Below are 72,089 nucleotides of genomic sequence, written 5' to 3'. Positions count from 1 at the left end.
TTATCTGTAATTTTTTCCTAGATCCACTACAGCACCACAGAGAGAGATAGCTGTGCCATCACGGATAAGAAACCTGGAAATGAAAGAAAGCACCTTCTACCCAGTCTCAATGAATTTTCAAGACCTGAAGTAGCCGCCTAGTTAATTCATACACTTACATATGAAATATTTTAAAAACAAAGTGACAACACCTAGTGTGTTGGAGGAGAAACAAAAGAGGTGAGAATATAAGAATGTTGCTGTGGTTGAAGCAAAGAAAAATTACTGGTAAAGTGTAATTATTGATTTTCCCCTAACCACAACAGCACCATGGAAACAATACTAGAGATGACCATAAGGATGGGATTACAGTCTGCAAGACCTTGCGCCCAAATTGGATACCTACCTCCAAATGGTGGTGATGGAAGAAAGTGTTATTGGAAGACAAAGTGGCAACTATACAGATGGATTAAAGAAAATCGTATTTATCAAGAAGTAGTCATTGCTCAAGTAGAATGAGCTTTTAAACCAGATGGAACAAGTGGAAGAGAAACACCAGTGGACTGATGTAGGCCAAGGAGATAATCTGCCTAATCCACCATTCTATAGTATCTCAGCAACCGTTTGAACCCATATTAGGCCCTGAAATTTGAACAAATACATTTGTAGATTTCCCCCAAGACTCAGCCAAACATGCACTCCTGTGTATGGGAGTTTCGGCTGAGATGGCTCTCGGCTGAATTATTGGCCTAAGCATCATTCGGCCAACAGTCATATAATGTGTATGGCCAGCCTTATATTGATGTGTAAATCTAGAAGTGGGAAACAGAGCACACAATAGGGTGATACTCTATGGAGGGAGAGTAGAAGAGTGCTGGTTACGCTCACCAGATGGAATTGTGATAGGCACAACTCTTATGTAGGTGTGAAGAACAATAACTGCTGTCCCATAGCTGTTACCTGAATCCTCTTGGAGATATTTGATACAGTTGGATGAACACATAGGTGAGCTGCGATACTGCAGTGAATCAATCCTTCACAAATGATGATGAAGAAAAGTCTTTTTATTCACAATGCATTTCAACGCCGTACCGGCGTCTTTTTCAAGTGGAAAAAAAAACAAATGTCGAGTGTCAAAAACATCTAACCTCTGTAATTGCAAACAAAGGTTTCTGCACCAAATTTTAAGCTCTGGTTTTCTCGTGTCAAATATTTATTTCATGCAATAGAACGCAAATTAATTATATAAAAATCATACAATGTGATTTTTCTCAATTTTTTTTTTAAGATTCTGTCTCTCACAGTTCAAGTGTAACTACGATAAAAAATTACAGACCTCTACAATCTTTGTAGGTGGGAAAACTAACAAAATCATCAGTATATCAAATACTTATTTTCCCCACAACAGTGATACATCATTGGATTCAGGGTTTCTTTTCCTACATTATGCTGCTTTCAGATGATGTAGCAAAAACTTGGGTGACGGATTCGCTTTAAGAAGAAGTCTATAAAATACTGGCCTATCCCAACATTAATTTGTTCCCTTTGGTAACATTATTCATTTCTTTAAAGTTTCAGATGGTAAACAGGAATTTGAAACTCATGCCGTTTAGACATTTCCTTTTTTTAAAATCTCTTAATCTTTAACTAAACTAACTGCATTAGTAATTGAATAACTCATCACTATAGAAAATTCCATGCATTCAAATGAAAGTTCTTTACTTGTTTACCCAAGAAACATTCTGGCATATCAAATAACATTACACTCAAAAATGCTCTGCGAAAGATTGCCCAAGACTTGAAAATGGTCTTCAAACCAAAACCTCTGACATGGAGACTGCAAAATACGTATCAAATTAACAGTAAATTACAACACATCATATTCCTTAGGCCAAAGGATGATTAACATGGAGCACATTGTTGTCACCACTTCCCATTTGTAGAAGCGTTGAATTGGCTCTTATATGGTTTTCAGGTGCATTGCAACATATTAATTCCGTCTTGTCTTATGATTTAACGTATAGTGTGGGATGTCTACACCATCAATAGTATGGCCGTGTTTTAATATGAATTTGTACTGCAACCCTAAAGATTGCAATCATAGGCAGCATTCCCTGCGTTGTGTTTTTTCTTCCCTTTTCTCCAACAGCTGCCCTGCACCAATCGCATTTTGCGATTTGTCTTTTGTCTTCCAGGTGAAACTGCTGCAATGATTTTTCAGCTTTTTCATCTGCAAGATCATGGGGCAAATTGTAAAATGTGACTGTGTGGGATGGAGGCAGTTACATATACTGTATATACATATATATATATAGACATATATACATATATACAGTACACTGTTAAAAAAAATAAAGGGAACACTTAAACAACAGAATATAACTCCAAGTAAATCAAACTTTTGTGAAATCAAACTGTCCACTTAGGAAGCAACACTGTTTGACAATCAATTTCACATGCTGTTGTGTAAATGGAATAGACAACAGATGGAAATTATTTGCAATTATCAAGACACAATAAAGAAGTGGTTCTGCAGGTGGGGACCACAGACCACATCTCAGTACCAATGCTTTCTGGCTGATGTTTTGGTCACTTTTGAATGTTGGTTGTGCTTTCACACTCGTGGTAGCATGAGACGGACTCTACAATCCACACAAGTGGCTCAGGTAGTGCAGCTCATCCAGGACGTCACATCAATGCGAGCTGTGGCAAGAAGGTTTGCTGTGTCTGTCACCGTAGTGTCCAGAGGCTGGAGGCACTACCAGGAGACAGGCCAGTACACCAGGAGTCATGGAGGGGGCCGCAGAAGGGCAACAACCCAGCAGCAGGACCGCTACCTTTGTGCAAGGAGGAACAGGAGCACTGCCAGATCCCTGCAAAATGACCTTCAGCAGGCCACAAATGTACATGTGTATGCACAAACGGTTAGAAACCAACTCCATGAGGATGGTCTGAGTGCCCGACGTCCACAGATGGGGTTGAGCTCACAGCCCAACACCGTGCAGGACGCTTGGCATTTGCCACAGACACCAAGATTGGAAATTTCGCCACTGGCGCCCTGTGCTCTTTACAGATGAAAGCAGGTTCACACTGAGCACATGTGACAGACGTGACAGAGTCTGGAGACGCCGTGGAGAGCGATCTGCTGCCTGCAACATCCTTCAGCATGACCAGTTCGGCAGTGGGTCAGTAATGGTGTGGGGTGGCATTTCTTTGGAGGGCCACATAGCCCTCCTTGTGCTCGCCAGAGGTAGCTTGACTGCCATTAGGTACCAAGATGAGATCCTCAGACCCCTTGTGAGACCATATGCTGGTGCGGTTGGCCCTGGGTTCTTCCTAATGCAGGACAATGCCAGACCTCATGTGGCTGGGGTGTGTCAGCAGTTCCTACAAGATGAAGGCATTGAAGCTATGGACTGGCCCGCCCGTTACCCAGACCTGAGTCCGACTGAACACATCTGGGACATCATGTCTTGCACCATTCACCAACATCACGTTGCACCACAGACTGTCCAGGAGTTGGCGTATGCTTTAGTCCAGGTCTGGGAGGAGATCCCTCAGGAGACCATCCACCGCCTCATCAGGAGCATGCCCAGGCATTGTAGGGAGGTCATACAGGCATGTGGAGGCCACACACACTACTGAGCATCATTTCCTTGTCTTGATATAGGAAAGCTATATATCTTGGTACCGTGTTAGCCAGTGGATAGAAAAATATTTAGAATTGCGAGTCCTCAGTGGGTGATACCTTTTAATGGCTTTTTAATCGTTTCAGTCAGCCATTAAAAGGTATCAACATCGGAGGACTCTCAATTCTAAATATTTTTCTTCCTTGTCTTGTGGCATTTCCACTGAAGTTGGAACAGCCTATAACTTCATTTTCCACTTTTGAGCATCATTCCAACTCCAGACCTCCGTGAAATATTAGTTGTGATTTATGGTGATAATTTTTAGGTTTTATTATTCTCAACACATTCCACTATGTAATGAATAAAGATTTACAACTGGAATATTTCATTCAGTGATATCTAGGATGTGGGATTTTAGTGGTCCCTTTATTTTTTTGAGCAGTGTATATAAATATATATATATATATATATATATATATATATATATATATATATATATACATATACAGTATATAAACACACACATATATATATACTAGATGGTGGCTCGATTCTAACGCATCGGTATTCTAGAATATGTATCTATGTATGTATGTGTATAGCAGCCACATAGTATATAGCACAGGCCACGTAGTATATAGGAACCACGTAGTATATAGCAGCCACGCAGTATATAACACAGCCACGTAGTATATAACACAGCCCACGTAATGTATAGCCCAGGCCACGCAGTATATAACAGCCCATGCAGTATATAATACAGCCCATGTAATACATAGCACAGCCCACGCAGTATATAACACAGCCACACAGTATATAACACAGGCCACGCAGTATATAACACAGGCCACGCAGTATATAACAGTGGCCATGCAGTATATAACACAGCCCACGCATTATATAACACTGCCCACGTAGTATATAACACTGCCCAAGTAGTATATAGCAGCCACGCAGTATATAACACAGCCCATGTAATATATAGCACAGCCCACGCAGTATATAACACAGCCCACATAGTATATAGCAGTGTGGGCACCATATCCCTGTTAAAAAAATAATTAAAATAAAAAATAGTTATATACTCACCCTCCGGCATCCAGCGAAGCAGTCCCGATGCGCGCGCGGCTTCCGCCAGCTTCCGTTCAAAGAGATGCATTGCAAAATTACCCAGATGACTTAGCGGTCAACGTGTTTCTGGAGACTAAGGTCCCTTAATCATGACCATGATTAAGGGAGCTTAGTCTCCAGAAACGCGTTGAGATTCACACCCACATGGTTTGTGCTGAAGTTTGTACCCTCTATGTTACAAGTTTGTGAATAAAGAAATTTTATCTTCACGGATTTGGTGGAGCTGGACATTTTTCTTCTTTTGATCTATTATTTACCTCTTATTTCTATTCCTGTGTTTGTCAGACACTGCACACAGATGTCACACGGACACAACACTGGTAAAGTTTTCAGGACTAATCAAATTCGGACATGTTAAGGAGGTATAATGCTAGAGTCACAGCAGCGTTTAAAATTTCATGCTGCTGTTGATCTACAAATGTAGGACGAGTGCCATGTGACTACAATGCCATTTTTAGCAAGTAGCATGTGTTTGACACTAGTATGCAATATGTTTTTAAAATCAGCTTTTACATACAGCAATTGTCATTTCAATCTACTTTACTAACTAAAAAAAGCAATCTGATGGAGGTCGTTGAGATACATAATCAGCAGTGTGTAGCTTACTGTACATGTATTTATATGTAGAAATGTATAACCAATTAATAGAATGGCATGGGGTGACCCATATTTTACTTAACCAGCTGAGGAAAAGCCAACAGATGGGAAGCTGTTTATATTATGAAAGGGCTAAACATGGAACATCTCAGGCTGTTAATATTAGACAAATTACAACTGTCTCTGTAGCATTTGTTAATAAAAATTAAAGGATGACCCTCCAAAACCATGTGGCAATCCCCCTATTAATAACCAGAAAAGACTAAGCAGACAGCTGCAGGCTGATCATGACCTCTTCCTGGGCTATTGATAGTGCCCCCCCAGACTAACATCAGTCCTCAGCTGGCCCAGAAATGGCACATCCATTAGATGTGTTAATTCAGGCATGTAGCCTCTGCTCTTCCCACTTACCGTACCCTGGTGCGGGGGCAAGTGAAGTAGTATTGGGGCTGAAGTCTACTTTGTAATGCCAGCTGATATCACATGCAATTGTTAGTAACACAGAGATAACTATAAAAGACACTCAGATTACATTTAAATATGTGGTAAGCAAAGACAGACCAAGTAAAGTCATTAATTTGAAAAAAGATAAGACTGCCCCCTTTTACTAATTTCCACCTTTTAACCTTTTTATTAATATCCAAAGAAAAACAGTCACTGGTCCACGACTTCATTTGTCCCGCAAAGAGCACAACTCAGCTACATCAGGATGCTTTGCCGAGCAGTCACAAAATGCAACCACTCAGCTCAGTATCCAAGAGACACTGAGCTGCATGTGACAAATGCAGCTTCAGTGCCAGGCACCGACATCAGTGAGGCGAGTGGAGTTCATAGCCAATGAATTCAGTTCACCTCACCACTCTGTGCAAGATTTCTGAGTGGTCATATTGTGTGTGACCGCTCAAAGTATCCAGATGTAGTTGAGTTGGGCTTGTCCTGGGACACATGGATTATCAGCAGATGGGTGAAGAGGTCTCTGGATATTAATAAATGGGTAAAAAGGTCAGGGATTCTTTATTTGAACTGTGGTGAAATATGTATAGGTATACAGTACAGACCAAAAGTTTGGACACACCTTCTCATTTAAAGATTTTTCTGTATTTTCATGACTATGAAAATTGTAAATTCACACTGAAGGCTTCAAAACTATGAATTAACACATGTGGAATTATATACTTAACAAAAAAGTGTGAAAAAAACGAAAATATGTCATATTCTAGGTTCTCCAAAGTAGCCACCTTTTGCTTTGATGACTGCTTTGCACACTCTTGGCATTCTCTTGATGAGCTTCAAGAGGTAGTCACCGGAAATGGTTTTCACTTCACAGGGTGCCCTGTCAGGTTTAATAAGTGGGATTTCTTGCCTTATAAATGGGGTTGGGACCATCAGTTGTGTTGAGCAGAAGTCTGGTGGACACACAGCTGATAGTCCTACTGAATACACTGTTAGAATTTGTATTATGGCAAGAAAAAAGCAGCTAAGTAAAGAAAAACGAGTGCCATCATTACTTTAAGAAATGAAGGTCAGTCAGTCTGAAAAATTGGTAAAACTTTCAAAGCGTCCCCAAGTGCAGTTGCAAAAGCCATCAAGCGCTACAAAGAAACTGGCTCACATGAGGACCGCCCCAGGAAAGGAAGACCAAGAGTCACCTCTGCTTCTGAGGATAAGTTTATCCGAGTCACCAGCCTCAGAAATCGCAGGTTAACAGCAGCTAAGATTAGAGACCAGGTCAATGCCACACAGAGTTCTAGAAGCAGACACATCTCTACAACAACTGTTAAGAGGAGACTTTGTGCAGCAGGCCTTCATGGTAAATTAGCTGCTAGGAAACCACTGCTAAGGACAGGGAACAAGCAGAAGAGACTTGTTTGGGCTAAAGAACACAAGGAATGGACATTAGATCAGTGGAAAACTGTGCTTTGTTCTGATAAGTCCAAATTTTAGATCTTTGGTTCCAACCACCGTGCATTTGTGCGACGCAGAAAAGGTGAACGGATGGACTCTAATGCCTGGTTCCCACCGTGAAGCATGGAGGAGGAGGTGTGATGGTGCTTTGCTGGTGACCCTGTTGAGGATTTATTCAAAATTGAAGGCATACTGAACCAGCATGGCTACCACAGCATCTTGCAGCGGCATGCTATTCCATCCGGTTTGCGTTTAGTTGGACCAACCTTTATTTTTCAACAGGAAAATGACCTCAAACACACCTCCAGGCTGTGTAAGGGCTATTTGACCAAGAAGGAAAGAGATGGGGTGCTACGCCAGATGACCTGGCCTCCACAATCACCAGACCTGAACCCAATCGAGATGGTTTGGGGTGAGCTGGACCGCAGAGTGAAGGCAAAAGGGCCAACAAGTGCTAAGCATCTCTTGAAACTCCTTCAAGATTGTTGGAAGACCATTTCCGGTGACTACCTCTTGAAGCTTATCAAGAGAATGCCAAGAGTGTGCAAAGCAGTCATCAAAGCAAAAGGTGGCTACTTTGAAGAACCTAGAATAGAAGACATATTTTCAGTTGCTTCACACTTTTTTGTTAAGTATATAATTCCATGTGTTAATTCATACTTTTGATGCCTTCAGTGTGAATTTACAATTTTCAGTCATGAAAATACAGAAAAATCTTTAAATGAGAAGGTGTGTCCAAACTTTTGGTCTGTACTGTATATGTATATAGTGAAATATGTATAGATTTATATGTGTGACCAGCAGTAGTTTAACATCTGCCCTGAAACTGCAGGTCTCAAAAAGATCACAACATATGGTATCCTGAGCAAGCAGTCTACAGTCTCCAATCTCAGCAGGGGGTCTGCTGGGAACCAGGAAGAAGGGGAAACATTTCACACCTTCTAGCTCTTTTGAAGAGAGATGTCAATTACAGCCTGACACTATTTATATGTGGGAAACTTTACACCAAGAATTTCAGAGAGAACAATATATTCATTGGTGGAGTGGCCATGGGCCAATAAAAAACAAGCAATTATAATATTACACTGAGAGGTTGGTCTAGAAATCTGACCTCCAGGGTGACTCTATAAATCAGGCCTGTATACATAGAATTGTGTTCACAGATTGAGGGCAACCGAGCTGATGTGATGCAGTCCATCCATCCCCCCCCCAGGGAGCAGAAAGCAGACTACGAAGTTAGCTATTTCTGTAAGTTTTCTCCTGTTTATTTTATAACTGTTTTGCATATTTGTGTGTCTTTTTATTACCATATTTTTATACCTTTTTCTTTATTGTAAGCACTGTACCTTTTGTATTAAAGCATAAAACTTTAACAAGTTGAACCTTGTAAGTTCTAAAGAATCCATAGCCTTAAAGTGTTTGATCCTTATGATTGGCAGACAGTAGTAGTAATATTTCCTGGACTCATTGCCCGTGTGTTCGGTGAGTGGTGGCAGCGTGTATGAGCGGGTGTGTGGCCTGGGTTGTTGTGTGATTTATGATCCCATTACAGCATAGAACAGAGGGTGAATGCTGGACTGAGAGAGGGGAGATAGATTAACCCTTGCAGGTGCAACCCCAAGTTGCATGCTGAGAGTGGATCCGTGACAAATAGGTGGCAGCACGGTGAGATCAGTGACAAATTGGTGGCAGCACGGTGGGATCCGTAACAATTGGTGGCAGAGCGGTGGGATAGAATTATTTCAATTAGAGCATTAGTGCATGGTTTAAGCAATTATTCCCTGTACTAAAGAATTGGTATCCTTACGAGGAGTGCACCAATTCTACAAGGTTCAACTCAGTGCTTACTTAGACATACTTGCAAACAGTTTCCCTTCCCAGTTTCTCTTTTATTTGGCAAAGGCTGTTCATCGATATGGCAGCCCAGTACAAGAAGCAGAGAAAAGAGGCTCTGACCGATCTCTGTGAGCAGAGAGGAATAGAGACGGCTTACAAATCCAAGGAACTGTTGATACGCACCTTGGTCGAGCAGGACATACAGCAAAGTGCTGAAGCATCTGGCCAAGGAGAGAGTCCACCTCAGAGAGACCCAGCAATGCCAGCTCTTGCACCAGAGATACCTGATAGAAGTGCCAGCAATGCCAGTGCTGAGGAGTCTATGGACATTACTTTACAAATGGCTTTACAAGTGCTGGGAACAAGTGATCCCAATCTACGCCTGCAGCTTATTCTACAGTACCAAGAGGCTACTGCTGCAGAACACCAGGAGAAGAGTGCTTTCCAGCTTCAGATGGCTCAAATAGAGAGGGTATCAGTCCTCAGCTAACCCCCTCCCAGGACATAAATCCAAGGAGACCCTGTCTAGAAAACTTCCCTGTGATGGAGACTGATACAGACTTGGATACTTTCCTTCGGGGGTTTGAAAATACCATTTACCCCGTGAGCAGTGGGCGCAGTATCTAACCCCACGGTTGAGAGGCAAAGCCCTGGTAGTTATTGCTGGCCTCCCACCAGAGCTAGATAGGAACTATGAGGCCATTAAAGAGGCCCTGATCAGGAAATACAACCTAACACCAGGAGTGTATCGGAGAAAGTTTCGGAACCTACAATGTGAATCAACTGACAGCTATGCGGATGTTGTGAGCACCTTGAGGACCATATTCCACCAATGGATCAGGGGACTTTCTGTTAACAGTTTTGAAGACTTAACGTATCTTATGGTCAAGGATCAATTTCTTCACATGTGCTCCACAGATGTATGACAATTTATGTGTGATCTGGAGCCACAAACTGCGGATCAGGCTGCAAAGATTGCGGACTGTTATGTGGCTAACAGGATGCCTGAGGTGTGGAAGCCATCGGAATTCGACTGGAAGGGAGGTAAGCCAAACGGGGACCCTTCTTTTGCCAGCCGATCACCAGTGCAGCCCAAGCCCACCTCTTATGGGGTCCCGGGGAATAGACATTCTCAGAGGTGACTCTGGTGCGTCCATCAATGGTAAACCCTGCTGATCTCATACCAGGAAAGACTGTCTATAACCGGGATTGGAGGGGTCAGCCCTGTTGTGCCCATGTGTACCTGGACTGGGGAGCAGGGTAAGGACAGAGAGGTGGGAGTATCAGAGGCTAATCCCACCAATGTGTTGCTAGGCACAGACCTGGGGAGGATGGTGTCCCACTATGCTCCTCCCTTGCAAGTAAATGCTACACAGAGTAGGTGGAAGCTACATGGGCTGTGCTATATACTACATGGCTGTTCTATAAACTATGTGGGCCATGTTATATACTATGTGGCTGTGTTATATGCTACATGGGCTGTGCTGTATACTACATGGCTGTTCAATAAACTACGTGGGCCGTGTTATATACTATATGGGCTGTTATATGCTAAGTGGGCTGTTCTATATACACTACATGGGCTGTGTTATATAATATGTGGCTGTGCTATATGGCCTGTTATATGCTACATGAGCTGTGCTATATACTATGTGGGCTGTGTTATATACTACATGGCTGTGTTTATATGCGATCATGAATTGTGGTATGTGTTAAAGGGGGGGGCCACTGAGACTTTCGCCCGGGGCCCTCAAAAACCTGGAGCCGGCCCTGCCCGGAAGCTGTGGCACTGTCCTCCATCCGAGCGGACAAAGTGGCGGATGCTTTACTGACTTCTCTCGTGTGGGGTTCCCCAGGAAAATGTTAGCTGATCAGGGAACCCAATTCATGTCCGATCCGATGGAAAGCCTCTGCGAGAAAATATGTGCAGCATTTTGTGGCCAGTGCCCATCATCCCCAAACCATCAGACTGAGCATTTTAACCGAACATTAAAACAAATGCTGAACATGCTGGTGGAGACTGAAGGGAGAGACTGGGAGCAGTACTTCCCCATCTGTTTGCATACAGAGAGGTACCCCAGGCATCTACAGGATTCTCCCCTTTAAACTGTTTTATGGGAGGAGGTTCTTTACACCAAGAATTTCAGAGAAAATATATTTATTGGTGGAGTGGCCATGGGCCAATGAAAACACAAGCAACCATAATATTAACCTGAGGCTGGTCTAGAAATCTGACCTTCAGGGTGACTGGCCTGTATACATAGAATTGTGTTCACAGATTGAGGGCAGCGGAGCTGATGTGACCCAGTCCATCCATTCCCCCTTAGGGAGCAGAAAGCAGGCTACAAAGTTAGCTATTTCTGTAAGTTTTCTCCTATTTTATAACTATTGTGTATTTACGTCTTTACCATATTTTTATACCTTTCTTTATTGTAAGCACTGTACCTTTTGTATTAAAGCATAAAACTTTAAGGCTATGGATTCTTTAGAACATACAAGGTTCAACTTGTTAAAGTGTTTAATCCTTATGATTGGTAGACAGTAGCAGTAATATTTCCATGACTCATCGCCCGTGTGTTCGGTAAGTGGTGGCAGCGTGTATGAGCGGGTGTGTGGCCTGGGTCAGTGTGTGATTTACGCTCCCATTACAGCATAGAACAGAGGGTGAATGCTGGACAGAGAGGGGAGATAGATTAACTCTTGCAGGTGCAACCCCAAGTCACGTGCTGAGAGTGAATCTGACAATTGGTGGCAGCACAGTGGCCTCTGACATAAATGAAATGGATTAAAATACTTTAGTTCAACTATGGGGTTAGTAGAGGTGACTTGTAGAGGCATCAATATTACTAACCTTTATGTCAGCCCCAATACTTTTACCCCACTTGCTCCCACACTAGGCCAAGTGGGAAGAGCAGAGGCTAAGCACCAGAATTATGGATGTCATTTCTGGGTCTGCTGATTGCTGAAGTTTAGTCTAGGAGGGTGTCAAAATCCATGGCCCCTTCCTAGGCTATTAGTATCAGCCTGCAGTTATCTGCCTAGCCTTTGCTGGTTAATGTAGGGACCCCCCACCCCCTTCAGTTTTCAGGGGGTTAATAACTAGTAGAGGCCAAGTAAACAGCTGCAAGCTGATAACATGGAGCTTCCCAGACTAAACATCAGCCCCTAGCTTTCCCTCAGCTGATTAATATGGGGAACTTTTAATTCCATCCATGTCTATTGTATTTTTATTTTTCACATTGAATTGATTACGAAGTGTTAGGTCTCACATGAGACGGGTCTGCTAAAATTCTATGCCACATGGTCTGCAGTTTTTCCCCCCTCACAGCCATTGACTATTGGGAGCCAAAATTCACATCCACTTGCAGCATGCTTTTTTTTTTTGGACAACCACAATCAGAGTCGAGCTATAGGAAAACAAGTCAAACGCAGGTTTTCTGCAGTGGGAGGGGGTGGGGAGGAGGGAGTGCTGCCGAATAACTAACGTCTGCACATGTATTTAGATTAGAATGTGCACAATTAGTTGTCTTTGAAATGTGAAAAGATCTGCTTAAAAGCCATCTTTCAAGAACAAGTCTTGCCCTTATGGTAGAATCTTGATTTTGTTAAACTCAAAATTTTGCCTTAAAACTTACATCCACTTGTGATTTGCTGCAAGATTAACAGTATGTGTATCGTTTTCCTGAAAATCCTTTTGGCTGCAATATGCTTGGCATAGGTGTCCATATCTAGTGCAAAAGGCAGATATGGATGAATGATCATTAGAGCTAAAGGGGGTATTTCCATCTCCAAGATCCTATCCCAATGTGTAGATGTAATATTAACTAAACTAAATTTCTAAATGGAGTTATTTGCTATGATTTACGGTCTATCCTCATGTGCAGGACCTTAGGTATCCATGGTTACAACCACTAGCCAACTGTCACAAATACTAAAGGTCCTGCAGTGCCTGCACATGAGGCAAGACCTAGCTAACCAAGGACCAGTACACAGCAAAAACCTCCAATTATAAACTTAGTACACCTACTACATATTGGGATAGGATCAGGGAATGCCCTTTATCCAAATATTTGAAGTCAAATGGTGACTACCAGTGTGAATTTTCCCCAACTACTAACTGTATATGCCTCTGGACTGATTGTAAGAGGCTTTGTTCTGCAGGCAGATGTGTGGAGTAAGCAGATGGGTGAAGTGCAGTTTCTAGTACAGAAAACTACAGGTTTTTTTTATTTTTATTTTTTTTAATTGCTTTAATTGAAAGTCACAACAATTCTTAAATATTCTCTTTTATCCAGTATCACATTCTCAGAATCGTTGGTAGACAAACTCTCTCCATACAAGCAGGAGACCTTTCATAATACTGAACATCAATACCATGCAGAAGTCTGCAGCAAAACAAAATTGCACAATTCATAGAGTACAGTAGACAGAACATACAGAATCTGAGCTCTTTTAGCTGAACATTAACTTATGACAGATTAATATATTCTTTTATTAATACCACACAAAAAAAACAAACACATGATGCATAAATATTTCCTTATTAAACAAGTTACAAAAATACTGTTACTTTTGCTTCATTTCCCCATAAAGTTGCATTATTTGGCAAAAACAGACTTTCCAATGAAAATGTAAAAGTTTGAGACCAGGTTAGAAGACTGACTGCATTTGAGGTGGTGGAATGAGCAGCAGATTAGACGCATGACGAGTTCATAAGGTCAAAAGGCAGGCCTTCTGGAACTGGTACACAAGCAATAGATCTTTACCACACACTTAAATAGTAAATTCATGCCAGAAAAACGCAACATGCAATAAAAGGAAGTTTGTTAGCATTACAGAAATGAACAGGGCATGGCCTGGCTTCAGCCATGCCTTGGCCTACCACAGATTCAAGAGTCATTAGGTTGCTTCATTTTTACCAAGTGTAACCAAGGTACCCAGCCAATTACGATATTCCACAGACTTAATACTTCATGTAGGGGGATTGACTTGAAGACTTCATGTTGGGAGATCTGGACCAAACATTCAGAGGTGTATGGAGAAATACAATGTTCAGTGAATACCATTGTTCATGTCTGGTACATCACTTCATAGAGATATAAAAAAAAAAAAAATACAAGTCATTGAGGGGCTTGGTTGGGCTTCAATCCTAAAAAAAAAAAAAAAAATAGTATGCCATTATTACATTTTCTAGTTCTTTTTACATACAGAAAATAGCCCATAAAGTGAGCCTTATTTGTTTGTTCTCAAGAACAAGTGTCACAGATTTTGGGAAACTGTGCAAACACTACGTATAACATTCTTGTCCTATGCAGTATTACCTCCTAAACAGCCTTTAGCAGAACTGACGAGACTTCCAACCTTGCTGGGTTGCTTCAGATGGTGGATACCAACGCATCTGAAAATTAAAAATATGAGTTTATGGAATGTAGATGTTGAGTGTAATGTCATTTATTCCACCACTATAATAAATAGATAAATGGAGATGAGCCTGTATTCAAACACATTGTTAAGCAGTAAACATGGAAAACCGAAGTTAAGAGTTCAATGGAATAAGTCATTGGAAGAGATAATGGGGCACATGGCTAACACATTTGTGCAACACGCGAGTCAACTGCAGTATCCACCATAATTTAGTTTTAGATGCACATGGTAGCACATTCTTAGGTTACATAGAACAGACTCAAGGTGTATGACTAGTGTCAGTCAAGGTTGCATTTACACTGGCCGTAAAAAATAAAAATTTGTTGACCTGTATTGTTCTGTGCACATGGAAGTTGTTCAGTTTAGGGTGCATAGGAATTCAGTGTCCAGTTTACACATGTGCCAGTGCGAACATTCCAAGAACAATTTTAAGGAAGCTTAGTCACCTGATCTGTGCCTCAGTTAGGCAAGTTGTTTTTCCCCCCTCAGTCAGCCCATTTAGACTGCATAGGTCTGTTTACCAATCATTTGCCTATTAGACTGAGCTTTACAATGCATTTACACTGGCTTTGACCCAAATTAGACTTAACCTTTTACATTATCCTGGACGGAAGAGTTAAGCATGTGCTTTATGGCTCTTGGCACAGTCATTTTCTTCCCCCTCATTCATCCAAGAGCACCACTTTACATTATCATATGAAAAATTTGTGTGGCTAAGGGCTGAAAATGTGAAAATGAGAAGACAGAATATCTAAAGTAGTACTCCCCACCCCCTCCAACGTTAGAAACCTTGTTTTAAAATGGTATTAATTTTGGACTATGCCTGATAAATGCTGTGAACATACTGCACTTTAAGCATTCAGTGGCATCTATAAAATTATACCAGTCAGTAGTTTTGACACCTCCCTTCCCACATTCTAGAATAGCCATTCAGCCATTACATAGTCCTGGATGAAAATCTCGGCACCCTTGAAATTGTTCCAGAAACCATTTAATTATGAGAGACCTTGAGCAATTTGCAAAAGTGGTCCAAAATTCCAGTTGAGGCATATATACAAAATGTACTTATTGGTATAGGAAGAGATTGCAGTCAATTCTTCCAAAAGGGTGTGCAACCTAATATTAAGTTAGGGGTGCCAAAAAATGTAATATATATGACCCATTTTTGGAGTTGTGTGAATTTGTCCAATAAGCCTTCCGTTTAACTACACAAAAGGAAACCTGTATAACAATGTCTAATTGCAATAATTTTTGGGGAGAAATATTTCATTTTCTGGAACAATTTCAAGGGCGCCAACAGCCATGACTGTTTAATGTACTACAACACATCCAGTAAAGAGTTGTACAGCTTAAACAGAGGCAAATTTGGCCTTGGGATACATTTAAAATAGGCCCCACATCACAAGTCTTTTAGCCAACTGTCAGCAATAGATGCTAATGGAGGTTTAAAAAAAAAAAAAAAAAATTGTATTAGAAAATCATTAATGTGGCCATTTAAAATCTGAGATTAAGCCAGCATTAGGCATCTAATTTAATTTGTGTTTTATAGTGAGCACTGACAACTGACTGGCTACAAGAGGTTTGAGTGACTTCTGCATTTGCCTTGCCATCCTTATTCCATATTCCCATGTATGGCATTGCTGCGTTTTCCCTACAAGACTACACACCAGCAATCTGCTGTGTATTGCATTTGCTTTGGATTTTTTTTTAATTTTTTTGTGTGGATTTAGTTTAATTGTAGAATTGCAGGCTTTCTGCCCTAAAACAATTATAGGGAATCTGATTCAGATTCCAATTCCCATAATATCACTTACTGTGATGCTTAGTCTAGTTCTGATAATGGATTTATCATTATGAAAAGGACTAGTAAAGCCACCGCCAGGTAGTCAAGCATATTCATGTGCTCTTTATAACCCCCCCATCCCTCACCGCTGATTGGCAGCTTCCAGCCAATTTACAAAGAAAGCTGCCACAGTATATAGAGCCCAGCTAAATCTGCAGATAAAGGGATTTTATAACACAGCAAGTACATTGCTGGAATAAGGGTCTGCCTCTACATTATGTAGCGCTCAGATATGGTAGCCAAGAACATGGTGACAGAATTGGTTTAGAGAATCTGTTTGTTTCAGGATTAACATGGGAGAGTCCACCCCATAACCAGCAGATAATGGCAAAGACCTGTGAGAAGAGCACCACCTAAAGGTATGTGCACACATCCGGATTTCTTGCAGAAATTTCCTGAAGAAAACCGGAAATTTTCTGCAAGAAATCCGCATTTTTTTTTTTGCGTTTTTTTAGCATTCTGCAAGCGTATTAGCTTGCAGAATGCTAAAGTTTTCCAAGCGATCTGTAGCATCGCTTGGAAAACTGACTGACAGGTTGGTCACACTTGTCAAACATAGTGTTTGACAAGTGTGACCATCTTTTTACTATAGATACTGCCTATGCAGCATCTATAGTAAAAGATAGAATGTTTAAAAAAAAATAAAAAAAATGGTTATACTCACCTGCAGGCGTCCGTTCCTATAAATGCCGGTGTGGTTCAGGACCTTCCATGACGTCGGTCATGTGAGAGGTCACATGACCGGTCTCGACCAATCACAAGACCGTGACGTCATCGCAGGTCCTTCACCGCACACCAGCTATAGAAACTGAAGCGGCAGCATGCAGCTGAGAGGCGGGAAGACATCGAAGGTGAGTATATGACTATTTTTTATTTTAATTCTTTTTTTTGACCAATTATATGGTGCCCAGTCTGTGGAGGAGAGTCTCCTCTCCTCCACCCTGGGTACCAACCGCACATAATCTGCTTACTTCCCGCATGGTGGGCACAGCCCCGTGCGGGAAGTAAGCAGATCAATGCACTCCTAGGTGTGCGGAATCCCCTGCAATTCTGCATTTTAATGAACATGTTGCTTTTTTTTCCCCCGCGATGCGATTTTTTCGTGGAAAAAAAGGCTACATTTGCACAAAAAATGCGGAATACACTGAAAATAATGGGAGGCATATGTTAGTATTTTTCGTGTTTTTTTTCGCTATAAAAACGCGAAAAAAACGCTGAGTGTGCACATGGCCTGTTAATCTGAATGTGGCATTAAGGGCTGTCCCACACGTCCAGATAATTCCTTTACCGGAATAAATCGGTACCGGAGTTATCCGTGTCCGTGTGCCTGGGAACTGACGTAGGCCATACGTGCGGCACACGTGTGCCGCCCGTATGGCGAGTGGGTACCACACAGAGCGTGTGGTACCCTGCATCGTGCTGAAGCCGCGATTCATATGTTCCCTGCAGCAGCGTTTGCTGCAGAGAAAATATGAACAACAGTGTTTAAAATAAAGATCTATATGTCCGCTGCCCCCCCACCCCCTGTGCGCCCCCCCGCTGTTCTGAAAATACTTACCTGCCTCCCTCGCTGCTTCCTGGTCTGGCCGCGGCTTCTAGTGTATGCGGTCACGTGGGGCCGATCATTTACAGTCATGAATATGTGGCTCCACCTCCCATAGGGGCGGAGCCGACTATTCATGATTGTAAATGAGCGGCCCCACGTAACCGCATACAGTAGAAGGCGCGGGGCAGAGAGGAAGGAGTGACAGCCAACGTGGGAGCGGGTGAGTATTTTCAGGACAGCGGGGGGGGCAGCGGACAGATCTTTAAACACTATTATTCATATTTTCTCTGCAGCAAACGCTGCTGCAGGGAACATATGAATCGCGGCTTCAGCACCATGTGGGGGGGGGGGGGGGACAGCGCTTACTGTAGCGCTGTCTCTGGCACGCACACGGACCCCAGACGGAGAACGTCCGTGTGAGGTCCGTGTTTTACATGGACCCATTGACTATTGGGTCTGTGTAATACGTGCGCTCCCACGAACACTGACATGTCTCCGTGTTTGGCACACGGAGACACGGTCCGCCAAAAAAAAAATAAAAATAATCAATGACATCGAACAGATGCATTGATTTTTATGGGTCTACGTGTGTCAGTGTCTCCGGTACGTGAGGAAACTGTCACCTCACGTACCGGAGCCACTGACGTGTGAAACCAGCCTAACAGAGTGTTGGTATGGGGTCAGCGATGCAATTGTGGGTCTTTTGAAGACCGTGCCAGTAATCATGGAGATCTTTTGAAGTGCAGCCAGAGGCTGTTTCAAAGGGAGACCATGATTTTTGCCATTTATAGCAATACTAGTATTGCTATATACAGCAAGTAGATAATTGCAGTAAAATGCGTACGGTACAGCAATGTCCAGAAAGGGATGATCTGTTTATATCTACCAATTAAGTAAATATATTTTGAAGACTCAAAATACCAAAATTTCAGTTATTTGGCTGCTGCAACACAGTAAATGTGTAACGAGTGATGTCATATCTATCCCAAAATGACACTCATTCCCCCAAAGAAAAACAAAATAACCTGGTTTGTAAAGTAAGCAATTGAGGATATTACACAGCTACCCGTTAGCCATTCTCAGACAGATGTTTTCTGTTCAGTCTGTTTGTGGCAATAGGAGGGGGAGGGAGCAGGAGATAACATTCCATTACTAAGCAACATCATTTTAGGAGTTTTAATCTACGTCAAGGGTGAAGCTACAAATTTAGACAATGTTCTTGGAGATAAATAACCAAGGAAAGATCATGCCAAAATCTAGATTTCAAGATAGTAGATAAAAAAGCAGCAAACCACATTTCCTAATTTATTACATTATATAGGCCATAGCTGCAAACTATCGAAGTGTTTGGATTTACTAATTACTTCAATCAAAAGTTTTTGCTAAATTCTACTGACCTAGTTCTGACTACCTGGGGCCACCAAAGGCTACAGTACACGGTTACACCAAACCACCACATGGTTATGCAGAAGAGCAGGGAACAGGGCATTATGCGCTCCTTTAAAATAAGGAGTAGTGTGTACACAGTGGCACCATCAAGTTCCCCCTGTCCCACAGCAGAGTAGAAGTAGCTTGAGGTGACAGTAACTTTCCTTTTGGATTGTCCCTCTAAGCAGTTGGAGATTTTAGCATATATGTGGCAGCGGTCATTTTTTTGTAAATGCAAGGGAAAGATTCAATACCAATTGTTAAAGTGGGGTGTTTTATAAGTGAGCCCAGCCACTCATTTGAGCAACAAACAAGGAATGAAATAGAAATAGTTTGTCTGATGTTGCAGAGTACTGTTCAGGGTCAAACAAATGCAGGTTCCTCTGACTGGCATCCCCACACAGTCACAGAAATGTAACCACCTGTCACAGTATTCTAGTCAATGGACAACTCCACAGGAGATTAAATGCCATTCCTGACACTAAACACCACATCCAGGGGCAGAGTGGGAACCCTATGCATTCTGGCTGTGGTATACATGCAACTAGAAGACACCAAATTCTAATGGTGTGTCAGTCTCCCCCCCCCCCCCCCCCATTTCAGCTATGGGATCAATGTCTGACTTGCAATCACATCTTGCCAACTCACAAGATATCTTAATACGGTTAGCCAGTAAGAGCATGTGCACAAGGTCTGATTCTTGTGGTTGTGGTGATTGGTGTGGGGGGCATTCCAATAGCACCCAGATCAGGGGATCTTCTGTAGGACAGTAAGATCATTTAGGAACTGGGCCTGTAGGTCATGCCAGAGTTTCAGGAAATGAATGAGCAAGTTATTTGTAAGAGTAAGCTCATCCTTCAAGGTGCGGAAGGATTTAAAAACCCTGGTTGCATAGACCTGAGCTAGGTAGACCAAACCTACCCTCACAAGGGCCCTCACTCCAGATCAAGTAGTACAGCAAGTCTGAGGGTGTGTGTCCACATTCAGGAATACATCCAGATTAGCTGCGGATTGAACGCTGCGTCCAGATGTTACCGCATAGTGGATGGAATTTTATGAAATCCGTCTCCACTATGCGTGGGAACACGCATCCAGTGGCCCTGTGTTAACGGACATGCAGTGCGTCTTTAGAACGCAGCATGTTTGTTTACCTTGCGGCGACGCTCTGTCACCGCAAGGTAAATCACAGAGCCCCATGTATTGGGTGCGGTGAATCACCGCGTGTACAGAAGGGGGCAGCGCTTTGGGCGGAGTGGGGTTTCCGCTACGTCCAAAGTGCAGTCATTACAGAACGTGGACATGCACCCTTCTTATTGTGCCAAAGGGGAGTGATTGTGCCCAAGAACTGTTTGTGGACTACTGCCCTGATCAATACAGCCTGCATTAGGATCAAGAATCACCTACATACTTTTGTTTTTTTTAACTTCTCTAACCAAAAACTGCAATGGGTGCGTGATCTCTGGGTTGGGCAATAGCTGTAAGAGCCCTCAGGAGGTCCTCTTTATTCCGCCTATATGGGAACAGAGCTTCAAGCTAATAGTTAGGTTTAGTAAAACTCTCCTCCCATGTATATTGCAGTACCAACATCTCCTGTATATGAACTAGCCAACTGAAAGAAAGTGGAGTTTGTTCAATATATGCAAACTTGTATACATTGGATACTTAAAATTATGCCACAGGTATAAACTATTTTCAGTAATCCAATGCGAGCGATGACTGATAGGCATAAAATTTCCCCATTGTATTAGTACGTACAAGTGAGAAAGTAGATTAATGAAGCCTTAAAAAGAAAAAAAATCCAAGAGGTTGACCTGCATAGGGGTTAGATATGAAGTCTACAGGGAGCATACAATTTGTTCATTGATTTTTAGACTTGAATGTGATTGGAGTACATCCTCCATTTAATGCTGTGGGTGGGGCACCTTTGTGTTCTACAGAAATGTATTTTCTGCATAGACTTTTTATACATTAGGCTTTGAGTAAATCGTTGAATCACTGGTGTAGACCAGATAAGGGCCTCCGATGGTTCCATTGCAATAGCATACATCACTGGGGCAAGGGACATTCATCACATACAAGGGAAAGCAGTCAAATGTAGCCAACAACTTGTATAGATTCCATTGGATGTGTTGTAGCTTTGTCCATTTAATAAGCACTGGCTCAAAGCCTATTTGATGCATGGTCATCCAGTCGAAAGCACTGGCATCTAATGATATTACGTCCTCCAATCAGTCTGGAATACTAAAAGGTATGAAGGCTGTCTATTTTCTTGGTATGAAGGTAGTTGCCACAATGTACAAAGTTGATAAGGTTCTAGCCAAAATCTTTGTTTTTTACACCATATTAGAGCAAATTATCTGCATTTAACTCCCTGACCTATACGAGATGCATAAACATTCCAGCTTTGGAATGCAATGGCCACTAATGAAGCTGGTTGCCAGCTTGCTATGAATGCATCCGCGAGAATTTTTTTTTTTTTTTTTTAAAAGGATAAGAGTTAAGCCTTGCATGTATTGCTTGTAGACATTCCCAGAAGTCAAAGTTTGTTATTGCAGACCTCCCAAACAGGGTTTCTTGTTTCTTAATTTAGGAGGGATATAATAGATGAATATTCCACCAACTTAGATTTTGTAGTAGACAAATCCTTCTATTGAACTTCTATAAATCCTTCTGTAACATGTTTAGGTTCCCCCAAAGCATGTCACCCTGTCCTTGTCCCTCAGCAATGAAAGTTAGTGGGGGATGTGGGTGGGTTCATTTGCCACAGGTCTTGGAAATGGAGCTTCTCCCTCAAAGGATGTTGAGTGGAGCATGCACCAAGAAAAGGTCATTTGCTTAAAGTGTAAAGGTTTCTGCTTTCAGGAGGTTTAAGCTTCAACCTTGCAATGTTCACTGTACATTGAATACACTTTTGAACATTAGCTATGCAATAACTATTGGTCAAATTATATATGCAAGATTGACTGTTCACACCTGACTTTTGAAGTTTGCTCAATTTTAAGGCCACAGATTAATAGATGATTAAATAAACTTTAAGACTTAGGCTTTGTTGTGAAATTGCTCCAAGCAGTCTTGGATTAGTAGGGGAATGTAATGTTTAACTACATAGAACAAATAAGTAAGCCATTTACCTTCACAAGCATTCTGCTTTGATACTCATGCTTCAAGTACATAAATGGCCCAATTACTAATGTTATGTGAACAGAACTGTGGGTTTAAATTTTAAGAGTTCAGTTAAAATTTGAGATCCATGCACATACCTCCACCACTCAAATTAAGGTTCCTTGGTTATGAGCACCATTTTAAGTTTTTGGAATTGCTATGATTCTGCATCAAAATAGCAATTGTGGCTACTTCTGAAAGTTGTCATTAAAAAAAAAGTGTCAAGAGGCATTTACAGAGGGGCGAAGAGGAATTGCTACCACCCATTTCTGTATCCTCATACATAAAAAGGTGGAGACCAAGTTCATTGGTTGACAGAGTGGGTCACGTGGCCAACATCAGCTACTGATCCATCACTTTATCTAGGGCACAAAACATTGAGGTCTATGGTGCGTGAGGACAATTCAGCCATACGAAGTGTCAAAAATAAGGTAGGGCTACATCTAGAGTGATAATCCCAACAGTTACACTGCTGCCTATACAAATTTGTAGGGTGGCAGACGTGGACCACCATCAGTGCACTAATTCAAGGCAAATCAGAACTAAACTAGTGAGGAGTATGTAAAAAAAAGGTGTTCGTTATATGAATGTCTTTAAACAGATCATGCTTTGATTTGTTTATGACTTAAAGTATGTTTCCACAGGGTGCATTGCTTGAATTTTTGCTGCGGATTGGATGCTGTGTACAGCCGCAGCATCCTGATGTTACAGAAAATTGGAGGGGTATTTTATGAAATCCCATCTCCACTGTGTACAAACACATAGGTGGCAGACCTGTGTAACTGGACATGCGGCACATCTTTATAGACCACAGCATGTCTATTTATCTTGTGGAGATGATCCGTCTCCGCAAGATAATGAACAGTCTTTGTATAGGATGCGGTGATTCTGCCTGTGTTCAATGAACACAGGCGGAATCACCATGTGTACAAAAAGGGCAGCGCTTTGTGTGGAGCGGGGTATCCGCTGTCCAAAGCACTGCCAAAACACCCCGTGGACACAGCCTTACCCATTTAAGTGTGGTTCCATTAAGGTGGTCATGTAACAGTTACACCATGAAACGAGTATTTAGCCTTCTAGTTCAGAATGAATCCATTACCTGTGCATGTAGAGCTGCCGCTGCAGCAGCTGCTGCAGGATATGTAAATGCAGCATGGGGGATTGCTGGTGCCAGCTCTGTGGTGTACAGTGGATATGGAGACCAAGCTTCAGGTGAGGCTGGGATTAGTGCAGCACCTGTTAGGTCATCTGTAGATTAAGAAAAGGTGGTTGGGGAGAAAATAAAATGCATCAAGTTCAAACTAACTTATTAGACGAAAGATGGGTGGGAGGTGGGAGAGAATAGATTAGTCTCATGGGATAATTCAGTTTTAACAGTTTGAACCTTTTAATTCCACAACTTCCTTTAAATGCAGTGTAGAGGCATGTTAACTTTAGACAAAAAAAAAAAAAACTCTAAGCAAAGCCTAAGCAATTTATCTAAATTAGTTTGCCATCTTCAGTGTAAAAGATGTTTAGCAGTTGAAGATTGGTCATGGGATCTGTTAGACTGCAGGAGTGTCTGGCAGATCTGGTTGAAGATTTTGCAACCCAAGTTTTTTTTTTTTGTTTTTAGTATTGGACTCTAAGATCAGGGCCAAGACTGCCTCATTCTCCCAGGGAAGGTCATCAGCATGTAGCAGATGCTCCAGTAGAGAATGTTGCCCAGACATTATGGCATTTCTCTATGGTACCTGTATATGCCTTGTCCTGTTCACGTTTTAGTCAGATGTAAAAATGGTCATAAGACATTAACTTTCAGCGTATGTTTAACACAATGTAGCTCGTAGAACATTGACATGTCAATTAGCATTTACCAAGAACACAACTTTACGCTAAATTGCAGTCAATTAACAAGTTCCCTTTACAAAATTAGTAAGAACTTACATGGATCTCGTGCAATGAAGTGTGCTCCAAGTGCAGGGTGGAGGTTTGTGGGGTTAGGTGTAGCCATTAATTTGTTCTTAGCCATCTTTGTGTTGGCCTTTGCGAACTCTAGTCTTAAGGTCTGTGGGTTCTCTGGATCAAAACGGATACCCTATGGAAAGGATCATTGGAAAGTCTCTTGACCTACCCAAGGTTGTAACATTTAAATATGCACTTTATTATAGTCAGAAAAGAAACATCATGCATCTTCACATTCTTGGGGAATTATACTTAAGACATTGTTCACCTACACAGTACCATGTCTTGGTGAACAATGTTAGAAAACATTTGTAAAGTGTCACTAAGACCTGCAAAGCCTTATCATTAAGTGTTCAGCCAAGTTTCAGTGCTGATTTCTGGGTCTGAGCCCTTAATGGGTGTTTTTTTTTTTTTTTAATCCCTTCATAACCCAGGGTATTTTCATTTCTTAGTTTTGGTTTTTTACTCCCCTCCTTCCCAAAGCCATAACTTATTTTTTCCGTCAATCTGGCCATGTGAGGGCTTAATTTTTGCAGAACAAGCAGTACTTTTGAACGACATCATTGTTTTTACCATGTCATGTACTAGAAAACAGGGGAAAAAAAAAATCCAAGTGCAGTGAAAATGCAAAAAAAGTGCAATCCCACACTTGTTTTTTGCTAGGTTCACTAAATGCTAAAATGACCTGCCATTTTGATTCTCCAGGTCATTACAAGTTCATAAACACCAAACATGTCTAGGTAATTTTTTTTTATCTAAGTAATGAAAAAAAAATTCCAAACTTTGCTAAAAAACAAAAAAAAAACAACCACCAAAAAAACAAAACTTAATTCTGGCGTTTTGGATTTTCTTGCTACACCATTTAGTGATCAGGTTAACTTTTATTGATCAGGTGATTCAGAACATGGCGATACGAAATGTGTATTTTATTTTCTTGATTGTTATATTTTTTTTTGTAATTTTTTTTAAATCGCTCCATTCAAAATAAAAGTTTAAGTTTTTTTTTTAACTTTTGCCATGTTTCAATAGCCTCCATGGGAGGCTAGAAGCTGGCACAACTCGATCGCCTCTGCTACATAGGAGCGAAGCTCAGATCGCTCCTATGTTAGTAGAATTGTTGCAGTGCTATGAGCACCGACCACAGGGTGGCGCTCATAGTAATCTGGAATCAACTATAGAGGTCTCAAGGAGACCTCTGGATGTCATGCCGATGCATTGCTGACCCCTGATCACGTGACGAGGTTCAGCAATGCTCATTTCCAGCCGATGGCCAGAAGCACTAGTTAAATGCTACTGTCAGCGTTTGACAGCATCATTTAACTAGTTAATAGTGGCAGGTGAATCGTGATTCCACCTGCCGCTATTGTGGGCACATGTCAGCTGTTCAAAACAGCTGACATGTCCTGGCTTTGATGTGGGCTCACCAGAGCCCGCATTAAAGCAGGGGATCCGACCTCGGGCGTACCATCCCGTATGAGGTCAGAAAGGGGTTAAACTCACGTGCTGCTGAAAAATTCTGCACAACGTGAAAGCGTGTAGATTTTAAATCTGCAGCATGCTCATTATGTGGACTTTTAACCTACTCAAAGCATGGTTAATTGAGAGGGCTTAAATCTGAAAAGAAAATCTACATATGAATTTGTGACCAAATTGGCAGTGCAAATTTTCTGCAACTCAAACAGAGCATTAAAGTGTCAATTTATGAGGGGCTTCCACTTGCTCAATTTTCAGACATCACAGAAATGAGCCAGCTTCACAACCCAGTTAAATATAAGCGAGTCTTAGCATTTATGGCCTATGCTGTGACTATGTGGCATTTGTGAATGAACTAAGGACATGAGTTGACAGTGTTACATTCAAAAGTTGTCATTTAAGTGGAGAAAAGACTACGTACGTTTAAGGCATTCTTTGCAGCTTCTGCACCAGCCCTATTATCAAAGGTGACAAATCCTACAGGCTAGAGAAACAAGAATATGTAAAACATTGATGCAAGACCATAAACATTTCACTCCCACCGAGCTAAAAAGTTACCTGTTTTGACGTGAGCTTGATCAGTGATCCTTCATAACCCTAAAAAGCAGAAGACAAATTAAAAGATTTGGCATCAGAAAATGGAAAAGCTTTGTGTAATTGCAGCATTGGGAAGTGATGTGCTGGACACTAGGAAAGGGTAGATCTGCATGACTAATCAGGGACAGCAGTGACAAGCTGCAGAGGGAGAGTATCTGCACCCTCTGCCATGAGGTGGTGCTGTGGTCCCAAGTAGCAGAATTGAAGTGGTACCCATAACTTCCCAGCAGTGCCTAAGGCTGTGCTCTGTCAGTGTGGAAATTTGTGCTTACGCTGTGCAATTTGACTGATGAGATTAGAAGAAATTAACAAGGACATACAAAACTTTAAAATGCCACAATAGACACAAGTCTGAGAGCGTTACCTACAGTACTTAGTGTCAATCTAGCAACAATCAAGTCCATTTTAAAGTGTAAAATCCAAGTCAATTTTTGCCCATCATTTGATTTATGTATAGTGGCAGAGTGGTGGAATCTGAAATGGTACCTTTCACTGTAGTAAGACCCCCAGTTCAGGCAAAGAAGGGAAGAGAAAAATAAACCAGTTACCTCTTTTAGAACTAAGGGATGGTAGCCATCTAGCATTTAATGCACTGGGAAACAACCCCATGCTGTATTATAGGTCATTGACGTTAGATCAAAATTTCAAGTACTCGTTTTGTAAATTGGATAGGTAAAGCTCTGACATGTAGCCCACTTTTCATTGATCTATTGAAGCTTATTTTTAGTTTTCAAAGGAAACCTTTCAGCTAGAACACACCACCTGCTTTGAGGACACTTTCATAGCGCTGGAGCATTTAAGTGTAGGGATGCAATTGTCTCCATGTCAATGAAACCGTGTCCACCACTTCCCAGCTGATAGGTTCCCTTGTTTATAGAATCACATTAACAGTGTTACAATGCACTCAAGTCTCCAAATCAGTTTGATCAATTCATACTAGCCTTAAATTTTAAAAATAAGCAATTAAAGTAGGTTTGCTTTCATAACTTTTTTTATCACTTGCTGTAATACCAGTCACCCAACAGTAGATTCACTTCCTACCTTAAATGGACGGAATAGCAAGTAAAGTTCCCTGGGTTTGATATCTATTGGAAGGCCACTGACGAAGAGTGTTCGGACCTGTAGATAGAAAGTGGGTGGCGTGAAAAAAAAAACTAACGCATGTAATACAATTGTAAATACAAGTAGCCCCTGGTCATTATTAAAGGACCTGCACCAGGTCAAAGCCACTTTTTCCTCTCATTGTATTTGTTGCTTTGCCAGATTTTAATTGCTATTCATAAGTGCCATAAGATGTCAGTTTTCTGTTTCTTTAAGGTACCTTCACACTAAGCGACTTTGCAGCAAGAACGACAACGATCCGTGACGTTGCAGTGTCCTGGATAGCGATCTCGTTGTGTTTGACACGCAGCAGCGATCTGGATCCCGCTGGTCGGAGCTAGAAGTCCAGAACTTTATTTCGTCGCTGATCACCCGCTGTCATCGCTGGATCGGTGTGTGTGACACCGATCCAGCGATGTGTTCACTTGTAACCAGGGTAAATATCGGGTTACTAAGCTCAGGGCTGTGCTTCGTAACCTGATATTTACCCTGGTTACCATTGTAGAAGTTAAAAAAACTACATACTCACCTTCTGATGTCTTGTCACGTCCCCCGGCGTCCACAGGGTTACGCGCTGCTGCTCAGAGCTTCCTGCACTGACTGTCAGTGCCGGCCGTAAAGCAGAGCACAGCGGTGATGTCACCACTGTGCTCTGCTTTACTGCCGGCGCTGACACATTCAGTGCAGGAAGCTCTGAGCAGCAGCGCGTAACCCTGTGGACGCCGGGGGACGTGACAGACATCAGAAGGTGATTATACCCTGTTGAAAAAGCTACGCGAAACGCGCGTCCAGGGAGGCCAAGAAAGGTGGGGGTACCAGCCTTGACCATCAATGGGTAAGCAGCAATTGTATATATTTTTGTGACTGCATATATGAGGTGGCCGTGTTATGGGCACTATTAGACACAATGATACATATGTACATAGCCATATATAGAATGCTACACTAAGGATTAATGCTGCAACCAGAAGGGTGTACTTTAGTACTCCCCCTCTAACTTGGCCACTCATGTTCTCCTTTTAGTGTCTCCTGCTATATGTTTGTGCTGACAGCATGTACATTTTGTATATTGTATCCTGTAATTTGCATATTGATGTATTAAGGTGATTATACTAATAAACATTTTTGAATACTTTTAAATAATTATGTTGAAGTGGACGTTTTTGCTCCGTATCTTTGTGGTAGTGGTATTTTGGAGTGGTCCTAGAGGGGCATCCGTAGGGTGCGTAGAAAGAGTTGGTACTATCCACTCACCATCGGACATATTGGTGCTTCATGATTATAGTATTTAAAAAAAGAAAAAAAAAAAAAAAAAAAAAAGGGTGAGTATGTAGTGTTTTTTTTAACTTCTACAATGGTAACCAGGGTAAATATCGGGTTACTAAGCGTGGCCCTGCACTTAGTAACCCGATGTTTATCCTGGTTACCCGGGTGCTGCAGGGGGACTTCGGCATCGTTGAAGACAGTTTCAACCATGCCGAAGTCGTTCCCCTGATCGTTGGTCGCTGGAGAGAGCTGTCCGACAGCTCCCCAGCAACCTAAAGAGCGACGCTGCAGCGATCGGCTTGTTGTCTATCGCTGCAGCGATGGTCTTCATCAAGGAGCCATGCTCACAGGGTAATGCAGAGCAGCCAAGGAAGCCATGTAAGCACTGCCCTCTTGATAAAGACCATAAAAATTAAATCCACCATATAATTCCATAGATAAGTAAAGACCCCACTCCAAAAGACTTAGGACCAGGAAGAGCAAATATTGGTCTCTTTAATGGGTTGTGCATTAGAAACAAAGTGCTACAGCCAGTCTATGGTTTGTGTGAGCTACTGCCCCATTTCCATGGAGCAGACCAAGCAAGATAAGTGATAAAGAGCAGCCATTTTTCGGACAATACTATTTTTAGGCAGGAACTGGCTAGCAACATTAGTATCAGCATCTTAATTTAGGATACATGAGCCATAAAGTAGTTTTGGATTAAAAGTAATGATTAACCAAGTGTTACATTACACCAGACATTGCCTACAGCAGAGATTATTAAACAGGCTGGCTTTGCCAATGAGGGCCTCAATTGATGTAGAGTTGCTGGAAAGGCAGATTTCACTGACGTGACCAAATGCTTTACTGTTTATGGGTATAGAAAGTACAGCATGAGTCAACTGTATTAAGTTAATATTTGAGCTCAGGAGACAGATTAACATTTGCATTTCCATCTTCAGTGGAATTCAAGCCAGTCATTTTGGTCTTACTGGTAAGGCTTCAGTAGCCACAGAAAGTTTGAGTAGCTGTAGTTTACAGTATTCACAACTGGGGCCACATTCACATGTTCAGTATTTCACATCAGTATTTGTAAGCCAAAACCAGGAGTGTGAGAAATCCAGAAGTGGCGACGAGTTTCTATTATACTTTCTCTGATTGTTCCACCCTGATTTTGGCTTACAAATACTAATGTAAAATACTGAATTTTAACATGGCTTAGAGGTTACTAGAATTATTTTGTTTCAGACAAAAAACATGATTAAGGGGGAATGTGTCACTTTAAGGCAGGTTTGTTTTTTTTAGCTTTAATGCATTTTAATGAAAAACTTGCAAGTTTCCTAGCACAAAGTTATATATTTTTTTATGTTAGCCATTAGATTAAAATTTTAGGAGAGGGTAATATTATAATGGTCAATTGAAAATATTGCAATAATTAGCATGTTTATACACAACAGGACCCAGGAATAGTGCAGCAGAGACAAGTGACATGAAACAGAACTATCAATGTGGGAAGGGGTGAAAAGTCAGGCAGTAAATTTTGGAGCAGTTCATAGGCAAGGAGTGATTGTGTTACAGTGAGTGATTGAGACCTCAGTATCTTGAAAGATGCTATAACCATCTTTTCAGTTAGACATTACTAGAGTAATAACTACTGAAGACTTGTAATTATGTAAATTTTAAAAAAATATTAATTTGCAAGTGTTACACTTGTCTATGTGGCAATATAGAATTAATGATGCTGTTTTAGGCATTTACAGGTAACATTTATGATAAGCAAGTTAAGACCATTGTGTAGTATGAAAACAACACTTTTTAACCCTTAAGTGTAGGTCATATGCAGTATTTGCCTTTGGAGGTGGGCTTGCAAACTGAGCCTACATCTTTGTTAGCAGATGATGGCTGTATTAACCACCACTCATTCTGTGCCAGTAGCATTCAGAGCATGCCAGCAAATTGGTCCATGACACGATTGTCAGAGGTCTGCTGAAGCCCAGAATGCTTGCCATGACAGTACTCCTGTAAGAGTCAGCCCATAGCTAGCGTTCATAAGAGACTTTTTTCCCTGAAAACCAAACACATACCACACATTTGGCATTGCAGTGTTTGTGTGACGCCCCAGGGTCCTGGTTGTCACAGTGGCATTGCTTTCCTCATGGGGAGAGTGATGTCATGCTTAGAAGCGATGGAAGATTCCTTTTAACAGGTAATTAGCGCACACACACACACCATTCTGACTTCAGGCCAGAAGGGGGAGCTCTACACCCAAAAATCAGGGGAGCTGCTCTTTGGTAGGGAGGAGGAGATAGTTGCTAGGCAGTTGGGAAGATTTAGTCAGTTGGTGCCAGACAGCAGACTGGAGCAATTTGAGGCTGAAGGACGGGTGAGGGGCTGTACAGCCTGAGGTGCTGTAGCTCCTAGATAGCGTGATACAGAAGGAAGAACAGCCTTTAGCTAATGTGCCAGAGAGCAAAGCACAGGAGAGTGACAAGGGAGAATAGCTGCGACTGGGCTACATCCCTGATTGAGCGCAGACACCGATAGCCATAAGACCGAGGCTTTTGTGGGATTCTAAGACACATAGCAGAAACCGGTAGGACAGCTGGATTATACATCACCTCTTTGCCCTAACACTCAGGAGACAGTGACAGACCCTGAAAAAAGGCTCGAGTCACCTGTCATACAGGTTTGTGTCCCACTTACACAAAGGACAGATAACTGAGAGGACCTTGCTACAAAGCCATAGGCAGTAGGGACTTTAACAGTGCTAGAAGGAAGGCTTTTAACTCCACCTGGTAAAGCTGGACTCTGAACTTGCTTCCAAGCCGGCCCCTGCCTGTACCTGTGATCTGGTGCCCTGGACTGTGGCTACCTGCTACCATCAGTAAACCAGGTAAAAAGACTGCACAACTGTGTCCTTCGTTCTTTACTGCACGACTCACCTTCCTCTGTCTATTCACCAGGAGCCTCGGGACCTACTTCACCTGTGGTAAGTTATACCATCTGGCTGCCATAACATCACCCCAGAGGACCCCATTAAGCAGCGTCAGTCACCTCTGACCGAATACCACAGGTGGTGTCATGAACTTTTACAAATCCCTTTTAAGATGGTCCCTTTAACATGAGTGCCCAGGGCCACCGCGACACATCCCTTTAAGTACCGGACCCGGTACAGATTACCCCACTGCCCTGGCGGGTGACTCATTTGCAAAAGACTAGGTAGTTCTATTAAAAAACACCGGATTACGTACCGGTAATGCTCTTTTATAGAGCCACGACAGCACCCACTGAGAGAGGGGATCCGCCCCTAGGAACAGGAAACCCTACGGAGAGATAAAAGGGGCGGTCCCCCTCGCTCCCACAGTTTGGGTTACAGAGATTGCGAGGAACCGCCCACAAGTTTTAGTAGGTCATTCTATATTAACATTTCATCTTTGACTTAATCACGTATATTTACAAGAACCAATCACCCTTATCAGTGCTCATATGTAAACTAATATATAAGGGAGGGAAGTGAAGGGGTGCTGTCGTGGCTCTATAAAAGAGCATTACTGGTACGTAATCCGGTGTTTTCTCTTCGCCACGACAGCACCCACTGAGAGACTTTCAGAGATAGCTATTTGGGGGGATTATCGTGTTAAGAACTGATCTACCGAAACACAAATCAGTGGAAGCAGATAGATCTAATCTATAGTGACTATAGAAGGTAATAGGCGAAGACCAGGTTGCGGCCTTACATATGAGTTCTATTGGAACCTCTGCTCGCTCTGCCCAGGATGATGCTATTGCCCGGGTTGAGTGTGCCTTTACAGTCTCGGGTGGATCTTCCCCTTTAGATGAATAGGCCAGGTATATCGTCTCCCGAATCCATCGAGATAATGTGCCTTTTGTGACACCAGCTCCTTTCCTTTGACCCTGGAAGGAAACAAAGAGAGCCCTGCTCTTCCTCCAGGCGCTAGTCCTGTCTAAGTCAGTCATTACAGCCCTTTTCACATCTAAGGTATGGTATTTCTCCTCTTCCTGATTTGTAGGATTATCATAAAAAGTAGGAAGAAGAATTTCTTGAGATCTATGAAACTTAGTACATCTCTTAGGTAGGTAGGAAGGGTCTGTTTTCAGGACGATTCTATCTGGAAATATTGACAGAAAGGGAGGATCTACTGATAGTGTGCCTGCATGTCACTTACCCTTCTTGCCGATACTAATGCGACAAGAAGAGTAGTTTTGAGAGTAACGTGTTTAATGTGAGCTGAGTGTAGTGGCTCAAATGGGTGACCTGTCAAGGCCTCAAGGACTAGATTAACATCCCAAGGCGGTATGCGGGGAATCTGAACTGGTTCTGACCTCTGGCAGGCTGAAATAAATCTAGTTATCCACCTATCACCCGCTACATTGTGACTATACAATGCCCCTAGAGCAGAGACTTGTACTTTTAAGGTATTAACTGAAAGACCTAAGTCACGTCCTTTCTGGAGAAATTCTAAAATGTTAAGTATAGGAATTTCGTTTGACAAGGCCAATGGATAAAGACTTAGAAACTTCCTCCATACTCTTACATATATAGAAGTAGTGGATCTTTTCCTACTTAATAATAGAGTATTAATTACTTGATCAGAGAAACCCCTTAATTTCAACAATTGCCTCTCAAATTCCAGGCTGTCAACCGTAGACCCTTCACATGAGGGTGGTTGAATGGCCCCTGGAAAAGAAGATCCTGATCCTCTGGGAGAATCCATGGATCTGAGATGGACATAGCTCTGAGCAGGGAGAACCATGGTCTCTTTGGCCAAAATGGGGCAATCAGGATTATATTGGCTTTGTCCTCTCTTATCTTCCTGATTACTGTTGGTAGAAGTATCAGAGGAGGAAAGGCATACGCTTTCTGAAATGTCCAGGGTACCTGGAGAGCATCGAGAAAATCGGGTTTGTCGGATTGGAACATTGAAGCGAACTTTTTTAATTGCCTGTTGTCTCTTGTAGCGAAGAGATCTACCTCTGGTAAACCCCATTTTACGGTTATCATTTTGAAGATTCGATGATTTAAAACCCACTCCCCTTGGTGGAGGGTATGGCGACTGAGGAAGTCCGCTTTTGAATTGTTCACTCCTCTGACATGTAGTGCTGATAGAGACAGTAGATGTTTCTCGGCTATAGTTAGGATGTCTTCGGCTACAGACATGAGTGTTCCTGATCTTGTTCCTCCTTGATGATTGATATACGCTACTGATGTCATGTTGTCTGACAGAATCCTTGTATGTGTTCCGTGTAGCTGCGGAAGGAATTTACAAAGAGCGTGATGGATAGCTTTCAGCTCTCTTATATTAGACGAGTCGTCTGACTCCGTAACCGACCATAGACCTTGGGCTACCTGATCTCTCATATGTGCTCCCCAACCACTAGGACTGGCATCCGTGAATATTGTGTTTGAAGGTTTAACTACCCAGGGGACCCCACTAACCAAGTGATCTGGTTCTAGCCACCAGGATAGAGATTTAATTACGTCTTCAGAAAGGGAAATTTTACCGTCTAGATGACCTTGTAATTTTATTTCCTGATGTAAAATTGCATATTGTAAACACCTTGAATGAAATTGGGCCCATGGTACTGCTGGGATACATGACGTGAAGGAGCCAAGGAGGGACATGCCTTGTCTTAAAGATATTAGAGGTTTATCCATTACCGACTGTACCTTATTTCTTATTGTCAATTGCTTGGATTGTGGTAAGAAACATTTTTGGCTTATGGAGTCTATTATAATCCCCAAGAATGTTTGTCGAGTAGTTGGAAGAAGTCTAGACTTTTCCCAATTCACCAACCACCCTAGCCTCTGCAGGGACGAGACCATATTACACAATCGTTGGTGACATTGTGACGGGGAACTTCCTACCACTAAAAGATCATCAAGGTACGGAATTATGAGGGTATCTTTTACTCTTAGGTATGACATTACTTCCGACATTAACTTAGTGAATACCCTTGGAGCTATTGATAGTCCAAAGGGCATTGCTGTATACTGAAAGTGTCGTATACGTCCATTCAACACAATCGCCACGCGGAGATATTGTTGATGTTCTATAAAAATTGGCAGATGGTAATACGCATCTTTTAGGTCGAGTACCGTCATAAAACAATGGGGAGACAACAGTTTTATGGTGGATCGGATAGACTCCATTTTAAATGTTTGATTCTGCAAAAAGGTGTTCAATTTTTTAAGGTTCAATATGGTTCTGAAAGATCCATCTGGCTTTGGGATTAAAAATAGAGGGGAATAGAACCCCTTTTTTTGCTGAAGAAATGGGACTTCCACCAAAACCCCTTTGGCTAGAAGGTTCAATACCTCCTGCTCCAAAGCCTCCTGCTGTAACTGGGTTTTTAAAGAAGTCAATAGAAATGAGTCTGGCGGGACTCGGGAAAATTTTAATTTTAGGCCGAAGGCGATGATACTATTTGCCCAAATGTTCGAAGTTATTTTCTGCCATTGATCTGAGAAGGAAGACAATCTACCTCCGACAGGCAGATCTGTTCTAACGGGGTTTTTCCTCAGTTTTGTAAGGGCGCTTCCCAAAAAGTGCTCCTCTGTCTGGTGTCTCTAGTGGCCCAGCGATCTTGGCTCTTGAAATCCTTCCTCTTGTTAAACATGGGCTTTCGGAACGCCCTCCTATAAGATGGAAGGTAATTATTATTAGGGAAGCCCTTTTTCCTCTCCTGCTTTGGTCAGGATCTCGTCCAGCTTAGTACCAAATAGGTACTCACCCTGACATGGAAGACCACACAATTTGGATTTTGTCTGGGGATCGCCTTTCCAGCCCTTAAGCCACAGGGCTCTACGTGCTGCATTAGTCAGCCCTGCCGACTTGGCCGCTAATCGTATTGAGTCAGCAGATGAGTCTGCCAGGAAGGCTGTAGCACCCCTAATTAAAGGTATAGAGGCTCTCAACTTGTCTCTAGAGAGACCGTTTTTAAGTCCTTCTTCCAAGTCATTTAGCCAGACTAGCATGGACCTAGCGGTGCATGTAGCTGACACAGCCGGTTTTAGGGCTCCCGCACAAGATTCCCACTCTTTTAAGGAGAGAGTCGGCTTTGCGGTCCAAAGGATCTTGTAGTGAACCTGAATCCTCCACAGGTAGCAGGGATTTTTTAGATGTGGAAGCCACTGCTGCGTCTACTTTCGGGGCTTTTGACCAGGTCGAGAATTCCTCATCATTAAAGGGATAACGTCTCTTTGAAGATGGTGGTAGTCCCCTCTGCCCCTGGCTTTCCCACTCTTTTTTAATTAAATTTTTAACTGCTGCTATTACCGGAAAGGAGGGTCTTTTCCTTTCGGACAGCCCAGCGAACATTATGTCCTGCTGTGTTTTAGGGGTCTTAGAATCCTCGATGCCCATAGTGTTACAGACGGATTTCACCAGGTTATCTATACTGTCGGTGGGGAAGCACGTATCTTGATCCTCATCCGAGGAAACATAATCCCTAGAAACATCCGAATCTGCATTCTCTAATTCGGAAGATTGGTCAGATATGGGTGAAACATACTCTCTTGTCCCCTTAGGACGCGTTTCTTTTCCCGAACTATGCAGGGCTTGTAGTTCTTCTCTAATCAACACTAATGTCCTCAGATTTAACCGAGGCCTCTTCCCGTAAGGTGGAATCAATGCATGGTTTACAAAGTTTCTTTGTGTAACTATCCGGAAGGGGCTGAAGACATATCGCACACTGTTTGTGTTTCGTTTTTTCAGTACATTTTGCCTAGAGTGTTAGAGAAGAGGGGACAGCAATCAGCTTAATAGGGTAGATGTACACTCACCCCAGTGAAGCGTCTGTGAAGGTACCGGCTGACGGGGAGGAGACTGCAGAGGCTTGCTCTTTTTAGAAGATCCACTCCGCTTGGAGCGGCTGCTGCTGCTGGCATGGCTGCGAGGAGTAGTTGCGGTGGCCTCAATAGAAGACATCGCAGGGTCCTGTGCCGAATCCATATTGGACGCCGGAGCGTTACCGCCGGCGTCCTTTTCACATGGGGGCCGCCATCTTCTTCCTGTTGAACCCGGAAGTGCTAATCACTTCCGGGTCGCGGCCATATTCCATATGCCCGCGCTGTCACCGGCACCAGCGCCGTCTCCTCCCTCTCCTCGGAAGCTTTTCAGCTTATACTTCCAGGGGGCATACTGGGGCTCCACGCCGTATAAGCGCTCGCCGAGGACGGCGCAGCGTTCCCAATTACAGCGCTAACTCCCCGCAGACGTTCCGGATGACTTTCTGTGAGCCAGCCACCTTCCAGCCCTGGCCTCACAGCGTCTGCCAGCAGAGGGGGGAAGCTGACACCAGGACCCCCGACGCTGCTTCCAGCTCTGGAGCCCTTGCCGTCCTCACAGGTAAACCGCGCAAGCGGCATCCAGGCTAGGCATCCTCTTCTCCGTGGATTTCCCATAGGAACAGGAAACCAAACTGTGGGAGCGAGGGGGACCGCCCCTTTTATCTCTCCGTAGGGTTTCCTGTTCCTAGGGGCGGATCCCCTCTCTGTGGGTGCTGTCGTGGCGAAGAGAAAAAAAAAATTAATAAATTGCACTAACAAAAGCACAAAAACGGGTTTTATTTGGCTTGTGTTTTAGAGTCTTAAAATCCGGTGTTTCTTAAACTGCAAAATATGGTATATAACTTCCTTCTCACCCGCAATGGGGGTGGTCTTTGTTGTCCTCTCATTCTTGGGTCCTCTACCAGAGACCTGGGAGTTTGAGGGTTCTGCCCAGGATCTTAGCTGTTCAGAGCTCAGATGTTGCTCCTGGGATCTGTTGTAGCCATTCTTCCAACTTAGGGGGTCACTGCTCCCACCACTGGAATTGCTGTTTTCACCTTCCACATCTTCTCCAGTTGAGGCTCTGGTATTTCTCCAGCTTCATTCCTTCTGATGTTGCTGTCACTTGGCACTGCCACATCCATTATTGCTGTCTTCTGATCCTTGTCTACCATCACAATGTCTGGTTGCTTAGCCAACACCTGCTTATCTGTCTGGATCTTCAAGTCCAACAGGATTTTAGCCCTTTCATCCTCCACCACTTTCTCTGGGGTCTCCCACCTGGACTAAGCAAATATGCTGTGCAGATGTTCCTGTATACAATTCCCACTACTTGGTTGTGGCATTCAGTATACGCTGTTCCTGCTTGCATTTTGCATCCTGCCACTATGTTGGATGGAAAAAATAAAAAATATAATATAAAATAATATATTATAATAATATATAATCCACCTGAGGAAGGTAGGAGTCTGCTGCTGAAACGTGTAGTTTATTAGTAGGTTTGTTTGCCATTGGTCTATTGCGGTGTGCTTTGTGGCGATGGTGCTCCTTGAATTGAACACATTTTTTCCAAAAAAAGTTGATATTCCCCCTTGAGGGATTGTGGCTCAAGCAGCTTGGGGCCATAGAGTTCATCTCCTGGCAACAGGACCTGAAGCGACATCACATCCTGTGAAGTGGCATCACATGACTGGATCTTGGTTCCACATAGTGATGGGTAGTCCGGCTCTGCTCACCAAAAAGAGCCAGCTCTTTCTGGATCCCTATTGACTCTGTTCAGGCGTCTGAAACTCCGCCCACCCTACTGCAGAAACTCTGCCCACTTAGAGCCAATTAAATTGAAGAGTGGGCAGGGTTTTGCTTAGGTGGGCGGAGTTACACATGCCGAAGTCTGGGATTTTACGCCCAGTGAGAGCCATTCAGGAATTTTAGTGGCTCTCACTTGCGTGTCGGCTCCCATCGTTCACAGCAGGGAGCCGGCTCTTTGTGTCGGCTCGTTCGCGAACGACATCACTAGTTCCACATGACTAGACCAGGAAGCACAGCACAGGAGCAGTCCCGAAGCAACAAAGCAGGAGCGCACGGAGACGTCTGCTACTGGAGTTGTGCAGGGGTGCAGAACCCTTCCAGGACCATCCCTTAAGAAGTAAACTGAGGTTTCCAAAACAGGTTGGAAGGTTTTGGTCCTTGCCGCACCTTGTAGCTACTACGATGGTGTCACGTGCCTCCTGACATCACGCAGGTCCTGCATCGGTACCAGTGCAACGAGACCGAGTAGCGTGACTGGCCTGCAGCTGAAGCTTCATCGCGAACTACTAGAAGTATTTCTGCAGGAGTAGCCTTCACCGGCCGGGGCAGCGCTCCCATCGTTATGCCCTGCATCTGAGATTTGTCTCACAGAACAATGCCATTCTACTGTAATAACAGGAGAGCTCATTGACCCCACAGAGGGGCTCTCCTCATGATCTACAAGGTACTGTTCCCCGGGTAAAAAGTTTGTGTGACTAATTAGGGACTCTAAGGATGGATATCCCACTGCTGACTGAGGTATGCTGCCTATTTGACTGACATTCAGCACTGAAAAAAAAAAACCCCACATTGGTAACCACTATTATCTTTTTATGTGGATGAATTGGGATTTAGCACTTATCTGTATTAAATTATTCCCTATTGTATAAATGACATTAAATTCGCTCTTCTCTAAATCTTGTGCTATAGGGATTTGTTTACATTACTTTGGTTACCATTAGTATTATCCCATTCCTACTAACTGTTTTGAGAGCAAATTCTTTCTAATACTGTATTTTGATTTTTATTGACAGTTGGTGGCCGTTTTGTATTTGCTGCTGAAACTTGTGCACTTTAGCGCCTCTGATTTTATATATAATATTTATATATTTATTACGCAGTGATTACAACATTGCATCTACTCTACAATTATATCAAAACATTGGCTGTGCAGAGAACAAGCCCTCAACTTTATATTCCAAAAATTGATGATGTTACAGCTCAGAAGAGAGTCAACCAATTTTTGATTAGTCTTTAGGAATTGTAAGTAAAACAACTAAGCATGTTTAGCATCTGTGTAATTTTTAATGACCTGGAGAATCATTGTTAGATAGTTTTCACCACAAAATGAATATGCTGAAATAAACCTGAAGACTCCTAGACAGTTGCATAATCGCGCTGTTTGTAGTTTTTAACATGGTTACCCCTGAATTCCAGTATGTCACATTACCAAATGGATTTTGTTAAAGTTACAACTAGTTCTGCAAAAAAAAAATAAAAAAATTGCCATGTTGACAGACATTAAGTTTCTTTGAATAAGAGGGAACCCCCCCCACCAAGCTAAAGATAGTAGCCATCAAGCACAGGGCCCTTTTGAGGAGAGCCAGTACTAGATTTTACAAAGATGGGCATACCCAATTAAGGATCAGAAGAGGTTTATGCATGCTTAGCCTTCTCTGGTGTAGACCTTGTAGGAATGACATTAAGCCAAGACTTACAATGACATCTGTCAAAGTAGTAAATAAAACTCAAACCAAGAAGAAACGTGTTGCCAGCAGTTTTTACTGCACAGATCATACATCCCCTGGCAAAAATTATGTAATCACTGGCCTTGGAGGATGTTCTGCTTTTTTTTTTTTTTTTTTTTTTTTTCTACAAAATTAAAACACAAAAACAACTGATCACAGACATGGCACAAAACTAAAGTCATTTCAAATGGCTACTTTCTGGCTTTAACAAAGAAATCAAAAACAATAAATGTGGTTGTCAGTAATGGTTACTTTAACCAAGCATAGGGTAAAGATTATGGAGTCACTCAATTATGAGGAAAAAAAAAAAAAAAAGTTATGGAATCACCCTGTAGATTTTGATGCCCAAAAACACCTGCATCAAATTAGATCTGATAGTTAGTCTGCATCTAAAAAGGAGAGGTCACACCTTGAAGAGCTGTTGCACCAAGTGGACTGACATGAATCATGGCTCCAACACAAGAGATGTCAATTGAAACAAAGGAGAGAATTATCAAACTCTTAAAATAGGGTAAATCACACAATGTTGCAAGAGATGTTGGTTGTTCAGTCAGCGGTGTCTAAAATCTGGACCAAATACAAACATGGGAAGGTTGTTAAAGACAAGCATACTGGTAGACCAAGGAAGACAAACCGTCAAGACCGGAAACTTAAAGAAATATGTCTCCAAAACCGGAAATGCACAACAAAGCAAATGAGGAACGAACTATAAGAAACCGCCTAAAGGAAATGGGATTTACATACAGAAAAACTAAATGAAAATCATTAACACCCTAAACAGAAAAAAGGCTACAATGAGCTAAGTAAAAGCAATTGTTGACTGGATGAAAGTCATATTCAATGATGAATCACGTATCTGCATTGGGCAAGGTGATGCTGGAACTTTTGTTTGGTGCCATTCCAATGGGATTTATAAAGATGACTGCCTCAAGAGAACATGAAAGTTTCCACAGTCATTGATATGAGGCTGCTTGTCAGGTAAAGGCACTGGGGAGATGGCTGTCATTACATCTTCAATAAATGCACAAGTATGTTGATATTTTGGACACTAATTATCCCATCAATTGAAAGGATGTTTGGAGATTAAATCATTTTTCAAGATAATGCATCCTGCCATAGAGGAAAAACTGAAAACATTCCTTGAAACAAGACACATAAGGTCAATGTCATGGCCCGCAAATAGTCCGGATCTCAATCCAATTGAAAGTCTTTGGTGGAAGTTGAAGAAAATGGTCCATGACAAGGCTCCAACCTGCTGTTGCCAGATCAGCTTTGCAATCAGAGAAAGTTGGAGCCAGATTGATGGAGTACTGTTTGACACTCATTAAGTCCATGCCTCAGACTGCAAGCTGTTATAAAAGCCAGAGGTGGTGCAACAAAGTACTAGTGATGTGCTGGAGTGATTTGTTTTTCATGATTCCATAATTTTTTCCCCTCAATTGAGGGACTTTATAATTTTTACCCTATGCTTGGTTTAAAGAAAAAAAAACCAAAACAAAAAAAACCTAACCATTACTGATTACCACTTTATTTGTTCTTTATTTTTAAGTCTCTTAAAGCCAGAAAGTTGCCATTTGAAATGGCTTTAGTTTTGTGCTATGTCTGATATGCTTTATTTCTACAAAATTAAACAACTGAATGAACGTCCAAGGCCAGTAACTCCATAATTGTTGCCAGTGGATATAAGAGCAGAAGGCCAGCAGTTACATTGCTTTTTCAGTCTCCCCAACTACAAGTTGTAGTTTGATTCACTAGCATTTAATGTATTGGGGGGGTGGAATTCCATTGACAATCTCAAACTATATAGAATGCTAATGCCCATTTTGGGGCTGACAACTGCAGAAAGCTTGTAGAGTTCAACATGTGGAAACATGGCCCAATTCTACTTAAAGCATCAGTACAGATTTCCAGATAAAGAGAAAAAAAAAAAAATTTAGAAACACGTCACTCCGTATTAGAGTGGGTGCTCGGAGAAGGATACCACTCCCTCAAATACATATCAAAAAAATTCTGGCACTCCAATGAATTTTGCAGATGAAGATTTATTATAATGAAGCAATCCCAATATTCGTAACGTTTCGGTCTTATATTTAGACCTTCATCAGACCAGGATCAAAAAACAGAAAACCAAAAGTGGGCCGATCAATAAATGCCTTATAAAATGAATTACAAATACAAAGAAACAAAGTCTTCATTATATACAAAATCACATGAAGTTGCATAACATATTACATGGTATATACGCATCATCGAACTGACATTCGAACACAGATTAAGATGAATCAAATGTGCCATTTGATTCATCTGTGTTCGAATGTCAGTTCGATGATACATATACCATGTAATATGTTATGCAACTTCATGTGATTTTGTATATAATGAAGACTTTGTTTCTTTGTATTTGTAATTCATTTTATAAGGCATTTATTGATCGGCCCACTTTTGGTTTTCTGTTTTTTGATCCTGGTCTGATGAAGGTCTAAATATAAGACCGAAACGTTACGAATATTGGGATTGCTTCATTATAATAAATCTTCATCTGCAAAATTCATTGGAGTGCTGGAATTTTTGAAATAGATTTCCAGATTAGGCCCCAGAAAATAGGTAGCATGTGGCTACTTCTAGCATTGCAAGTTAAGGCTTTGACTAATCAAAGTGTGACCTTAAGGGATATTAAGGTATTAAATTGCATTCGTTAATGTGTAAATAAGGAAGTTTACAGTTGACATGCTTTTTCCATCATTCTCCCAAAACAGTTTATTTTTCAAGGTGCAAAGCTGGTTTCAATGGTGCTGGTCCAGAGTCTGACAAGAAACTAGTAGCCATGTGTGCATAAGTTATATTCCAAAAGGAGTTCACTGCCAATGTGCCAGCCACCTCTCCAGCTCATCGATATCTATACAGCAGTTAGCTGCTCACCTCCTGATAAAGTTTATTTATATCTTGTATAGTTACCAGCCCTCAGATTCTTCCAATCACAGCTCACTGTGAACAAACACCTATTAGTTAAAGCAATATACACTCCTGCTCTAACATTCAGCCATCAATGGTTTGTGCTGAATTTTGTTTTAATGCTACAGTTCTATTCACCAGTGCAGTCACTGAAGGAGAGACCAGCGGCCAACCCTGCCAGAAACCAAGACTTAAACATTGCATAGTGCCAAGCTTCAAGAACTTGAAAATATCCCTTTAAAGTGTTTGTTTTACATGAGAAATGCTTTAAAAGTCATTGCAAAACTTCTTTATATATTCATAGTGTGAAGTTACTTACAATTGTAACTTGACAGTTCTCATGCCAATTTTGGGGAGCTTTGCCAAATATACTGTAGATGGAGCTGGAGAACAGCTAAGATGTTACTATGCCCACCAGTCTTCTTCAAAAGTGGTGTTTACCAAGCCAGAAATGTTTTAGGTAAAATGAGGCATGCATTTCACCAGAAATTTTAATCCATCCCATTAAGTGGCATCGAAAAAAAACAACACAACACTGAGTGGTGTGAAGCTTTACAAGTCAAATGTGTCAAGTAGCATTGAAAATCTTGTCACTATGAATTGAAAGTGTTGGGCCAGAGTAGAAAAAAAAAAAAAATGTTTGGTTGATCAATGGTCTGAAAATGCTTAATCGCAGATTAAATCTGGACTTTTTTGCACAAATTAAATATATATAAATATATATAAATATATATAGTGATGCTGAAAGTTATCATATCCTTCATACTGACGTGAAGAATAAAGTTGCCATATCGATTTTACCACATGGAATGGCATGTACTATGCTGGGTATTGCCATGTTCAGTGGACTTGTGGGACAAATTTGGTGCCATTTGTGCCCATTTCCCAGTGTGATATGTAAAATCTGGGGCCAAAACATTTTAGTGGTTACAGTGTAGTTTATTCGTTCACTGTTCAATGGTATACAATTCTGAGGTGTACAGGGTCAATATAGTCACTGCACCCCTAGATTAATTCATTAGGGAGTGTAGTTTATAAAATTAGTTCACAAACAGGGGAAGAGTTCTGTTCTGGCACCTCAGGGGCTCTGCCATTGTGACATGGCACACTCCCCATTCCAGCAAGATCTGAACTTTAATGTGGTGCCTATTCCTTTCTGAGCTTTGCATTGGGCCTCAAAAGTAGTATTCACCAACATAAGGGGCATCAGTGTACTCAGGAGAAATTGCATAGCAAGTTGTATGGTACAATTTCTCCTTTTACCCTTATGAAACTCAAATTTTGGCCAAACATTTTTTGGGGAATTTCCCCCCCCCCCCAGCTCAACTTTATATAAAGTTCTGTGAAGCCCTTGGGGGTTCAAGGTGCCCACATCACATCCAAATACATTCCTTGAGGTGTTTCCAAAATGGGTCTTCCACTGTTTAGGCACATCAGAGGCTCTTTAAATGCAACATGGCGTTTGCCAATTGTTCCAGCAAATTTTGCATTCAAAAATTCAACTAGCACTCCTTCCCTTCTGAAAGCCCAAACAGTGGTTATCTCCCTCATATGGGTTATCAGCATGCTTAGGGGTTTATTTTTTCTTCCAGTTACCCTTGTCAAAATAAGATTTGGATCTGAAGTAAATTTTTAGTGAAAAAATAAGTTGTGTTCATTTTTCCCTCCCACATTCCAAAAGTTACTGTGAAGCACCTGAAGGGTTAATAAAAATCTTGAATGGTTGAGCACATTGAGGGGGTGCAGTTTTTAGAATAGTGACACTTGGGCATTCAAATGTGGTCCACAAAAAAAAAAAAAAGTTGGAAAAATGAGAAATTGCTGGTCAACCTTTAATCCTTAACTTCCTAAAAAATAAAGGCTTAAAAAAATTTGTGCTGAGGTAAAGTAGACATGTGGGAAATGTTTTTAGTTGTGTGACATGTCACTTAAGGGATGAAAATTTAGGAAAATTGCAAATGTGGCTTTTACAAAATAAACACAAGTCTTCATGAAGACATTTTACCACCATCATGCAGAATGTGTCAGAAAAACAATCTCACAATCAGCAGGATCTGTTGAAGCGTTCCAGAGTTACCACCTCAAATTGACAGTCAGAATTGTAAAAATTAGCCTTGTCATTAATGTGCAAACCACTATCGGGGGTAAAGGGGTCAACTTGGAGCAGAGGTACATTCACATCTAATATAAATGGTGTAGAGCTGTCCAGATTCGAAAGCACATGAATACAGAAGTCTTATCCACAGGCTGAAGAAAAAGTTTGAAATCTGTCAGTGGAAATGCTGTGGACTAAAAATCCATAATTTTGGTTCAATTTACAAACAGTGTGAAATCTTCAGTAAACCTAACATGCAGTGTTAGCAGTGAAAAATGCAACACTTACCACACTGGGTTTGAGAAAGTTAAGGGAAAAAACACAAAAAAACTAGTATGGGCATCAGCTGCACTTGCTTCCTCCCATCTGTCATATGCGCTTACTTCCACCTGTGTTAGCAGCTCCGTTATTAAACCACCAGGGATGTTTTCTGTGCAAGCAATGACAAGCCACTACATCAGCACCAAATGCTCCTATAACCTTTAAAATATTTACCAGTTGTCTAATATGCACTGGTAGGCATCATGGTGGGATGATTTGGCCTCAAAATAGGATCCAGCTTGTTATGCATCTATCCTGGCATTAATCTTAAAGGGAACCTGTTGGCAGGATTGTGCACAGTAACCTACAGACTCAAGTTGGCACCGTTACACTGATTACAATGATACCTTGGTTGATTAAATCCGTCTTGTGGACGTTTAATCTTTATTTGTAGTTTTCAGTTAATGAGATTATTGTGTGGGATGGCCTGTGCAGGGAGGATGGGGGGCGGGTCTTCATGTGGTGCTCTGATTACATATTCATCTAAATGGCTTATGACTGGTCACTGATCCCTATTTTATATTCTGTGTATCTTATTGTTTGGAGAATAAAAAAAAGAAAAAAAAAAAAAGAAAAAAAGAAGTCTTAGTTACTCAACGGTTAACAGTGTTTTTTGAAAGTCCATGACAGCACCACGAGAGAGGGGATCCACCCTTCAGGAACAGGAAACCTACAGAAACATAAGGGCAGCACCTCTCCCACACATCAGTTGGATTACAGAGCACAAGAGGACCACCAAGGTTAATGAAGTTATTTATGTACAATACTATTACTACAAACTAATCCACCAAAATGTGGATCATAAGAGAAGTGCATACCCAGAACTAAACAAAAAGGGAGGGAGTATACAGGTGCTGTCATGGACCTTCGAAAAACACCGTTAACCGGTGACTAAGACTTTATTCGAACAACCATGACAGCACCACCTGAGAATTACAGAGAGTAATAACTAATTTAGGGAGGGACTACAGCACCCTTACACCAAAAGGAGAGGTCTGAGGAAGCACCCGGATCTAGTTTGTAATGATTTAAAAAAAAAAAAAAAAAAAAAAAAAAAGGCTCCTAAGGCTGATAGCCCATGTCCAGACCTCTGTAGGAATTCTAGGATCTGATTTATTGGGTGTTGATTGGCCAGCTACCACCCCTGTGTCCTGAAGGAACCTTTTCCAGATTCTGATGTATATTTGGGTTGTGATTATTTTCCTGCTTTTAAGGAGGGTATTAATCAAGCCTGGGGAGAAACCTCTATACTTCAGCAGTGACCAATCAAAATCCATGCTGTCAGATGAAGGCCATCCACCCGAGGGTGGTAGACTGGGCCCTGGGATGTCTGGTAGGACCCATGGGTCGGACACTGACAGTCCTGAGATATGAGAACCATGCCCTCCTGGGTGATCACTAATACTCGCTTTTTCTTTCTTGATTTTCCTCATCACCAGGGGCAGTAGAGACAGGAGAGGGAAGGCAAAGGATAGTCTGAAGTCCCACTTTATCAAGAGCGTCTACTGCCAAAGGGTCTTCTCTGGGATTCAGTTAGCAAAATAGTCTCACCTTCCTCTTCTCTGGTGGCAAAGAGATCCACCTCTGGCTGACCCCACCTTTGCACAATCAGGTTGAAGATTGCAGTTTTTAGGGACCATTCCCCTTGTTTAAGAAGATTGCGGGTTAAGTAATCTGCTGTGTTTTCTTTTATGTGCAGAGTGGTTAAAGACAGAAAATGCTGCTCTGCTAGTTGGAACAAACGTTCTGCTACATTCATCAGGGGTGTGGTAGGAGTCCCGCCTTGGTGATTTATATACACCATGGTGACCTGATTGTCAGAACACTTGTACATGACCCCATATGAGCCCCCCAACCGGAAGGGCTTGCATCCGTGGTGACTATATGGGTTGTTATATTCCCAGGGCACCCCTCTGGATAGATTGTATTGGTCTAGCCACCAATCGAGGGATTTTATAGCATTTCGGGACAAAGTTAGCTGGCCTAGGTAACCACCCCAAATTTTCTGGTGTAACAAAACCTTGCCCTGTAGTTTTTTTGTATGGAACTGGGCCCACCAGACTGAGAATACAGGATGAGAGAGCCCAAAAGAGACATGGCGGGGTTATTAGAGGTGTTCAGGACCTGATAGTCTGCCTACACTAACTTTTCCTGGTTAAGGTATGTCTATGGGGGGGGTTTTCAGACTGGGGAATTTCTTTATCATCTCCAGCCTTTTCTAAAAGTTCATCCAGAGCCAGACTGAACAGATATTCTCCTTCACATGGAATGGAGCAGAGACGGGATCTGGCCTGGATGTCTCCTGGCCAACACTTTAGCCACAGACCTTCGTGCAGCATTTGATAGTCCTGTGGCCCTGGCCGCCATCCTTGCAGAGTTTGCCGAAGCATCAGCTAAAATGGCTGCGGCGTTTTGAATTGACAGACTTTAGGATGGATTCTCTTGAGGCTCCATTTTCTAACTGGGATTGAAGCTGGTCCAGCCAGAGCATCATGGATCTGGCTGTGCATGTAGCAGCCACCGCTGGTCTTAGGGCACTGGCTGACATTTCCCCCCCCCCATATGTCCCTTTCAGAAATGAGTCCGCTTTCTTATCTAGCGGATCTTTTAAAGGAGGCCATATCAAACAGAATGGAGGATTTTCTGGAGGCTTTTGCTACAGCTGCATCCAGCTTTGGGGCCTTATCCCATCTGTTCATTAAGGGGTCCTCAAAGGGATATCTCCGTTTGAAGGCTGGTGGTAGAGAGCCACCCTTCTCTGGCTTTTTCCACTCTAGTTATCAAGCCCTGAACATGATCATTTAATGGAAAGGATTTGCATTTCCTAGGGTCAAAGCTGCCAAACATCAGGTCTTGCGCTGAAAGATCCGTTTTTGTGTCAGTTACCCCCATAGTGGACCTTACCAATTTGTCCATCTGATCCAGGGGAAGCAGAAACTGTTGGAATCCTCTTCTGAACATCATGCAGAAGGAGGCAGAAGCCTCTGAGGAATAATCGCCTTGCCTAGGGGCAGCTGAGGACTGACCAAGAAACTTGCTCCTCTTTTCTTAGAAGATTCCCCTTGAAATACAGACTTTAGGGAATCTTACTTCCATTCTAATAATTTTAGGCTTACAGTGAAAACGGGTTTCTTCCGCCACCTGTGAAGTGGGGGAAAGAGTAAAGGACTAAGTCTTAACTAGGGACTACCGCTCCCCTTTAGTTAACCCCCTACCGTCTGTCGCAAACATGGCTGACAACTTTTTAGGGCAGGCATCTGGCAAGGGACTACTCCAAAGGGCACATTCCCTGTTTTGTTTTACCAGAGCATTTCTTCCCCTACAGAAATAAAGGGAAATACTGCATCAGAGTACATTCACGATCTTACCCAAGCAGTAGCGGTAGGTACTAGATCACAAAGGGAGCGAGCTGAATCCTTCAGCCTGGAAGAACCTTTGCGGCTGGGCTGCTCGCTTCGTCCTCAGTTTTTCAGCTGGGGGTTTGCATGGGACCTCTGAGGCATGCTCCTGCTCCATGGGAGCCTCTGGCACATCTATTGCTGTAATGGGCCAAAGCAGCCCTGCAGCATGTCTTTTTTTATAGCCCTTCCCCTGGGTCAGCAGGTGTGTGGCCAGTTGATTCACTCCCCATTCAGAACATTCTGTAGCCCATCCCAATGTGCTCCGCCGCCCAAACACCATACCGCTGCAACCCAGGGACGCCCATATAGAAGAAAGTTGGCCGGCATCCGACCCCACCCACCTGCTACGTCAATTCTGGCACTCAAATGAACACGCAGGAGGGCAGCGGTGTCAAGGCCCGGCCAGGTCCAGCACGGCCTCCACGCCAGCCCAAACCGCACATCAGGAGGACCAGGAATGACCTGGGGCACACTTACATCCGGCGCTAGCAATCCTCTAGATCCCACTCCACACTGTTGTGGAGCCCTACCTGGGCCCACCGTGGTGCTTCCAGGGACCCTGCACTGACCGATGTAGGAGACCACCCCCCCCCGCTACCCGAGTCAGAGCCTGCCTGGGAATCCTGAAGATCAAAAAAACAGATCTGTGGGGCGTCCTATCCTCTAGGAGCAGGAAACCAACTGATGCATGGGAGAGGTGCTGCCCTTTTGTATCTTTTACGAAGGCAGATGCCGAAACGCGTGTCAGGGTAGGGCGCATCCAGGGGACGTCCTCTATACAAGCAACAGGTAAGCATCATGCGGCCTAAGGTGTGACTCATTGTAAGTCAGCAGCACAACTGTATGGATCTAATTGTTTGTCTCTTATGAATTTGCTGCCTTGGCCTTTAGCATGTCTGCATCAGCACTTTATCTATGGAAACTTAGATATAGATATACCTGTTACACCATCCCTCATTGATTTTCTTTCTTGCTATGGTATTTATATATGATAACCATTGGGCCATATGAAGTTGCCTTTAATCAAATACTCTAATCTATGGATTTTCATGTATTACCACTGCACATTAGAGTATCTTTTTTGTTGTCCTCTAGTATAGTGCCTCCTTTTGGCATTTTGTTAACCCCCCCCCCCCCCCCTCACGTTCTATATCCTTTAACACCATTATTTAGCAAACTATTGGGCATGATTTCAGTCTGTCTTTTCCTTCTTTTGTATCTGTAGGTTTCCTGTTCCTGAAGGGCAGATCCCCTCAGGTGGTACTGTCATGGACGGTCTAATAAAAATAAATTACAGTCATTCTGTAAGTTGCAGTCTATTGTTAACTGCAGAATTAGTTACCTGAAACTACAGTACATCAGTGAGCTGGCCCACTGCAATAGGATATTTCAGCAAGAAAGGTGGGAAAGCTGGAGGCTTTGGTACAAGACATTGGACTGTAAATTCTGTGTCTAAAAATGGTCAACTGCTGTTTGTAGCCTAATGCAGTGGAAGAGTTCAGAACCTGCAGCTGATACAAAAAAAACCCAAAAAAACCAAACAAACCCTGCCATTTAACTAAAAGTCAAACTGGGAGTATCTTCTGACAATCCAGAATCTACTGGGCCTCCTGAGACATTTTGGTTAGAAGCACCAGCATGTTGAATTCCAGTAGCCAGTTCCTTTATGCTACAGGTATAGTCCACTGCCAGAGGAGTCTAGCATTGACTCCCATAACACAGCAACACTAGAGTGTATGGTGGCGTCAGAGACAAATAGAAGGTCAGCCAACCTGAACTTACAATTGCTATTTTTGCTTTCCTAACCAGCTTGTTCTCTGCCTTGTATAGAACTGGAAATCTTGTCCCTGCATTTGTCCTTCATCTGTTCAATTCCTGATCCAGCTGCTCCTTCCTGCCAGAACTTTTGCAGTGATTTGTGACTCCTACAGAGAAAATTGACCTCCTGTTTCTACATAGAGTTAGGATTCAGAAAATATATATATATATATATATATATATATATATATATATATATATATATATATATATATATATATATATATATATATTTTCTATCTGAGTAGAAGATCATTCTGCCTAGTTGTAATTCTACAGTGCCATAGAGCGGAGACTTTTTTAGTTGAGTGCTTCTTTAGTCATTCCCCAAAATACATAGATACATCTCTTTAAATAGTGTTTATACAAGTAAAGCACAGATCACCATGCCATTACTAAACTAAAGCCAGTACACCAAGACCAAAGTGTTCCAACAATACAACATTGCCATAACAAAGAATTTAAGTTAATCTGTACTACCATACACAAAAAAAAAAACAAAAAAAAAACAACCCTCTGCCAGTGCTACCTACAACCAACCTTTGGCTTATACAAGCAAGTCCTAAGCCAATGACTGCCATAGCTTTCACTAAAATCCATGTCCTTAGGATGTTAACAGTTTAAAGTAATATAGGCCCACTGATGCTTTAAGTTGTCTTTGTAAGGGGTGACAGATTGGTCTATGCCCCCACACCTTTAAGCACATACCAGTTGAAGCTGGTACTAAATGATGTATATTCAATGTTTATATACCTACTGTTGTGTTTTATAACACTTATGATCATGCTACCATTTGTATATTGAATATAGGGAAAGCATAGTAATAGGGTTAGCCATTAGAAGAGGCATTATAGCACGTGGATTAGAGAAAGGAAACTCAGAAACCGAAACAGATTAGGAGGGGCCTGCTGGGAATAAGATAGTGAGCATTTCCTGTATAGGGGCAGTGTAGCCTGGGAGCACCAGAGAGACCAGGCAGTCCCATAGGGCCTTAGAGCCCGGGGCAACATAGAACATTGCAAGGCCCACTAAGAGGGAAGCCCAGTCATCCAGGGTCAGTGGGCCAGAAGTGCAGCAGAGATAGTGAGGGCAGGAGCTACCACAAGAGTCACAGCAGGACAGTACCGCAGGCTGCTCTGAAAATGTGGCAGCTTGCTGCTTGGGCTGATGCCCTTATGTCTGGTGTAAAACAGATGAGGGAACTCCTAAAGGTAGTCAGGCAGGATGCCACGATACCAAGTGGGATGGGATGTCCTGGGAACACATTGAAAAGCACAGGGAAAGCAAAGGACATGTGTTGTGTGGAACCTAATGATGCTGTAAGGCTATATGCACACATTGCAGATCTGAATTGACATGGTCCTTTTTGATTCTGCTGCGTTTTCCATGCAGATTTTTCTGCACCATTTTTTGCCATCAACTTACATTGTACTGCTAATCACTTGTGGATCTGCATGGGAAAAAAAAACGCTGCAGATCTGCAATGTGTGCACATACCCCCAACTGCAAAGGAAATATGTTGTGTGGAACCTAATGTTGATGCTGCAGACATGGATGTGCTGCAGACATGGATGTGCCGAGAGAAGAAACAAGTCAAGTTCTGCTTTAAGTTAACATGGACTGTATTTGTGTGACAAGACCTGCAGCAGAACTTCAGCTGCTCAGATGGGACCCTGATTGTGCAGATGTGCAGATGTAGCTGAAGGTATGCCTGCCCCCACCCCCCAAAAAAAAAAAAAAAAAAAGGGGGGGGGGACCCTACCTTTCCATGTGGCAGGAGGCCAGGGCGCATGTAAACAGTCTCAGCCATGACTACAGCCCTGGCCCTCCCTCATGTTTTTGGCTTGTTGAAATACATAACTAAAAAGGCCACCTGCTTTAACAGAATCTCACCTAATTTGAGAACAGCACAATACAAAGAAAGAAAACCCCCAAATCCTAGTCCATATCCAAATCCAATGATTAATCACTGTACTGGGTGCATCAGTTCAGAGAAAGCCAAACTTGCTCCACAAGGTTCCCTATGTACATAATTGACCATGAGCTGGTTATCACACGAGTTGGACTATCATGCAGACACCGCTGTAGCCCTGAATCACCATGTGAACCTTCAGTGTAACTAAACAGCCTGACTTCGGGTACGTGTCCACGTTCAGGATGGCCGGCGCTTTGGACGGAGCGGAAAACTTGCTCCGCCCAAAGCTCCGCCCCTTTCTGTAGACACAATGATGCCGGATGTGTTCATTGCACACATCTGGAATCATCGCACCCCACACATAGGGCCTTGTGTTTTACCTTGCGGCGTCACAAGGTAAAAAACAGACATGCTGTGATCTAAAATGACGCGCCGCATGTCTGGAATCGCAGGGCCGCCGGATGCATGTTACCACGTATAGGAGAGACGGGATTTCATAAAATCCCCTCCACTATGCTGTAACATCTGGATGCTGCAGATTGAACGCTGCAGCTCCACGCGGCATTCAATCTGCAGCTATTCCCGATGTAATACCCTTAGGCCACGTGCACACGTTGCAGATTTTTCTGGACTTATTTTGGTAAATCCGCAGGTAAATTGCACTGTGGATTTCCTGTGGAATTGTGATTTTTTTGCGGATTCCTATTATGGAGCAGGTGTAAACCGCTGTGGAATCCGCACAAAGAATTGACATGCTGCAGAACAACGCTACCTTTCTGCGCGTTTTTTTCCCCACAGCATGTGCACTGTGGATTTTGTTTTCCATAGGTTTACATTGTACTGTAAACTCATGGAAAACTGCTGTGAATCCACAGCAGCCAATCTGCTGCAGATCAGCAACATGTGCACATACCCTTAAAGGGAACCTGTCAAAAAAAAAAAAAAAAAAAAAAAAAAAAATCGGTGAGGTAAGCTCACCGTCATCAGGGGCTTATCTACAGCATTCTGTAATGCTGTAGATAGTCGCTGATGTTACCTGAAAGAGGAGAAGACTTTAGATTACTCACCCAGGGGCCGTCCCACTCCAATGGGTGTCTCAGGTCCAGTACAGCGCCTCCCATCTTCATTCCATGACATCCTCTTCTGGTCACAAACAAACACCACACCATTGTGCCCAAGCATTTTCACTGTGATCAGTTACCTGTCAAGTATTGATCTTGCTGTAAAAATACTAACCCTGTATATAATTTTTTTAGCTGCAAATGGGTGTGTACTTTTAAAGGGAATCTGTCATCCCATTTTTCTCCTATAAGCTAAGGCCACTGCCATCAGGGGCATTACAGAATGCCATTTTATTTTTTTTTTAAACTTTTACAATGGTAACCAGGGTAAGTATCGGGTTACTAAGCGCGGCCCTGCGCTTAGTAACCCGATGTTTAACCTGGTTACCCAGGGACTTCGGCATCGTTGAAGACAGTTTCAACGATGCCGAAGTCGTTCCCCTGATCGTTGGTCGCTGGAGAGAGCTGTCTGTGACAGCTCCCCAGCGACCACACAATGACTTGCCAACGATCACGGCCAGGTCGTATTGCTGGTTGTGATCGTTGGCAAGTCGTTTAGTGTAACAGTACCTTTAAGTGAAGACTGGGGTTTAAACAAAGCTTTAATTCCTTGTCAAAAGTAAGTGACTGAACCATGTATGAAAACAGGAACAGAGGTGCAGAAAGTTGTGGACAGTCATCAAAATGTGAAATATTTGGCTGTAACAAAGTAGTTTTTTGTATGCCAGCAGGAAACAGTGAAGAATGGAGGACGATCTTTGCATGCTTGGGGCATCACACCATCAAATGGAGTTATGGATTTGGATAAGATTAATGACATCAATGCTGATAAACAGGCAGATACTTCTCCATAATGCAATATCAAGGAGGCATCAATCTTCCTGCAGATGATGTTTGGAGCCAACAACTCTATACATACAGCCAATATCATTAAGAATTACTTCATTTATTTTGCACCATGATATTGTGCAGCGCTTTACACATGTCATCGCTGTGCCCATTGGAGCTCAATCTAAATTCTGTATAAGTATTTGGAGTGTGGGAGGAAATCCACACAAACTTACAATCTCCTTGCAGGTGTTGCCCTAGAGGTGAAGTTGTAGCTTGGGAACCCGTGCGACAAAACAATGCTGTGCATCTTCAGTGCAAACAGCGTGAAGAGTCCTGGAAGTGTTGAAATGGCCTGATGTCGGTGTCTGGGATTACAAAGACTGATTTGTACAAGCCTACATCCACAAAAGATCTGTAGTTAGTTATCCAAATTGTTTGGAACAATTGCAGAGTTAATTCCTAAAATGGTTATAAGTGGGGACCTAGAAGTAATGCTGGCTTGAAGAAAAAAAAAAAACAAAAGACAAGACAAAAAAAACAAACAAAAAACAACCTGTCCACGAGATCATTCTCATGGTTCAATGGAAAACCAAGGGTAATGTCACATCACGTTCATTCCCATCAGGGTATTCAACCGAAATCCCACACAAAACAGGGGCCAGATGCATGCATTAACGGGGTCAATAGACTAATTGTGACTGCAGAGCAAACGTGCGATCTTCAATGTATCGTTTTTGGAAGTGTACGTGTGCAGGAGGAAACTCAGACTGCATAAGAGTGCACATTCGCTCTGCAGTTTTCATTAGTGTCTATGGCCTGTTGGCGCATGCATCGGGATCCAGTTTTGTGGGATACAGTAGGGACACAACACAGTATGAAAGCATCCAAGGAACTTTGGACATCATTGATGGCCTATCCTCAGGCTAGGTCATTGTTTTATTGGTGTGGGCATGCTGCCCCATTACCCTCAGATCTGCTGTTCCCGTTGCAGAAATAACTGTCAGCTGTAGTGGCTCGGCACTGTGCATCCACCCGCTATGCAAGTTAATAGGGGTGGATATGCAGTAGCCAGCTGCAGCCACTATTCAGGAGCCATAAGCTCTTGAAATTGCATCTTTGCCTGGCCAGCTAATGTAGATTCTTATATAAAAGCAAAAATTAAACAAAAACAGCAGTATTTATGCTACATTGAAAATGATAGTGCGGATTTTTTTTTTTTGTTTAGTATTCTCAGGTGATCAGATCCAGGCGCTTAGTTTCATTGTACCCCCTAGAAGGAACTTTCCCCCCAAACAACTAAAAGTCTTCCGTTTAGTGGCAGTGAGCCACATTACATGTCACCAAGATATAGTACAGGCTGACTGAAGTCAGATGGAATGTTATGATGCCGTTAAACCAGAACACTGTACTTATAAGGCTCTAAGCATCGTGTACTACACGCATTGTAAAGCTCTTCCATTATTAAGCCACTTCTACTTCCACTGATGGTGGGGATACATATGGAATACATCATGTTGATTATCCTATTTAGATAGAAAGTTTTACATCAGCTTTATTTCGCAGTGATTAATGGCCAAGAACTTATCAATTGTTTTGGGGCCCATTTACACAAGCAGGTTAGCAGCTCTTTTGCCCTTATTTGTAGTTCTCAAAATAACATGTTTAAGATTAGCAGTTGCCTATAGGCAATTAAACAGGGCATATTAAAGATTGTATGCTGTATTTCATAATTTACAGTCACTACAGGTCTGTAAGCACATAATATTGTGCACCAGAAGTTCTCTTAGAAAATATAGTATAGACCAGGGTTGCACAACTTTCTGGTCTGAGGGTCACAAGTATGTGCAATAAATCCCAAGATGTGAAGTCCACAAGTAAGACTCCCACATCTGGAAAATAGGGGTGTCTTCTCCATGAATGAGCACTTTAGAGATCTTGCATGCCTGTATGGCCTCTTCCACACTTCCGTCATTTGGCCAATGTCAAGGTGTTTTGGAGAAAAAAAAAACAAAAAAACACGCATCCTCCAAAGTTGCCCGCAGGATGCGTTTTTTCTCCATAGACTTGCATTAGCGACGTATGGCCACACGTCGCATCCGTCATGCAACGGATGCGTTGTGATTTTGTGGCCTGTTGTGACGAAACAACGTTCAATGTAACTTTTTTTGTCAGTCGGAACTGCCATTTCTGACCGTGCATGCGTGGCCGGAACTCAGCCTCCTCCACCCCATAATTCATAATGGGCAGCGGATGCATCTGAAAACTGCATCCGCTGCCCACGTTGTGCACTATTTGCACAATGTCTGTCGGGCCGATGGTTTGCGACAGGCCCCGTACCGACGGAAATGTGAAAGAGGCCTAACCCTCCAGCCCCATAATTCACATATGCCTGTTGAAGTGCTAAACAAATGTTTTGATGTATGGCGAATCCATATCTGGTTATACAGTGCTCAATCCCTGCAACTGATCAACCAATTTCTCTTCTTCCCTCTGTCATATGTTATTTTAAAGAGGAAGTTGGGGAGCAATTGCTCAAAAGATCGGGGGAACATGGGGCCCCCCCCAGACTGCACCATAAACAGTTGAAGCTCAACTACAAGTGAACTTTGAGGGTGTGCTGAATGCAACTTTGCGTTTAGCAAAGTTTTATTTACATATTTTTAGTGCATAACCGCTGCTGTGAATGATGAGGCCAATAATTACAGTAATACAGCGCTTCTTACAAGTGCTGTGCACAGCCAGAAATGTAGTCTAGTCATGGACTGAAGTAAATTTCTGACAATTTATGCCACTAAAGTAGAGTAAAATTTCAAGTATTTGCCAGGTGGGTTTCACAATGCCCATTCCAGCAAAGCGGGTTATGTCAAAAAGTAGCAACATTACTGCTCAATTTAATGCTGTGCAAAAGTTTGCCTATATGCTGGGTGTTTCTTTGGTTGTTTAAAAAACAAAATCTAAATATGTAACAAGATTATAAAGAGTACCAACAAGTCAGAACCAGTATTAGCTTTGTCACCATGACAGAAGATCAGCTCCTCACCCTCCTGTCAAGATCACATCTTGCACGCTTGACCCGCTCCCGTCCCACAGTCTTCATCCCAAGCCCAACACATCTTCAGCCTCTCACTCAACTGGTGTCTTACCCTCCTCCAAGCATGCCTTGATCACATCCTCAAAGAGCCCTCCCTCAACCCATCCTCTGTCTAGCCATCGACTGATCTCTTCTCCCTTATGCCTCAAAACAACTGTTGCCTCAGTTCTAGGACCCCAACTATTCTCCATCTACACCTTCGGCCTGGAACAGCTCATAAAATTCTACGTTTGCAGTATCATCTCTAGGCCGATGACAGATCTACCCATCTGGACCTGACCTCACCTCCTTACCCAAAATCCCACAATGCCTGTCATCTCAGCCTTTTCTGCTCGCTTTCTTAAACTGAACAACCTATCCATCAATGTCAATGGCTGCTCACTTTCCCCAGTCCCACATGCCTGATGCCTTGGGGTGATCCTCGTCTCTGCCCTCTTTTTCAAGCCATATATCCAAGCCCTGGCTTCCTCCTGCCATCTCAAAAATAAATGCTGTATCTGCATTCCTTGACCATGAAACAACAAAAATACTAGTTCATGCCCTTATCTCCCGCCTTGACTAATGCAGCCTCCTACTCTGGCCTCCCCTCTAGCACCACTCCAATCCATCTTACACTCTGCTGCCCGACTAATCTACCTGTCTCCCCGCTATTCCCTAGCCTGTCCCCTATGCCAAGCCCTTCACTGGTTTCCTGTTGTCCAGAGACTCCAGTTCAAAACCATAGACATAGAAAGCCATCCACACCCCGTCTCTTCCATACATCTGTGACATGGTCTCCTGGTACTTACACGCAACCTTCAATCCTCACAAGATTTTTCTCTACTCCCCTCCCATACCCAAAACTTCTCCCGTGATTCCCCCATACTCTGGAACTCTACCCCAACACAGACTCTTGCCTATCATGGAAACCTTCAAAAAGAACCTGAAGACACCTCTTCTGATAAGCCTACAGCGATCCTCAACCTACTGCACAGCCAGCTCTACCCTCTCCTAGTGTATCCTCCCCCATCTTCTGTAGACTGAGCCCTCATGGGCAGGGTCCCCTCTCCTTCTGTACCTGTTAAGCATGAGCAAAAACAAGGCACTGTTTATTGTATTTGTCTATATTTGCCCCCTTTACACATGTAAAGCACCATGGAATAAATGGCACTATAAAAAAATGAAGTAAAATAATCTAGACTCAATTATGGTCATCTGCCTATGAGGCGTTTGTAAAGTCTTAGAGACCTACTTGTGTTTTATGTTCTGCAGACTGCAACAATACTGTGTGCTTTTCAGGTCATGGAAGTCAAATCTCATAATTCTGAATGGAATGTGTCTTTTGGAGAAGTGTCTGCTTTAAAATCCACTTTTAGAGTCTAAATAAGCTTTTCTATTGACTCCAATGAGAATATGTTTATAGGTATTGTTTATTGCCATGAGTTTCTCAGAAGGAGAAGGGAAAGGGCAAAATCTCAAATTTAAAGTGGTTTTTTATTTAATTTATTTTTTTAACCACAAATGCCTAAAATTGACCACCACCAATATAAGCATAAACAAAACACTTTAAAAGCTTACCATTAAGAGAAACATGTGGGGAGGCAATCTTGTGTTAAATAAATCATGGTCAAACAAAGTTACAAAAATATGTATAAGTGATCAAGATATGTTTAGCAGCATCAGTTAATCTAATATATTGTGTGTCCGGGATTGGCATCTGCACTGTCGCAGCTACAGCCACAAAGTTTTGCACAGTCACAGGTCTGGACTGAGAGCATCATAGGCTTTGTTGTGAGGCAAAATTTTAACCCTGCGTGTTCCAATTCACGAAACAATTTTGCCCCCATCTACATAATGGGGAAAAAGTGAAAGGAAAGTGTTGGAGGCAAATTGACAGCTGCCGATGCTAACAAGGGGGACTTAAAGAATGAGAGCGATGGTGCCAAAAAGCATATACCATACAGTTGCTAAGGTGGGGCCCCGACTTGGGATACTCACCACACACAGGGATATGAACACACAAAATGCGCCACTCTACCACGTGCTTGAACACATACCACCAGCACACATTTCACCACACATACACCAACCTCGCCACATAAAAGTCAAAACACAAAACTCCTCATGGAAAACTCGCCACATGCAAAACTTGCACACGCAGAAAAATAGAATTAGAACTTACCGGTAATTCTCTTTCTAGGAACCTTCCACGACAGCAGTATCGGAGGATGTCTCCCCGCCCTAATAGGGGACAGGAACAGAAAGAGGTTAAATACCCCTCCCTGCAACCACCAGTGTTTTTTCTGGACACAGTAGCATATTTAGTTACCACTTAAGTGCAGGAAACAATCAGTATATAAATCAGATAGGGAGGGAAATTAGTGCTGTCGTGGAAGGTTCCTAGAAAGAGAATTACCGGTAAGTTCTAATTCTATTTTCTCTAGTCACCTTCCACGACAGCAGTATCGGAGTAATACCAACCGCTAATTTCTTTAGGGAGGGACAACAGCCTGGAGAACTCGTCTGCCAAACGAAAGGTCCCTATTGAAGTTGAGCCTGTAGTGCCTGGTGAATGTGTGGACTGATGACCAGGTGGCGGCTCTGCAAATCTGCTCTGAAGATGCGCTACCCCTCTCTGCCCAGGAAGTTGAGACTGCACGGGTGGAGTGTGCTTTTAGAGAAGCTGGAGGAGTCAGATTCTGGGATGAATAGGCAAGGCTAATGGCCTGTTTGATCCAATTTGCTATTGTACTTTTGGCTGCCTTCTTGCCTTTATTCCGTCCTGACCACTGGATGAATAGATTTTGATCCACCCTCCAACCTTCTGTCTGTTGAAGGTAGAATAGGACCACTCTGCGGACGTCCAGGGTATGAAAGATCTCTTCTTTTGGGTTAGATGGATTCGGACAGAAAGATGGTAAGATGATTTCTTGATTTCTGTGGAAATCAGAGACCACTTTAGGCATAAAGGAAGGATCCAATTTCAGGATTATGCTGTCCATAGTTACGGTCAGGAATGGTTCCTGGATTGATAAAGCCTGTATCTCCCCTACACGCCTGGCGGTAGTGATGGCCACCAAAAAGACCGTTTTTAGGGTCAGGATTTTTAAGTTGGCGGCTGAGAGGGGTTCAAAGGGATCACTGGTCAGACTGTTCAGGACAAGATTCAAGTCCCACGGAGGGGTGTGGACGAGACGTCTTGGACGGATTCTTGTTGCTGAAGCTATAAACCGTTTGATCCATCGGTGACTTGCCAGATCTTGGTCAAAGAAAGATCCGAGGGCCGACACTTGGACCTTCAGGGTACTTGGTGAGAGTCCCATCTCCAAGCCCTTCTGGAGGAATTGAAGGATTTGAGCAATTTCCGGGTTAAATGGATCTGGTTTGTTCGGAAGACACCATGAAGAAAATTTCTTCCATATTTTCCCATAAATGGCATTAGTGATCGGCTTCCTACTTTTTTGTAGGGTTTCGATCACGTCTTGAGAGAGCCCTCTGGCCTTCAGGATCTCGGCTTCAGAAGCCAGGCTGCTAACTTTAGCTTGTGCAGATCTGGATGAAATAGAGGACCCTGCTGAAGCAGGTCGTGTCTCTGGGGAAGTAGGATTGGACCTTCTAAGCACATGTCTGTTAACGCGTTGAACCAGCCTCTTCCTGGCCACAGTGGGGCTATCAGAATCGTTGGGACTTGTTCTATCCGGACTTTCTGCAATGTTCTGGATAGCAGTGGGATTGGCGGGAAGGCATACGCTAGGGTAAATTCCCAAGGATGTGAAAATGCGTCCAGTCCTTGGGTCTCGTTTGAGATGTTCAGGGAGAAAAAGTTGTCTGACTTTGTTCTGTCTGCTGGCGAACAGGTCCACCTCGGGGGTTCCCCACCTCTGGACCAAGGATAGGAATACCTCCTGATTTAGGGACCATTCCCCAGGATGAAAGTCCCTCCTGCTGAGGTAATCCGCCTGGGAATTGTCCAGCCCTTTTATATGTACTGCCGAAATAGACAGGAGGTGTTTCTCTGCCCAGGAAAAAATCCTTCCAGCAGTTAGCTTTAGGCTTGAGTATTTCGTGCCCCCTTGGTGTCGGAGGTAGGCGACAGTGGTCATGTTGTCGGACATCACCCGAACATGGTGACCCTGGATGAGGGCCGATGAGGCTTTTAGCGCCTCCTCCACTGCTTTTAACTCTCTCAGATTTGAGGAGCTGCGTCTCATCTCTAGGGACCATAGACCCTGAAAGTGTGATTTCTCGATCACCGCACCCCAACCTCTCTGACTTGCGTCTGTTGTAAGTACTCGGAGAGGGGTCTGATCCCAGCTGACTCCCCGCTGTAAGTTTCGGGGGTTCCGCCACCATGAGAGGGAGGATCTTACATGAGTAGGAAGAGGAATTCTTCTGGATAAAGCCATCTGGTGTCCTCTTGAATACGACAGGATGTGAGATTGGAGAGTCCTTGTATGGGCCTGGGCCCAGGAGACTGCCTGGATGCATGATGTTAGAGAACCCAGGATTGACATAGAGTCTCTCAGAGTTGGGAATTTCTGGTCTCTGAATTTGGAGATTTTGTGGACCAGATCTATCCGACGGTCCCTGGGTAAGAAGGACATTCTCTTTTCTGAGTCCAGCAGAATTCCTAGAAATTTCTTCTGGGGAGATGGCCGGAGATCTGATTTCGCCAGATTTGGAATCCACCCGAGAGACGTTAAGATGCTGAGAACCCTCGCCACGTCTTGATTGAGGCGAGAAGCTGATGGAGCAATAAGGAGGAAGTCGTCTAAGTATGGAATGACGCAGATCCCCTGTTGTCGTATAAAGATTATCACTTCCAGCATGATCTTGGTGAAGACCCGTGGAGCTGATGATACTCCGAAGGGAAGGACGTTGAACTGGTAATGGCTGATCCGTTTGTTTTGGGAAATGGCGAACCTGAGGAACCTCCTGTGGTCTGGGTGGATTGGCACATGGTAGTATGCGTCCCTCAGGTCCAATGTGGCCATTACCCAGTTCTGTCCAATCAGCGGGATTGCTGATCTGATAGATTCCATTTTGAATCTTCGATATCTTATCACCTGATTCAGAGGTTTGAGGTTTACGATAATACGGTGTTTCCCTGAGGGTTTCTTCACCAGAAAGAGATGGGAATAATGGCCTTCTCCTTTTTCCCGATGTGGTACGTGGGAAATCACTTTCTCTCGGAGCAGACTTAGAATATCCGACCTCAGAGCCTCCTGAAGTTTTGGAGATTGTGGAGAAGTGATTGTTAGATGGTGAGGAGGAGGACTCTCGAATTCCAATTTTAGGCCATCCTGTATGGTACGCAGGACCCACTGATCCCTGGTGATCTCCTGCCACCTGGGGAGAAAATTCGAGAGTCGACCCCCGACCTGAAAGCAGTCATTGTTTTTCAGAGGGCTGCTGGGGCTGGGGAACCATGATGTTTCTGGTTTTCCCACCTTTAGGGTAGCTCCATCGCCCCGTTTTGCCTTTTCCCCTATAGTTCTGTTGGGGTGGTTGTTCCCGGGGGGGGACGAAAAAACCGCTTCCTCGGGTTCCGTTGTTCTGGGAGAACCTTCTTTTTGTCTGAAGCCTTGTCCAGGATGTCGTCCAAGGCTGGTCCAAAGACATGATGGCCCTGGAAAGGGATACCACAAAGTTTGGACTTTGAGGTAACATCTCCCCCCCAAGATTTAAGCCACAGGGCCCTCCTTGCTGAGTTTGTAAGGACAGCGGATCTAGCGGCTACCCGTACTGATTCCGCTGAAGCGTCCGCGAGGAATCCGGATGCTTTTTGGAGCAAGGGGAGAGAATTAAGGATGTCCTCCCTGGATGTACCTTGTATGAGGTGGTTCTCTAAGGTACGAAGCCAGATAACCAATGATCTGGCCACACATGTTGAGGCCACGTTGGATTTTAATAAGTTAGTTGAGGTGTCCCAAGATCTCCTCAGTAAGCTCTCAGTCTTACGATCCATAGGATCTTTAAGTTGGGAGGAGTCTTCGAAGGGTAGGGCCGTTTTCTTAGTGACCCTTGACACCTGAACATCCACCTTGGGCATATCAAATAAAGAACAATCTCCCTCCAGAGGAAAGCGATTTTTGAACTCGGATGGAACGTTCAGTCCCTTTTCTGGCAGGCTCCACTCCTGGAGGATAATGTTCTCTATGTTTTCATGTATGGGGAATCCTTTTACCGATTTAGGTTTCAGACCCCCGAACATATCGTCCTGCACAGAATGGTCCTCTACCTCCTCTTCTACCCCCATGGTGCCCCTCACCATGGAAATTAACTCCTCCAAATCTTCAGATGAGAAGAGGTACTTCCTACTATCCGATCTGGGAGCAGGAGTAGACGTAGAACCCTCTTTCTCCCAGCTGTACTCTGAATCCGAGGTATGTATCTCGCCTGAGTCAGAGTCTGAGGCTACCCGGCCCACTTTCCTTTTCTTGGGAGGGGGAGGCTGCGGAGTCGGGGCTCGAGAGAATGTCGCCATAGAGGACTGAACCTCCTCCCTAATGAGGGTTCTGATACTATCCATTAAAGAAGGCTGTTCGCTACGCAGCACTTCGTCTGTGCATGGTTGGCAGAGCTTCTTAGTGTATGCTGAGGGGAGCTTGACTGAACAAGTACCACACTTGCGGCTGGGCTTCCTAGTGCCAGTGACCTTGTCTCCCTGAAACGAGAGAGAAAGGTGGACTGAGCCGCTACACTTTTACAGAATGGACAGCAAGGGACATCATCCCACTACTTACAGTAGAGGGGTGCACGCTGGGCTCTGCAGTAGCAGAGTGAGGGGGTTTGTCACCGTCCATAACGCTAGAGGTGCAGTCACCGACCGACGTCTCACTAGGAGGGCTCCCCAGTCAAGAATAAATAGTCTTACCGAGATTCCAGCGAGTTTGGTGCTCCTCCCTCGAAAAATGTCCCTGGGGGGGGTCTGAGACGCCCGCCTTGGCCGCCGCTGCTGTTCCCCATGTTCAGGACGCCGGCCGGCGCGCGCCAAGCTCCAGTTCAAACAACCGGAAGTCCCGGAGCGTCACTTCCGGTGTGCGCGCGCCAACCCCGCAGCAGCGTGGTGAGAGGAGGAAGCCGGGGAGCTACAGGAGGACCCCGGAGCACTACACCGCTCTGCATTACCACCCGAAGGTGGCGCAGGAAGAGCGGGTGGGGGTCCCAAGTCACGCGGGGACCGCGGAGATGGGAGCAGTCTGGAGGCGGAGGAGGAGACGGAGCTCTCGACCGCGACTGCCCGGCTGACAGGTAACTAGTGCTCTCGTTCGCCGGCCACGGCAGCACTATCGGAAACCTCTTCATGCCCCATAGGGGACAGGAAAAACACTGGTGGTTGCAGGAAGGGGAGGGGTATTTAACCTCTTTCTGTTCCTGTCCCCTATTAGGGCGGGGAGACATCCTCCGATACTGCTGTCGTGGAAGGTGACTAGAGAAAATTGCCACATGCACAAAAGTTGCAACACTTGCAAAAGTTGCCTCACACAAAACTTGCACATACTCAAAATGCACCACACAACTTGCTACATTAACCAGTCACATGCAACTCGACACTTGCTACACGCACGTTGCCACACAAAAGTCATCTCACAAAAGTTGCTACACACAACTTGACACATGAAACTTGCCCTAAAAACACACAAGTCTGGTATCCTGTCAAAAATAAAAAAAATCTGATTAATAAGCAGACAAACTACAAGAGCAACAAATGTACCATATAGGAAATACGGCAGCTGTCAGTCACATGACCTGTCTGTTATGTGTGAGCTAATATATACTACCGGGGGGAGGGCTTCCTGTTGGCTGGTGATTTATCAGGCTGCCAATAGCAACCAATCACAGCTCCGCTTCTATTGTGCTACAGTTAATCTGAGCTCTGGTTAATATAGGCAACAAAGGACATTCTCAGTATAACAAAGGTTGTGTGAGGTAATAGCATGTCAGTTAAGCCCCCGTCTCACATAGCGATATAGCTAGCGATATCGCTGCTGAGTCACAAGTTTTGTGACGCAACAGCGACCTCAGTAGCGATCTCGCTATGTGCGACATGTACCAGCGATCAGGCCCCTGCTGTGAGATCGCTGGTCGTGTCGGAATGGCCTGGACCTTTTTTGGTCGCTGAGGTCCCGCTGACATCGCTGAATCGGTGTGTGTGACACTGATCCAGCGATGTCTTCACTGGTAACCAGGGTAAACATCGGGTCACTAAGCGCAGGGCCGCGCTTAGTAACCCGATATTTACCCTGGTTACCAGCGTAAATGTAAAAAAACAAACAGTACATACTTGCCATCTGATGTCCGTCAGGTCCCTTGCCGTCTGCTTCCTGCTCTGACTGAGATCCGGCCGTACAGCGAGAGCGCAGCACAGCAGTGACGTCACCGCTGCGCTCTGCTCTCACTGTACGGCGGCTCAGTCAGAGCAGGAAGCAGACGGCAAGGGACCTGACGGACATCAGATGGCAAGTATGTACTGTTTGTTTTTTTTACATTTACGCTGGTAACCAGGGTAAACATCGGGTTACTAAGCGCGGCCCTGCGCTTAGTAACCTGATGTTTACCCTGGTTACCCGGGTGCTGCAGGGGGACTTCGGCATCGTTGAAGACAGTTTCAACGATGCCGAAGTCGTTCCCCTGATCGTTGGTCGCTGGAGAGCTGTCTGTGTGACAGCTCCCCAGCGACCACACAACGACTTACCAACGATCACGGCCAGGTCGTATCGCTGGTCGTGATCGTTGGTAAATCGCTATGTGAGACGGGGCCTTAAGGCTACTTTCACACTTCTGTCTTAAGGGATATGTCGCAAGGTGTCGTTTTGGAGAAAAACGCATCCTGCAAAGTTGCCCGCAGGATGCATTTTTTTTTCTCCATAGACTTGCATTAGCAACGTATGGCCACACGTCGCATCCGTCGTGCAACAGATGCGTCGTGTTTTGGCAGCTGCGGCACAAATAAAAAATTAAATGTAATTTTGTGCGTCGGGTCTGCCATTTCCAACCATGCATGCGGGGCCGAAACTCTGCCCCCTCCTCAGAACTCACAATGGGTAGCGGGTGCTTTGTTGAACTGCATCCGCTGCCCATGTTGTGCTACATTTAGCACACTGTCCATCGGTACGCACACTGTCCATCGGGCTGACGGTTTGCGACGGCCCCGTACCGACAGAAGTGTGAAAGTAGCCTTAGGGTGTGTTGGTGGAAAGGCTGATGACAGTCATCACCTCTCACCTTTATGTGAGAGAATATAGAAACAGCCAGTTACAGACTATTTTTACCACAATAATATATCTCATAAGAAAAGGAATTCCATGGCATGAATGTCAACTGATGCAAAAAGAAAAGCTGCATTACGGGCCAATGAAAAAAAAAAAAATGTGAAGACCGAGAAACAAGGCTGACACATGAGAACAGCAGCTGCTTCCTCAAGAGCCATATCCAACAGAGTTCCTCAATTCCTTGGATGGACAAGGACTTCCTCCTCACAACCTTTTTCTAAAACCTGGAGCACCTATTCTGCTATTGAGAAATTTGGATCCACAAGACTCTTAAGAACCTGTTTCCACATGTAATTGAGGCAACCATTTTGACAAGATGTGCCACAGGAGAAGGTGTTTTCATTTCAACAATTCATCTCATTCCATTCTGATTTGCCTTTTGATTTTAAACGCCTCCAGTTTCCTGTTTGACTGTCATTTGCTATGTCTCAGGGACAGTCCTTGAAAGTAGTTGGAATCGATTTACAATCTCCATGCTTTTCTCCTGGTCAACTATGTGGCCTGTTCAAGAGTTGGAACAGACAAAAATCTGTTAGTTTTTCCTTCAGGTGCAAAGACTAATAATGTCGTTTATCAAAAGGCTCTCAAATAAGTAGTAGATTACTTCACGTTACTTGGCCAGTTTAGTTAAATCTGTGTGGAATATCTCTGGTGTTGAAATATATGTTGTGAAATTCTTCTATTAGCTTAGTTTTTGCCTTTTAATAATTACATTTCTATCTATTTGTTTTGTGTGCAGAATAAGTTTGTTAACACATTCTATTTTGCTAACAGCAATTAACCCGGGCAAAGCTAGGTAGTACAGCTATTATATAAATACACACACACACTTAATCCAAATCACAACAGTTATGGCTCTATAATTTTGTATTGGAGAGGCCATATATGCCACATTGTGGACAGTTACAATATGAGAAAACCAAACAACCCTCCACTATGGATACACTACAAAACCAGCAGCATAGTTACAGAATGACAAAGCATATTATGTGAAATATTACTTTTCCCTTTCCAAGTGATCAGTAACTGAGGGTTTACAGAGACAGTTGATTTTATAGCAACAGCTCAAACATTAGTAGGTCTGGTTGCTGGGACTGTTTATTCTAAAAAGGCTTTACACCTCAAATGTTGATATTACAAAGGGGTAAGGAGATTCATATCTTAAAAGGAATACCTTCCAATACTAGTCATCTGGAGGGGCACCATATGTAATTCAGGAATTATCCAACTCCCAGAACAGTACAATTACCATTCTAACCCAATCGAGATCTACACTGGCACAGTTGCTTGCTATTCCAAAAAAAAAAAAAAAAAAAAAACTAGTTTAGATTTCATGTGAGTGTTGAATAAAAAAACCAAAAAAAAACCCAGCAAAGTGAACTAATGTTGATGTGAACAGGAAGAGTGTCAAGTGCATCTGCTTCAGAAACTCAATGTTAACAAAGCCCATGATAGGGTACATGCACACATTTGAGTATTTGCAACAGTTTTCTGAACCAAAAACACTGCATTTTACAGAGCTAGCAAAATGAGTTTTCTGAAGTCTCATGCCTTTTACCTTTTTCCTTGCAAATTTGAAGTCATGTCTGCAGCATGTCAATTCTTTCAGCATTTTTCACTTCAAACACGTGAAAAAAACAAATGCGTTTATTTCATGCAACATTTCTCTTGTCAAGAGATCCATTTTTAGTGCAGAAATTTCTGCTGCAAAATACCCATTGACGGCACAGAATACCTGCTGCAGACAGCAATAATTCATACAACTGACAGAAACAAAGGGCAGGAGTTAGCAATGCCACAATTGCATGCCCTTAAATGGAGGGTGTCCGCAGTTGTGACTTTAGTTTATGCCCCCAATGTATGCAAAACTGATCAGATTTGATAGCTTTGTTTCCCCAAACTTGAGGGGGGAAAAAAAAAACAAAAAAAAAAAAAAAAAAAAAACACACCCCTCCACACGTTTAAATTGAAGCCCTAATACTAGTTAGTTAATGAATGCAAGCCTCTCACTAGAGTAGAAAAACCTATACCCTTCTATTTATGTTACACATACTTTTGTATCAGCAAACTCCGTCATAGTTTATGTAACTTATTGCAGGAGTGCGGGAACATAAAGAGAATATAAGTATTACATGGTCCTTTTCATAATATTTAACACTTAATAGACAAGAAAGTGTAAACAGGTGAACATGTGTAGCTGGCACCATTGATATCCACTATTTTATGACAACCAAACTCCAGAGGTCATTCAGATGGCAGTTTTTCCAATGGATAAGACGCATAACCATCATGGTCCATTTACAGGTCTACTTTTCGCAGATGGTGCATACTGCTCAAAAACAATCAGATTTTGACTGGAATGAAAGCAAACTTATCACCAAGCTATAGACCTATATAGTTTGCCATAACAAGTCTATGGGTCAGAAGATATATTATTCTTATAGATTTGCAATAACAGGCTGTGATTCCAGACAAAAGCAGACGTGGCCAAAATATCTCCCTCCCATATACCTGCACCGCTTTTGAAAGCCTGTCACCCCCTTTCTAAAAGAAAAAAAAAAGTAAGGAGTCCAAGATGATTCACACACACAAAAAAAAAACCTTGACATCTGAACGAGCCCCAAGACATACAAGTAAATCGCTCCCTATGAGGCATGGCTTACTTCACCAGTGACAGATAGGAACTGGCCTAGTGTAAGGACAACTCTAAATATTTACCAGTGACATTAGACAAATCCAGAGAGAAGATAGTTTACACAGAACTAATCTCTAGTGTCTGTACAGCATCTTAAAAGGGAATACAGAAGAAGTTCACAGAAACTTTCATACAACAGCACTAGTTTTACATGGGACTGCAAGTAAGCAGAGGCAATACTCAGGAATCATGGTAGATTATACCCACTGCAGCTGTAGGAAGTGTAGTTGAGCAACTAATTTACAAGAAAACTAAAGAGTTGCAAAGAGAAACAACAAGTCAGAACTGAGAAAGTCATCAAAGAGAACATGAAAGGCAGAAGGAATATGAAAGTTTTTACAATGGGAGAAGCAGCCATGGAGGATGGAGGGTGGGAGAGGCAGCACTCACCTCTTCCTCTAGGTTACTGCTGTGCTCAGTGTCAGACTTTAGGGTACTCATGGCGTACAGACCAACAGCTGATTCCTCTGCAGAGTCCACGGTTGCTGGTGGTGGGGTCCCCTGCTAGACTAGAGAACGTGCCCCCTTCTTGCCCTTGTGCTGCACAACTTGTGGTGCCTGCAGCTGGAGTTGAGAGAGCTTGTGCCCAACTTTCATGTGGTGCGGAGGTGCCCAGTGCGGGTGCCAGGTATGTCTGCGGTGCAGAGGTGTCTGTGAGTGCTGGGGTGGAGAGTGCAGGAGAAGTGAGGCGGAGTGGGCGCCCTTTATACCAGCCCTTCCTGAAGTAAAAGCTTCATTAAGTAGGGGGAGTGAGCTCCAGGACGAGCATGGAGGGTCATCAATTAAAGTTCCACAGCCTGGGAGGGGTGGAGGGCTGTGCCCAGTGATGCACGCAGCGGGATCAGCTGCTTGTCCTCCTCCATGAGGGAGCAGCCAATCCTGTCCCGATCATCACCCTCTGGGCTGCTGTGAGGTTTTTTTTTCTTTAAAAAAAAAAAAAAAAAGAGAAAGTGAAAACTTTAATGGAACTTTTGATAAACTTGCATTATTATTTGGGAACAAGGGGAGCACTGCATGCCGGCACACAATGGGTTACCGGCCTGTATGAAGAGTGGTGACGAGCTGAGGAGTCAGTCATGGGAATATGTGTGTGGTGAGGGAGGGAGAAAACACGAGTGACCGGCTCATGTTTTCTCCCTGTGGGACTTCACTAAGTGTCCTCCGGTGACAGGACTTCAGCCCACTAGTGGCTGTGGAGCAGGAGATTTACTTCAGACGACAGCTATGAATCCTGCAGTCCTGTGTCCATATTTCCGAGCAGCCCTGTTCCCTGAGGCTAAGTTCACACAAATGTGTGTTTTTTCCAGAAGTATGACATCCGTATTTATACATCATGAGTTATTAAAATTAATCAGACCAAATAGCTTCCTATGTTGAGAACAATGGGCCCGCTTCATCAAAGCTGTGAAAAGTTGCAACATTTTGGCGCAATTTGAGGCTGCTCTATATATTTTTTCAGACTATTGGCATTCTCCCACCATTTTTGCCCAAAGTGGCAAATATGGTGTACGATAGGTTGTGGTGACCACCGCTTGTCAAATTAATGAGTAACGGCGTTTGCTACGCCACAAATCTTTCTCCAGCTGGGACGGGAGTAAGATTTATGGCAAGACACATGCCACTCATCAGACGATCTTTATTTATTAAGAGCTGTACACCTCCTAATAAATCAGAAGCCTCACTCTTCCCTTCACCCCCTTATTAAGACTGACAAGACGCTCACCAGGCTCAATTAATTGTAGCTATAGAAATCGGATGTTATATGATTGGCTTATGTGGGATCCATTTTTGTCTGCGCACCCATAGATCTGAATGGGTCTCTTCCAAAATAACATTCTATGATTCTGTACTGCGTTTTTTTCACGTGGACACTTGGTCCATGAAGAAAAACAATCATCTGAACAGCCGTATTGAATAATGTTGGTCCGAGTGCTGTCCGTTTCTTTCTACAGACAAGAAATAAACAAGCAGCAAACCCCAAGGGGCTTACATATGTGTACAATCCACAACACAGGGGTTCACATAAATATTGGCATTCTCAGGCCAGTTATGAACCATTGCAGAAACGAGTTGGTTATGAACTGGCCCGTGCACACACCTAAAATAAAACACTTATGGGTATTAGCAGGATGGCTAACACATGTCAGTGAGCTGTTCACTTGCAGTCCAGTTTGGCTCCAACACTGGACACACTCGCATGGCCAAAGTTGGCTGTCGTTGGTACATCGCAGGGACATATGAGGGAATGATGTTGCGTTACGAACTTGAGGGTAGTGCGACAACAACATGTAAGTCACAAAAAGTCACTTACATTGCAGTGCAGTGTAACATCGACACATAGCGAACTTTGGCCATGCAACGGGTTTTCTGGCCAAAGTCGCCGTGTAGCCCCAAACCTAAATAGGACCTAATCTGCAATTCTCAGCAGTGGATGCTACACTGTCAATGGACTTCAGCAGTAGCAGTGACTCGCCAGCACCTGCGCAG

At 43.2% G+C, this 72,089-nt stretch overlaps 1 protein-coding gene across 2 annotated transcripts; it reads right to left on the bottom strand.

Moving 5' to 3' along the window:
- Positions 1 to 13,320: 13,320 nt before the first annotated feature.
- Positions 13,321 to 70,492, bottom strand: RBPMS2 (RNA binding protein, mRNA processing factor 2). 2 transcript variants are annotated; one of them, XM_077263988.1, is made up of 8 exons: positions 69,993 to 70,492; positions 27,536 to 27,613; positions 26,456 to 26,494; positions 26,319 to 26,381; positions 24,407 to 24,557; positions 23,580 to 23,728; positions 14,399 to 14,475; positions 13,321 to 14,226 (listed from the first exon to the last, which is right to left on the bottom strand). In XM_077263988.1, exons 1-7 carry the CDS (start codon positions 70,041 to 70,043, stop codon positions 14,413 to 14,415), a joined length of 594 nt encoding a protein of 197 aa, XP_077120103.1. In that variant the 5' UTR covers positions 70,044 to 70,492; the 3' UTR covers positions 13,321 to 14,226; positions 14,399 to 14,412. The 2 variants fall into 2 exon arrangements, with proteins under 2 accessions (XP_077120103.1, XP_077120104.1); XM_077263989.1 differs by having other exon boundaries at positions 13,321 to 14,163; positions 69,993 to 70,403.
- Between the last annotated feature and the right edge of the window lie 1,597 nt (positions 70,493 to 72,089).

The sequence above is a fragment of the Ranitomeya variabilis genome, chromosome 5 (genome assembly GCF_051348905.1).
Source record: "Ranitomeya variabilis isolate aRanVar5 chromosome 5, aRanVar5.hap1, whole genome shotgun sequence".
NCBI classification, from domain to species: domain Eukaryota; kingdom Metazoa; phylum Chordata; class Amphibia; order Anura; family Dendrobatidae; genus Ranitomeya; species Ranitomeya variabilis.
Note: the sequence above shows the minus strand (reverse complement) of the source record. Positions and strands in the feature narration are given on the sequence as shown.

What these genes read in the sequence shown, in the direction of transcription:
- RBPMS2 (XM_077263988.1), bottom strand. Translation starts at nt 70,043, where the DNA reads ATGAGTACCCTAAAGTCTGACACTGAGCACAGCAGTAACCTAGAGGAA. An exon ending in TGCTATTCCGTCCATTTAAG is followed by an intron (nt 26,495 to 27,535) that starts GTAGGAAGTGAA and finishes TCTGCTTTTTAG; the next exon opens with GGTTATGAAGGATCACTGAT. An exon ending in CTTCATTGCACGAGATCCAT is followed by an intron (nt 23,729 to 24,406) that starts GTAAGTTCTTAC and finishes CTTAATCTACAG; the next exon opens with ATGACCTAACAGGTGCTGCA.